This window comes from Quercus robur, chromosome 3 (genome assembly GCF_932294415.1).
Source record: "Quercus robur chromosome 3, dhQueRobu3.1, whole genome shotgun sequence".
Taxonomy (NCBI): domain Eukaryota; kingdom Viridiplantae; phylum Streptophyta; class Magnoliopsida; order Fagales; family Fagaceae; genus Quercus; species Quercus robur.
In genome coordinates, this window is record NC_065536.1 from 4,523,385 (window position 1) to 4,595,473 (window position 72,089).

A 72,089-nucleotide genomic window follows, 5' to 3' on the forward strand; every position below is an offset into this window, starting at 1 on the left:
ATATTTTAAAATATATCATAGAATATTCTATGGCATATTCCACGGTTTTTGTTTCCGCTGAAACAAATTAAAGTTTTTTTATTTTTCAGAATATTGTTCTAACGATTTGCAATTTTGGGTGGTGGGTTATAGCAGCGTTTTGAAAACGCCACTATAGGCCCTTAGAAACGCTGCTATAGACCCAATTTTTAAAACGCCACTATGGACTTGCAGAACGCAACTATATATGTCTATAGCAGCGTTTTTGACAAAAGCCAAAAATCGCCACTATAGGTCCAGTTTTTTTGTAAATTTTATGGCTAAAGCTAGCAAAAGTATATGCATATATATATATATATATATATAGGTGTTTTTGTTTAATCAAAGGCGAATATTGGTCAGAGAATTGTTCTAGAGAAACAGTTGTGTGAATATTGTTCTTAGAGCAATGCTGCAAAAGTTGAACTGGATAAGGATTGCTTCTTCCTCCCCTCCACCACCATATTTGGATTCAGAGGCCGAGCTACAGATCTTAAAAGCAAAGAGCAGCTTTAGTACTATAAAGCACTAGCAAAATTAAACTCTTGCTGATTTGTCATTTTCCTTAACCTTTCTGAAGCCTCATTTTTTTATCTGTTCAATTCTTCACCTGCCATCTCTTTACTAATCTAGACAACCACAAAGGTAATTGCTTTTTATTTTTTATTTTTTAATCTTGTATTATTTAATATGTGTATCTATATTTTTATTGAGTATGTTGTTTGTCTTTTTTATTTGGGTCCATGTATTCCTGTAAATCTACAAAATGGTCTGCCTTTACTAAGTCAAGAGAATTGATCATCATTTTTTTAATAGAATAAAGTGATCTGGTTTCAAACCTGATTCTTAGTCTTAGATTTGTTCCAGTTTATATTATCATAAAAATTGTTATGATATTACAAGTAAAGCAAGTTATACCTATAAACTCAAATCAATCCACTAAAGATGAAAACAAATACAAAACGACATGTAACACTAGATTGAAAAGTTGGATATCATTTAGTTTCTAATAATAGAATTAGTTATACATTTAAAACACTCTTCTTCTTCTTTTTTTATAGGACGTATAATACTTTTAGTGGTTCTTATAGTTTGTAATACAATTAGTTTAGGCACTAAGATTGGTTATCATTGTACGTAAATGTATATACTCTATATTTAGTAATTGATTAATGTTAAGCACATAATTATTCAGTCCATATCAAATACTTCTAAAACTCTCGGTTTTCCCTTTTCTTTTCATTACATTCATTTTTTTTCTTTGTATATTCAAGTTAATATGTTATATATTACATATTCTTACAATTCATCGTATTATTTGTTTTTGCCTAATTTGTTTTTATAGGTGATGGAGGGTGAAACATCTAGTGTCCCCAATGACAAACTCAAGTCTCCAATCACATGTAATACCAATGCACTTCCTAATTGAAGTAGTCTATGATGAGTTTCATGTATATTTAAAGTAGCCCATGATGAGTTGTATTTTGAAATTCAGAGTTCAACCAAAAACTTTTCTAGACAATGATCAATGTTCTAGCTATGTCAATAAAATGATTTTACATCAAATCCAACCCTGTACCTCTTTGACAATCGCACTTCTAATATTTGGACGCACTTATTTAAATCTATTTATTTTGTTTATTTTACAAAAGTAAAATTGTAACTTAAAAAAAATGAAGCGTTAAAAAGATATTAATTTTGTTAAAAGATGAAATTAATCTCACCCAACATGAAAGCAGTAATTTGCCTCCAATATGCACTGTTGTTCAAACCTATTTAGTATATGGTTAATGTTATATTCATAATATTCTCTCAACAATTATTAGGTAATAGACTGTTAATTACTTAATCTAATTTGGGCCAACCCATTGGTCTCACCTTTTTTATCCACCAAGAAGCGTGCTACATAGGATAAATATACAAGCCAGAGTTTTTCAATCTAGTCCTATGAACCCTACAGTACCCCTGAAAGAAATTGGCACATCTACCGAGGATAAATAATCAAGATTACAGAAATTTGTCAATCTAGTCCTATGAACCCAACAGTAAAACCCTGAAAGAAATTGGCATTTCAATCTCCTAAAATTATCATTATCTATTATTAATCCTGTAAGGTTGAATTTAATCAACCATGTGTTGGCTTTATTCCATGACAAATTTGCTTGTAATATAGCACTTAGAAACCTTGTATTTAGGTGGGAATCATGTAAGGGTAGTGTGTGAGAGAGTGTGAAGAAATGCTCAAGACAGTGCAGTGAAGCAGATACTCGCGGCTAGGACTCGCGGGTGGCTCGCGGCTTGCAAGCCGCCAAAAGTTGCTCACGTGCAGAGCATGCAGGGGAGCTGAACAGTCACGCCACCTGGAGCACTACACGACAAAAATCCAGACTGGCCATTAAGTTAGCTCGCGACTTAAACTCGCGACTCAGTCAAGTCGCGAGGTCAAGTCGCCAGCCAGCCCTGTTTTTTGGAAAAACTGACTCTTCGTATTCCATTCTCACACCAGTATAAATACCCCTCATTCCCACAAGATATGTGTGGCTATTCAGAAAGAAAAACCCTAAGAGAGGTTTCTTCAAAACACCCACCCAATTAGAGAGAGCTACTCATTCTTAGAGAGAAATCTTTGTAGTCTCTTCTCATTCCCTCTCTCATTGTCATACCTATTGAGAGGAGATTTCTATCCAAACACTACCCACACCCATTCAGAGTGTTGAGTGTCTTTGGAGCTTTGGGAAGCATTGGAAGATGCCAAGGATGGCGGATGCTATGGTCTAGTAGCGGAATCTGGTAAGCTAGAAAAGAAAAAGGTTCGGCGCAACCTCGTTGGAGCAAGAAGCTTGGAGGGCTTAGGTACATCGGGTAGATTAGGCTTGGAGGGTCTATTGCTGTTCATGTATCCCAACTACATTTTCTAGTGGATTATTGACCGCTTGGAGGGCGGCGGAGAGGTTTTACGCCGAGGGCTTCGGTTTCCTCTTCGATAACATATCGTGTGTTGTTCTTGTGTTTGCATCTCTCTTCCCTTTATCTTTGCCTTTTATTTTCTGCTATGGATGTGATTTATAATTGGCTTAGATTGATTTCCAATTCTGTTTATAGCTTATATTCATTTTCCGCACACTAGTTGTTTGTCATAAAGCTTGAATTGGTTATTTTGTATTTGGGGGTCTAAACGTTCAAGGGTGTTTTATACACATATTTGAACTTTCAATTGGTATCAGAGCCAGGTTCACTTGTTGTGGTTTAAATACCTAAGTGTGATCCTTGACCCCTTGTGTTTATTTGCCATGGATTGTGCTTTGTATGCCTCTTTGCATGATTTGGTTGGTGATGAATGTAACATGCCACATGTTTGTGAAAATGCCTCTATGAGTGTTAATCCTCATAAGTGTGATGACATGTTATTTGAATCCATGGGTGTTGTTGACAAACTCTTGAAGAAAAATGCTAAGAAGTTTCAAAAGAATTTGAGCAAGTTATTATGTGAAAAGGATGATTTGATTGCTAAGCTCAATGAATCCAACAAATTGGTTGAGAAATATAAAAAACTTGCTGAAATTTCTCTTGAAAAGCTGAAAGAGTTTGAATGTTTGAATATGGACTTGGATGCTAAACTTGTTTTGTCTAACAAACTTGTTGATGATCTTAAATGTGAAAATGAATCTCTTAAGATGCATGCCAAGTGTTTGATTGCTGAACCCATTGATAAAATGGATGATAATATTTGTTGCAATCATGTTGTGGTACCCGATTTTGTGCCTAGTGTGTGTTCTACCTTAAAGGACAAATCGGCGTACATTCCTCCACATAAAAGAAATCAAAAGGTGGAGAGAAAGACTGTTAAGTCAAAACCTTCGTTTAGGTCTCAACCTAAGGCTTTGGATGGATCTAAGTTTGTTCCAACTTGCCACCATTGTGGTGTGATTGGTCATATAAGACCTCAATGTCATAAGTTGAAGAGGGAACAAAACCATGTTGCTAGATCCATTCCCAAAAAGCCTAGTGGACCTAAACACATTGTTTGTCACCATTGTGGTGCCTTTGGTCATCTAAGACCTCATTGCTCTAAGTTTCAAGCTCTTAAGAGAATCAAAAGAAAAGAGAAACTTGAGTTTTTTGGAAGTTGTGCTAAAAAGAGTAAACTGGATTTGAGTGAAAATAGCATGTTGTTAAAGAAAATGTTTAATGCTCTTAACTCCTTGACTATGTGCATCTCCAGTTCTCATTCTTCCAACCCTCGTCTCGCTTCTCTTAAGACACTCATTCCAAACAATCGTTCCGTTTGGATGAGGAAGGGTTCCTATGGTTGAGCTTTTGCTCTTTTGGTCCTTGATCTAATTCTTTCGATCTTTGTAGGACCCTTCATGCATTAAATGTCATATCTTCATGCATTTTGTGCATCTTGCATTTATTTGTATGCATTGTTTCGTTTTTGATCTTACTTTTATGTTTCTATTTTGTGTGAGTAAAAATCCAAAACCACATAAAAAGTGAAAAATTCAAAAAGTTTGATCGTATTTGTTTGAGCACATATCACATGTGAGTTTGGCCTTGTACCTTTGTACAAATGGCTTTGTGCATTTTCGAGCTTAGCTTGTTATTTTTGCACTTATATCTTTGTGGGAAAAATCTTGACATCTTTGTGTGATTGTTGTAAATCGATCTTCAAGCTTGTCATGAATGATTAGTCAATAGTCATGTTGGTTTTGATACTTGCGTAGACTTGTACTTATATCTCTTCCCACTCTTTTATTTTTATTGCTTAAAGAGCTCAATAAATGTAAATCTCAAAATGAAAAGAGATAATGAGCTGCAAAAGCCGTCGCAAATACTAGTATTCGACTAGGAAAAAGGGAAAGCGACTTAAATGAAATTGTATGATGCTCAAAAAGCCATAGGCTTGTTCGTCAAATTGAAATATCACAAATTTCAGGCATCGATCTCAAAATGAGATGTTTTGATTCAAAATGATCAAATGTTATGAATTGCAAAGAAGCTAAATGAAAAGCTTCATCATATGTAATCATTTTCTTGTGGGAGGTCATATATGTTCATTTCTATAATTGAGATAGACCACTTGACTTAGCACTAGTTGTGTATGACTTGATTGAATTGATCATTGAAATTTCACTCTAGACTAAGGACTATTCCACATTTGATACACACACACAACACACATGCCTAATGTTCAATGAATGTCTTATTCATTTGTAAGATTGTACTTGTCTAAATGTGATGTGTGTGTGCTCAATCATATATGGTTCAATCCAAAAAGATTTTTGATCATTTTATATGTTTTTGGAAGTGATTTTTATCAGTTTTTGTGTTTATGTTTAGTGCTTACTTTGTTTTTCAATGTTTAAACATGTTCTGGTTTGAAAAACAAGTGTCAGATTTTTTGGCCACTCATTTTGGCTACTTGCGTGAGCTGCCAGCAAGCTGCCAGTTTTGGCTACTCGGTTTGGCGGCTTGCAAGCCGCGAGTTTAAGCCGCGAGTTCATACAGAGAGGTTTCGCGGCTCACTCGCGACTTGGCTCGCCAGTCGCCAGTTGCGAGTCGCCCAGAATCAGCTTTTTAAAGAACTTTTTCGTGGGAAACTTGTTTTAAACCTCTCCCATCCTCTCTAAAACCCCTCTTTCAATATTTTTACATCAAAACCCAACCAATTTGAATGGTTTTTCAATCCATTAACATCTCTAAGGTAATTATAAACTCTTTTCATTGATTTTGATCCTTAGATTATGTTTTGTAGAGTTTTGTGCTCTTGGTTGAGATTTTCATCATAAGGGTTGGGAAAACTTATTTTTTGTCAATTTTCTTCATGGGATTGGTTTCTTTTGCTGATTTGCATTGGATGTTGGCCCCTTGTGGCAGATAGAACATGTATTAAGGGTGGATTTCATGATGTTCATGCATTGTTTCACATTATTGTTCATAGTGTGCATGCTAGATGTTTGATAAAATGCCTCTTAGACATTTTCTCGCTTGTATGGACTCCGATGAGTACCAAACTTTGGGGTTTCTCATGTTTCCTCATTAGGAACATGTTTGGTTCATTGGTTGTGTATTTAACACACCTTACCCCACATGTGCATTTTTCATGTATTGGTCATGCATTGCACTTAACCACCTCTTGCACACACCTTTGCTACCCTTGTCATGCATTGGTCTTGACCTTGCTTCTTCATCCTAGCTTGTCATGTCTACCTTATGCTCTGTAGCATGTTACTTTGTCTTAGGTTTGAGCTTCATTTTCTCATTCATCTTGCACCCCTCATGCATCATTATCATTGTTTGTTCATTCATCTCTTGCCTTTTTTTTCTCCTTGACCCTTTGTCTATTCCTGACAAAAAGGGGGAGAGTATACTCTAGAGAGTATACCGGAGTGTTTTGTCATTTCTATATGACTCTTGTTATGACTCTTGTGCACATCCTTAGGGGGAGAAATTTTATTTCTCGTGCACATTTGTAGGGGGAGAGATTTTCCATAGTGGAGATGCATATATCAAGGGGGAGAAGACATTGTGTTATCTAGAAAACTTTATTGTGTTTGTTTTCTTGTATTGTGTTTGTTTTCTTGTGTTTTGGACATGCATATATCCCTATGCTATTGTGCTTCATTGAATGCATGTTCGAATGATCATTTGCTTTTCTATGTGATCATTGTAGTCATTTCTATATGACTGTTTTGGTGTATGATCAAGTTGCTCACATGTTTCACATCATGTTTACTTGATCGTAATTTGCTTGTTACATTATACTTGTCTTTTTATTACTTGCTTTACCTTGAGGGTCTAATGTGTTTTGTGCAAGTGTTTCAGGTTACAAGTATATATGTTCTAAGTGCATCACAGCTTCTCATCATTTTGAAGGGGAGAAACTTTAAGCACTTTTAGTTTATATTGTTTAAGTTTTTATTCAATATAATGTGCTTTGTACCCATGTGCTTTTGTAAGTTTTTAGGGTTAATGTGTTATGTATGTGTTATGCATAGTTTGTAGACTTTATGGTATGTATCTTGCTTAATGCAGCCTTTTATGCTTTGTTTAAATCAGTACTTCTATATAAATGTATTGCATTTTCTTTTAAGTACCGTCACTTTTGTGCCCTTGTAGGATTGTTCCTAGATGCATATGCCTTGTGTGTTATGCATTGGTTGAGTGTTGAGCATACAAGTGTCTTGCCTTGTGCTTGTTAACTTGTATGTCCTTGTGTTCATTCCAAGTGTGAATGAGCACTGTGATCACTTCCTTATGGTGTTCACTTGGTTGATCAAGCCATGGTTTGTTTATTAACTCCATCTTTGCTTGATCACATATTGCCTGCTTCATATGCATTTATAATTTTCTGCTTACAATGATCATAGTGTATTGTTGTGTTTCAGGAGTATTATGTTCATATGATTCAAGAGCTGCACAGTTTCTAGATTTAGGTGTGAGTGAGTTTTGCCATTATTCCCAAACTCACGTTTAAGTCTAGAGTCTGTTTTAGGGTGTTTTGTCATGGAATAGCCAAAGGGGGAGATTGTAAGGTTGAATTTAATCAACCATGTGTTGGCTTTATTCCATGACAAATTTGCTTGTAATATAGCACTTAGAAACCTTGTATTTAGGTGGGAATCATGTAAGGGTAGTGTGTGAGAGAGTGTGAAGAAATGCTCAAGACAGTGCAGTGAAGCAGAAACTCGCGGTTAGGACTCGCGGGTGGCTCGCGGCTTGCAAGCCGCCAAAAGTTGCTCACGTGCAGAGCATGCAGGGGAGCTGAACAGTCACGCCACCTGGAGCACTACACGACAAAAATCCAGACTGGCCATTAAGTTAGCTCGCGACTTAAACTCGCGACTCAGTCAAGTCGCGAGGTCAAGTCGCCAGCCAGCCCTGTTTTTGGAAAAACTGACTCTTCGTATTCCATTCTCACACCAGTATAAATACCCCTCATTCCCACAAGATATGTGTGGCTATTCAGAAAGAAAAACCCTAAGAGAGGTTTCTTCAAAACACCCACCCAATTAGAGAGAGCTACTCATTCTTAGAGAGAAATCTTTGTAGTCTCTTCTCATTCCCTTTCTCATTGTCATACCTATTGAGAGGAGATTTCTATCCAAACACTACCCACACCCATTCAGAGTGTTGAGTGTCTTTGGAGCTTTGGGAAGCATTGGAAGATGCCAAGGATGGCGGATGCTATGGTCTAGTAGCGGAATCCGGTAAGCTAGAAAAGAAAAAGGTTCGGCGCAACCTCGTTGGAGCAAGAAGCTTGGAGGGCTTAGGTACATCGGGTAGATTAGGCTTGGAGGGTCTATTGCTGTTCATGTATCCCAACTACATTTTCTAGTGGATTATTGACCGCTTGGAGGGCGGCGGAGAGGTTTTACGCCGAGGGCTTCGGTTTCCTCTTCGATAACACATCGTGTGTTGTTCTTGTGTTTGCATCTCTCTTCCCTTTATCTTTGCCTTTTATTTTCTGCTATGGATGTGATTTATAATTGGCTTAGATTGATTTCCAATTCTGTTTATAGCTTATGTTCATTTTCCGCACACTAGTTGTTTGTCATAAAGCTTGAATTGGTTATTTTGTATTTGGGGGTCTAAACGTTCAAGGGTGTTTTATACACATATTTGAACTTTCAAATCCGTTTAGGCTTTAAGCCCAAAATTCTTTCCGGCCTGTTTGGTAGCTTAACTCTAACACACATTTTCACATTTTAAACAACATTACACACTTTTTTATACACACGTATATCAAAAATATCCAAATAACATTACTCAAACTCCTCTACCAAACGGGCCTTCATCACTAAAATTTTTTTTTTTTTTTTTTTTGACAGATTGATTTCTTTCGACTCTAGCATGAGATTTAGATGGTGTATTTCGGAGTTTCTTATTGACCCCATTAAGGTAGGCTAGGATTCTCCTTTTCTAGTAAAAAATGCCACCTATTTTTTTTAAGAGAGTTTCAACTTATAGTATCTGCTCCTAATGATAATTCTTTATTAGTAGACCAAGACACCAATCAATTTCTAATGTAGGAAGGGATTGAATCTCAAATCTCTTATTCAACAGTCAGAAACTTTACCAGTTGAGTTAATTGGAACCCACAAAAAATGTCACCTATTGGCCAATCATTACACTTGAAAGTGTTAGTATAGTTTATAACTTTATATATGTATTTGTACACTTAATTAGGGCGATTATATTTTAGGTCTAGTTGTTTCTAGATTGTATTTTAATTATATTAAAAAGGTTTTTTCAAAAAATAATCTAACTTTTAATTAGCTTCTCTGGAATAATATTATCTAATGAAAGCGTATATTAATTTGTTTGAATTATAATTGATATTTTTCTTCATTAACTTAGAGAAAATCGATATAATTAATGATAATAATAAAAAATAAAAACAGATTGACATATGATTAATATTTTATTATGTAATACCCCGCTGACTGACTGCAGGTTGGAATGTTGGATGCAATTGAACTATGGTACTGAACCTTTGACCCACATTTGATAAGCAAACTCATACGGCAATGATTAATGGGCCTTGACATTAGGTCATTAAACAAGTTGCAAAAGCATATCGCTAGCCCATTACACTGCCACGCTTTATGATTCTCTTTTATCTTACCCAAACAATAACAATGGTCAGATTCAATGATAGGATAAAGCTTACGAGAACTTATTTTCCAGGTCCAATTTGATGGCCATGCTGCTAATTTTACTTTTCAAAGTAGTCATGGAATGGATTATTTCTTAAACCGACATGATGTTGTCAAGGCTTTTCACCTACTACCAAAAAAGAAAGAAAGAAAGAATACACTTCAACCTACTACCAAAAAAAAAAAGAATACACTTCAAAATTTAAGAGTATGTTTTGCATTTTTTGTGAATTTCCAAGGCAATAATATAATGGGAAATGCTAATAAATGCACTTATGACATTGATTAATAATCAATTTAAAGAAAATTTTTATGAAAAAAGAAAAATCAATTAATGTTTTAATAGTTTTTTTTTTTTTTTTTCATTTTCCATAAAAGTTGTGTTAAAATTTCTTAAAATAGATTGTTAACCAATATTCTAAGAATATTCGTTAACATGACCCTAATATATAATATATAAAAAAAAATAAGATTTGGATTTGGTGCAATACCCAATATCAGGTGCAATTGGTTAATTACACCACACCATCTCATATTAATTTTTACTACTTTTATTTTTTAACTTCTTTTTATTTTTTTATTTATTAAAATTGAAAGTTTCTTTTTTAAACTTTTAATATCAACCATGTATTACTATAGCATAAGATGCAATACTTGAGTTAAAATAAAAAAAATAAAAAATAAAAATAAAAAATAAATAAAAAAAAAAAGAAAAAAGAAAAAAAAGATGCAATACTTGAGTGTTACACCTGAACTCAATCCAAAAGCATTCGTACCTCTCTGCCTACGAATGAGATGGAATCAGCTACTCATGCTGATCAATCATTAACGTCACAGTTTGAATCGGTCACACTCAACTGGCTCGCTCAGTCTTTTTCTTCTACGATTCTACTCAAAATCAAAAAAGCCATTGTCGGCCGTTTTCAACGACAGTTTGTCTTTATCATAGTTTTTTTTTTTTTTTTTTTTTTTTTTTAAGCAAAGCCTTTATTATAGTTCTGGTCCTCCTAATGTGCAACATTCTAGAATTGTGTTGGCTAGGGATAAGTGTTAGCATCAGTCTTAGTCTTCGTTACTATAAAAATAAAAAATAAAAAAACGCCACTCAGTTGACAGCAGAGCATTATATTATATTTGTAATGTTATATAATTTATTTATTAAAATGTTAGACCAATGTAACTCTAAGTAATATTACACCACTCAATAACTTGTTATAAAATTCATATTCTAAAAATCTTATCGTTGAATTACATGTTCAATATGTTCTTAACATTCATGTCAATTTTCATGTGAATTGAATATTATTTATTAGTCAATCCATAAACTCATATTTCATGCATTATTTTAAATTACAAAAACTTGAATTTAAATAATTGATTGATCACATGACTATTAATCTTTAATTACTTTGAAATTTTATAAGTATGGAAAATATATGAAAATAATATAATCTAATGGTGGATTTGTCAAAATTTACATCTAATTAAAAAATATTGATTGGTGTAACATTGCTTAAAATTACGCCAAGTGTAAGTTGAGACCAGCCCATATATATATATATATATATATATATATATATAAAAGAAAAGTCCAATAAAAAAAATAAAATTAAAAATTAAAAAAAAAAACCTTATGATTCTAAACTTGTACACTTGTTTTTGTATACATTTCCTCTTAACCATACACGTACTGGAGCTTTGGAGGTATAACTAATTGGATGGTTGGATTAAAACTGCTACACATCACATGTTTCATAAATAACGGAAGAAGCAAAGAAGAAACAGAGTAAAAAAAGTAGATTAGTTGAGTTAAGACAAGAGACAAAAGAGATAAAATGCTAAAGAGTCACCTATGCCAGAACAACCTAGTGGTGTTTGCAACTACGTGGTGGGGCAAATAGATACCCCTCCTATGAAGATTAAATTTAGAGGCAAATCATAGCCTCACATTGTGAAGTGACTGTAGTAAGCCTATACTTGTTTTCTAAATAGAATTTTTTTGGAATTTAGGAGGGCCAGAAGCGTATCTAATCTTAAAAATTGTTTAATTAGTTCGGATAACTCATATTTCAATATATCTATTTTTTTTTTTTCAAAATTTTTGGAGGGCCATGGTCCCTTCAGCTCCAACGTGGCTCTGCCATTGACTGTATAGTGTATAATTCAATCTTTGAGCATTCACACTCAATTGAGATTCAATTAAAAAAAAATTGCAATAATATAATATATAAAATTAGAATACATACTTCTTTGACCACGGAATGAAATGGAATCAGCAACTTATGCTGATCAAAGTTAGTTTGAACGAGATTTTTTTTTCCCCTTGATATGTAGTTTTAACTTTTAATTGCTACAGAGAAGGAAAAAAAAAAAAAAAAGGCTCGTTATCAGCTTCAAAAGCCATAGTCGGCCATTTTTTTTTTTTAACGATATATAATTTGTCTTTAACATGGTTCTAGTCCTATGGAATATGCACATTCTAGACAGTTCTAGTCCTCTAAAATATGCACATTCTAGAATTGTGTCGCACTGGGACAAGTGTAAGCATCAGTCTTCACTACTATAAAAATAAAATAAAAACCGCACTCCAATACACACTAGACTAAAGGTCGAGCATTTGCAAAATTTCTTAGTATTTTTATCTAATAATTTGATAGAAAGGAAGAAAGCAAGTTCATTACGTCTTCAACTTTTGTGTTTCTTGAAAAAGTACGTGGTCAAGCAAGAAATAGGTCTCTCTTTTTTCCCCCATTTTGCTTTCCATCTTTTTATTAAAAAGATTCGAGAGTTAAAGTTAGTTAAAACACACATCCTTTCAAATATTCGTTTTTTTATTTATTTATTTTTTATTTTTTAATGATTCTCCAATTTATAAAGTTCCCGGAGCTTTCAGAACTTAATTTTCATCTCACAAAAGGTTTTGAAAAAATCTCACAACAAAAATCTGCAAAATAAAAAATTTGGAAGCTGCCGGGCAGACAGCTTATCAACACTTTGACAAAAAAATTTCCATTTTTTACCTTTTTTTTTTTTTTTCCAAATTTTGTTTTAAGCTTTTTTGTATTTTAAAAGATAAATCTATGGTTTTTTACTTTTTATTATGATAAAATCTTATTTTTGGTAGGTTGATTAGCCTTTAGAAATTAATAAAATAATTTCTAAATTCTACATTTATCTTGTAAAGTTGTCCTATGCCTTGCACTAAACCATAATTGCCTTCCATTTTAATCCATAAGAATTAAGATTTTAATTGAATTTTCCTAATCTTTTTAAGGACCGATTAAAATCACATACATTCATTCTTTTTTTCTTTTTTTTTTTCCTTTTTTATGATGAAGACATGAAGTCTTCAAAATTTGTTTGAATTGATTCGACTTTTTTTTTTGGTTTGAATAGAGAATATTAAAACTTTATTGACTTTATTCCCTAACCTTAATCTCTTTAATTGGGTTACAGCAGTACACGTGGGTGGTTTCACACATCCGCTATGTTTATGCGTTTGACCAAAGAAAACTTTTATTCTTTTTACTTTTTAAATTTATTTTGACCACAAGTTTAAAGTTCCGTAGATTCCATTGGAAATAGTAAATTTTATTATTGAGAATAAAATGTATTATAATGGAATAACTATTATTATTTATAAGTTTGGTTATTATATAAGGAAACTTTATATTTTTGAAAATATATTAATTTTAAAATCTATTATATATATATATATATATATATATATACACACTAAGAAATAGGTTTTTTTTTTTTTTTTTTTTTTTTGATACACTCTTACATCAATTCTAAAGAGGAATAACTATTCTTCAATTTAAAAAATAGTTATTCCAATGTAATAACTAATTCATGTAATAAAGATTTAACCAAATGACCGAATTGCTATTACACATGAATAATTATTCTATTATAGGAGCTATTACAGTATACTAAACGTCTCCTAAGTGTTTGTAGGATTGATGTGGGGGACAAGGGTCGAGATTCAAGTTCCCTAACTAGAAAAAACTTTACACACATATATATTTAAATGTTGCTAAGATTGAATTTTTATCTTTTATAAAAAAAAAAAAAAAAATTTTAATCTATTCTCTTTTTTTTTTTTTTTAATTTTTTTTTATAGTACTTTGAGCAAATAAGCGCTTCAACAAGATTCATCCTAATGCAGGCCACATAAATGCTCTTTCCAAATTATAGTAAAGGTTTAGCAAATATGTGAGTGACAATAGAACTAGCAATAATAGGATTAACATATACTTAACACATATGAGTGACAACAGAACTGGCAATAATAGGATTAACATATACCTTTCAGAAACGAAAAACATATATTATCTCATTATTCTCATCTCATCTGTTTACAATTGATTGATTATTGAATCTGCCTTCCCTATGTTTCTGATGTTGATTTCAATGTTTTCCTACTCAAATGGTAACAAACTAACAATCATCCAACTATCATCGACTTCTGCAATCTCTTTTCCTTTTTGAAAAATAAAAAGAGTTAACATCATCTAGCTTACATTATTTTTTTTTTCTTTTTCTGAGTAAATCAAAGGAACGTGATATTATTAGCATCTAGCATACAATCCGGTCAAATATCATCAGCAATAGATATATATGGTTATATTCTGTCAAGAAAACACATGGTTTCCTCTTTTTTATAATTCCACATCCATTGGAGGAAAAAAATCCACACATGGTTGTTCTTTATTTATTTTTATTTTTTTTGGGGGGGGGGGGGGGGGTTAAAACACACATGGTTATTCATTATCATATAAAAAGGACAACGGAAATTATATATGATTGACATATAACCCTTTTTTTTATCTCTTCCATTAATATCTATATCTTAGAACTCAAATTCAACATTAACAGGTAAACAAATACGCTAGACAAAATGACCCTTTTACAATTAGCTGAAAAGATAAGCTATCATGGTAAAGGAATATAAACCCATCATTATCTCTATCTTCTCAATGTTTTCATCTGATCAATCATGACTTAACACTTGAGTAACTCATGAAAATTGGTTCTAGTCTTCTTTCCAGGACTGGCTTCGGTGACATGGAGGACACTTAAGTTAACTTAACCCCACAAGCCAGCCTCATTGCTGACCACTTCAGGGCTTTTGCATAAATGATGTAATTCAATCACACATTTACAAATGTGCATGTCAAAGTGAGTGCAAGAGTTGAGGGCGTAGAAGAACCGATAAAACCCAACAAACCAACACACTTCATAGTTCACTCATAACCCTGACACCTTACATTACTACTTGCTTTTGAAAGCCAGAGAATGAGAATAATAATAAACAATAAAAAAATAGATAGCTTGAGATATTGCGTGTGGCTTATGCTGACCATATTCCTTTTGTGTTTTAGGCCCGAAGCTTGGCCTCTTAATCAAAAATCAACTAGTGGCTAATTGATATCTAAGACTAAGAGCTTTATTTATTTATTTATTTTTGGTATTTCAATTCATAACTTGATAGCAACGCAGAAAGCAATTCATTATTTCATCTTGACAGTACGTACCTTGAGCAAGAACATTTTTTTTTTCCTGTATTTGTTAATTAAAAGCACTGGAGTTTCCTAGTTGTATTTGGGGAACATATGCGGACAAAAATCACAAAACATAGGTTCTTCCAAATATTGATGCTTAAGAATTAATGGTTACGTTTAACATATTAAACTAGTGGTTGATTGATATATAGGAGCTCATTGTTTTCTTAATATTTAATTAATAATTTGATAGCAAGCCAGAGGGCAATCCATTAAGTTCAATTTTCAATTTTTGTATTTTCTTGAAAATATGTGGTCGAGCAAGGACGGTCTAATTTTTTTTTTTCCTCCCATTTTGATTTCCAACTTCAAAAAAAAAAAAAATTTGAAATTAAAAAGAAAAACCCTAGTCAATTAGTCATATTTTTTTGGAGAACATGCATATTTATGGAGACAAAAACATAAGTTTTTTTTTTTTTTTTTCTGGCTGTGCTAAGTTTGAAAACGATAAACTTGTGGTGCTTCTAGATCAGAGATATTAATTTTCGCTTTAAAGAATAAATATCACTGATCACACAAGCCCTATCCATTGTGCCTTTATCTCAATTCCTAAATATATTTAAGAGAAAGCCTTTGGACATAATAAATTTAACAAAAACATTGAATTTTTTTATTTTTTTTATTTTTTTTTATTTATTTATTTTTTTTATAATATCTATCCAAACCGTAATCAATTAGAGGACGGCCAAAATGGCAAAATAACTCTTTCAGCCAAACTTTCTAGCAAAATGTTTCTGTTCTGAAACTATTTAGGGACATAACCTTGTTTTGAAACTCAATTTTTTTTTAAAAAAACTCGATTTAACAAAAATCGAGTTACTTGCAAAAACTTATGTGGAAATCGAGTTCCATGTAAGTTTTTTTTTAAGTTTTTTGCCTATAATTCGATTTTCGTTAAATTGAGTTTTTCATTGAAACTCTATTATTACAAAATCAAGTTTAAAATAGGAGTATATTCTTAAATAGTTTCAAAACATGGACAAAATACTGGAAAGTTTGGTTGAAAGGGGTAAAACCCCATTTTGGCCATTAGACAACCATCAAAGACATCGAATCTTCTACAGAGTATTACTTACTTGACCAACAATAAATATATTTCCTCTCTCTCTCTAGATATATACATATCTTTTTACAATATGATTACTGGGAAGTCATAGTACGAAAGAATATCAGTTCAGCATTAATTAGAGTATTCAACAGACTATTTGTCTAGTTTCTCAAACCAAAAAAAAAAAAAATGAAGTCTATGAAAGATAGTCAATTTTATTATTGGGTTTCATTTCTTAATTAATGTGGCAAATAAAATATACATTAAAATGATATTTTAAAAAGTGTAAAAAATTTGAAATAAATTCAGTGGTAATTAATAATTTTATTAAAATTAATTTTAATAACAAAAAGATTTAAGGATGAAATAGACTTGATTTTTAAATTTGGATGACCAAAATGACATAATTAATAGTTAGGGTACTAAATTGAACTTTACAAAATAATTTGAGGATTAAATTAGTAATTTAACTTATATTTATCTGAAAAGATAAGCTATGATGGTAAAGGAATATAAACCCATCATTATCTTTATCTCTTCAATGATTTCATCTGATCAACCATGACTTAACACTTGGAGTAACTCATGTAAATTGGCTCTAGTCTTCTTTCCTGGACTGGCTTCGGTGACATGGAGGACACTTAAGTTAACTTAACCCCACAAGCCAGCCTCATTGCTGACCACTTCAGGGCTTTTGCATAAATGATGTAATTCAATCACACATTTACAAATGTGCATGTCAAAGTGAGTGCAAGAGTTGAGGGCGTAGAAGAACCGATAAAACCCAACAAACCAACACACTTCATAGTTCACTCACAACCCTGACACCTTACATTACTACTTGCTTTTGAAAGCCAGAGAATGAGAATAATAATAAACAATAAAAAAATAGATAGCTTGAGATATTGCGTGTGGCTTATGCTGACCATATTCCTTTTGTGTTTTAGGCCCGAAGCTTTGCCTCTTAATCAAAAATCAACTAGTGGCTAATTGATATCGAAGACTAAGAGCTTTATTTATTTATTTATTTTTGGTATTTCAATTCATAACTTGATAGCAACGCAGAAAGCAATTCATTATTTCATCTTGACAGTACGTACCTTGAGCAAGAACAACTTTTTTTTTTCTTTTTCCATTTTGGTTTCTGTATTTGTTAATTAAAAGCACTGGAGTTTCCTAGTTGTATTTGGAGAACATATGCGGACAAAATTCACAAAACATAGGTTCTTCCAAATATTGATGCTTAAGAATTAATGGTTACGTTTGACATATTAAACTAGTGGTTGATTGATATATAGGAGCTCATTGTTTTCTTAATATTTAATTAATAATTTGATAGCAAGCCAGAGGGCAATCCATTATGTTCAATTTTCAATTTTTGTATTTTCTTGAAAATATGTGGTCGAGCAAGAACGGTCTAATTTTTTTTCCTTCCATTTTGATTTCCAACTAAAAAAAAAAAAAAATTAAAGAAAAACCCTAGTCAATTAGTCATATTTTTTTTTGGAGAACATGCATATTTAAAGAGACAAAAACATAAGTTTTTTTTTCTGGCTGTGCTAAGTTTGAAAAAGATAAACTTGTGGTGCTTCTAGAGAGATATTAATTTTCGCTTTAAAGAATAAAGATCACTGATCACACAAGCCCCGTCCATTGTGCCTTTATCTCAATCCCTTAATATTTTTAAGAGAAAATCTTTGGACATAATAAATTTAATCAAAGCATTGATTTTTTTATTATTATTTTTTTTTATTGTTTGAATATAATAACTATCTAAACCGTAATCAATTAGAGGACCATCATAGACATCGAATCTTCTACAGAGTATTACTGCTCAATAATTCTTAACAACAGAAAAATACACCCTGTTACCGTGTATATTTCCTCACACTCATAGCTGGTGGGACCCATACAACTATGAATGAGAAGAAGTATACACCCGTAACAAGGCATACTTCCTCCTTAACAACGACGCTATTGAACCCACTTGACCAACAATAAATATATTTCCTCTCTCTCTCTCTCTCTCTCTCTCTCTCTCTCTCTCTCTCTCTCTCTCTCTCTCTCTCTCTCTCTCTCTCTCTCTCTCTCTCTAGATGTATACACATCTTTTAACAATGTTAATTAGAGTGTTCAACAAACTATTTATCTGGTTTCTCAAAAAAAAAAAAAAACAAAAGGTCTATGAAAGATAGTCAATTTTATTATTGGGTTTCATTTCTTAATTAATGTGGCAAATAAAATATACATTAAAATGATATTTTAAAAAGTAAAAAATTTGAAATAAAGTCGGTGGTAATTATTAATTTTATTTAAATTAATTTTAATAACAAAAAAATTTAAGGATGAAATAGACTTGATTTTTAAATTTGGGTGACCAAAATGACATAATTAATAGTTAGGGTACTAAATTGAATTTTACAAAATAATTTGAGGATTAAATTAGTAATTTAACTTATAATTTACAATGTTTTAATAATATGGCTGCTTGTGAATCGACCACCTGTAGTGGGCTTGGCTATCCTTATCCCATATTTGGCCTAAACTCTACCGGCACACAAATCAATTGGGCCCCATGGGAATTGGCATCATCTTAAAGTTGAAGTCCATTTGGTAGTATTATTTTATTAACGTTATTTGCACTTTTTGAAAATATGTGTGGGTGAAAAAATGTGTAATATTATTTAAACACTTAAAACTGTTGCTTAACATCTTACCAATAAAACACAAAAAAAAAAAAAATATAGGATCTCTGGACGACCTTTGCATAAATGTCAATCACACATTGAGCATGTCAAAGTGTGTGAAATAATTTGAGCATGTTAAAGGGTGTGTTTGTTTAGAGGTGAAATAGGATGGATGAAAAATTTTGAAGAGAAAATAAAGAGAAATTTTTTTTTAAAGTGTGTTTGGTTAGATAGAGAGGAAGAAAAATAACAAAGCTATTGAAACACTCACGCTGTCCCATCCACGAACCCACTTAACGGAATATGTCTTCCTTCCGTTACGTTATTTACACCGTTACCCAACCTATTCCACCACCCACCAACTATAAATATGTTCCCTCATACATTTCGTCTCAAACTCTCTCTCTCTCACTCAGAGGCAAAGTTTCGAGGTCTCAAAATCTCTGCTATTTTTGAATTTTTATTATTTCCTTGAATGTTTTTGCTTAGATGTATCATATATGCACTGTGAATTTTGCTTAAATGTCTTTCCCTAATCTCCAAGTTAATTCTTCTTATTTGTAGAGAAAAATATGTATAGGTCTCAGCCACATCTTCAATGGTTGTCCCCCATCTTCTTGGTTGTGATTCTCCCACATCTTCTTGGATTCACTGTCCAACAGTAAGTTTCTTCAAAACCCTTCTCTGTTTTCTTTTTCTTTTTCTCTCTTTCTTTTGTATGAAAGAAATATTTTTGTTGAAACATGGACCAAAATACAAGATCTCTAAACTCAAAAACCACAACGGATCAAACATAAACACCCAAGTCCTAAAACAAAAGAAACAAGCTCAGCTACAAACAAAGTTCTGGTATTCCTTTGAAGCCAGATGTGATAGATGTTGCCTAGGCTAGTCTGCGATAGAGTAGATTTAAAATTTTGCATCTTCCACATTCTTATCCCCCACTGAAAACACCTTATATGCAACCATAAGGATCTCGTCAAGTACAACTCCACAACCTTCCTTCAAATTCTTCTGGTAAAGAAACATTAATAAAAAGATATAAGCTTCTCTCTCTCTCTCTCTCTCTCTCTATATATATATATATATATATAAACTTATTTATCCATATAGATACATATCTTTAATGATTACTGGGAAATCGTACGTATCCGGAAGGAATATAGCTTTAGAGTGTTGATATATTCAACAACCAATGAAATATAGGCTATTTTATCGTTGGATTTCATTTCATAGTTGATGTGACAACTGACAAATAAAATCTACATTAAAATGCTATTATAAAAAGTGTAAAATTTGGAAATCACGTATGCATTTAAGATCTGTTTGGATGCCGTTTATTTTATTGAAAATGAAAACTTATTATTAAAGGTACTATAGATAAAGGTAAAAGTTAGTTGAAATAGTACAGCGGATCTATGAATAGTATCAAAAAGTGCAGTGGGTCCATAAATAGTATAAAAAATAGGTCGAATAGTAAATAATTTTGATTTTTCATTAGTATTCAAACACATATTTAGTATACGTTTGGATAGGAATTATTTTCCTGCGTCTGGCGTTTTGCGTTTTTTTTTTTAATTTATTTTTTTATGCACGCGTTTCAGTTTTTAGGAGACAAAGTGTACTGTTTATACACTGTGTTCATCCATTATTCACGCACTGTTTACAGGACCCAAAACAACTTTATTCAGAAAGAAAATATTAAAAATGGGTCTCATGGTATTATTCATACATTTAAAAATTATTTTGTTACAGTATTTTCAGTTTTTAGTTTTCAGCAAAATAAGCTGTATCCAAACGGACCATTGGTATGAATTATTTTTGCCAACTTATTTTATTATTCAGCTTATTTTTGCTATTATTCATGAGTTCCATTACACTTTTTGATACTATTTATAGGTCTCACTGTACTATTTCAACTAACTTTTACCTTTATCTACAATACTTTCAGCAATTTTTTTTTAGTTTCAACAAGATAAACAAATCTCAAACGGACCCCAAGTTAATAATAATTTCTTCTAAAAAAAAGTCAATAGTAATTATTGTCAAAAATTTTAAAAGAAGAGATTTAAGGATGAAATAAACTTGATTTTAAAATTTTAATGATTATATTGAAAAATAATTAATAGTCCGGAATGTAAAAAACGAATTTTACTAATAGTTTGAGAAGAAAATTAGTATTTTAACCTATATTTTATAATTTTTTTTAATAATATGGCCAGTTGTGATAGAATGAATATGAGTTTATTAATTACTACCATCATATTTTCATCTGTTGATTACAATTTATTTATTCAACAACTTATGAAATATACTTAGATCTGCTCCTTAAAAATTTGTTGTGTACTTAGATCTACCCCTAGAAAATGAATTCGTCCTCTAATTAGTGTGCATGGTTAGTTTATTTTATTCATTGTGAAAAATGAGTTTCTAAAAATTTTATATCTTGTCATTCCACTTGTTCCCATGCGCCCACATCATATATATGATCAAAGATCATTTACGATGAACTCAATAGAGTTTTGGTTAAAATTTTGCTACAAAGTCTTTTTTTTTTTTTTTTTTTTTGGATGGCTAACTATCTTTTTTAATGCAGATTCCAATAAATTCTTTATTTTGCTGGTGCTTTATAGTACTAATATTGCTCTTGTTTTTAAGATCTTTAGCTCGGCCTCTAAATCCAAAAATGGTGGTGGAGGGGAGGAAGAAGCAATCCTTATCCAGTTCAACTTTTGCGGCATTGCTCAAAGACCGATATGTACACAATAATGGAGAAATTCCAGGAGGTCCACCTGTCCTGTATTCCCCTCCTCAAATTGGAAACCATGACATGAGTGCTGGTCCGAAGGTACATGGTGGTGAATATGGTCCAATGAATAAAGGTCGAGTCCCACCATCAGCTCCTAATCCAACCACCCTTGATGCAATTGGCAACCCCTGATGAGATGAGTAGCGGTGAAGAAAACTTGTTGCTGTAATGCTGTTTCTCTAGAACAATTCTCTGCTCAATATGCGCTTTTGATTAATAAAAAAAATTCAAAAACACCTATGTATGTATATGCTTTTGCTAGCTTTAGCCGTAAAACAGTGAGAATATCAGAATAACACTAAACAGCTTTTGGTGTGACTGCTGTCCTTGACATTGGGTTATTATGCACTTTGTACTAAGTTTTCTTTCTACTTAAATCATCTTGATTGAATTTTATAAACTAAAGTCTCAAATATAATGAATAACAACTACTGAAAAATTTGACAGATTGTTGAAGTGACTTGAAGGAATATATAGTTTACAAATGACATGACTCATGAGACCAATTTAAGACCTCCAAAGGCGCCTCAGGAGCTAGCTACTCATCTCTTCAATCTCCTCACCCAAGATCCAACACATCTAAATTCAATATCAGCCTTCATTCAATTTCAATTAAACAGATTTGGTATTAAAATTGTTTTTTTTTTTTTTTTTTTTTCTATCATATCACAAGTTTTTTCCCCTTTCTTTCGCGGATTAAATGGATTGTGATTTTGAAAAAAATTCTTTAACTAGACACAAACGCCTAGAGGCTAGGATCACATATGATTCTTAAAATTGGAAACAGCGGATACAAAGTGCCGCTATAGCCCAAATAGACCTATAGCGGCATTTTTAGGATCCATTGCGATATTTTGCAAGCACTGCTATAGCTCTCGTATTTTGTCAATTGTGATTTGTCAATTTTTTTTTTTGTTTTTTGGTGAGTGCGTGTATTATACGTGTGATAGTTTGTGTGATGATATTTTTCCTTTTAAAATAAAATAAAAATAAAACGTGAGTGCGTACGCCGTACGCATAAATCAGATTAATTAATTACAAGGAAGACAAAATACTAGCTTGTTAGGTGTATTGTGTCTGACTCTGTCCTAGATGCCATAGTGCATGTACAAGAGCGTCAACTGGTGTGAAAACAATATACTCATGCAAATGCGAGAGCGAGAGTAAAAGGTGGCGGCTGAGCGTCAACAGGTTTAACAACATAATACTCATGCAGATGAGAGAGAGAGAGAGAGAGAGAGAGAGAGAGAGAGGTGGTGGGTGCTTGAACTGTTCTTTGAATAATCACGTTAACACAAAAAGGAGGGTTTTAGTGACATGTTTTTAAGGCATATATTAATTAATTATTTTAAAAAGAAATTTATTAAAAATTGAAAAATTTGTTAAAAAAGTTTGAAAATTTTTTCGCTTCTCAATAAAAATTTTCTTAAAATGAATGGTTAAGAACATACTTTAATCGGACCAAAAAATAAAAATAAAGAGCGAAAATAATGAATGAGTGTGCACACGTCCAGAATCACCTAAGATCAATCTTTTTACCAAACCTTATCTTCAGACTATTCATCCCTAGAAGACAAGATAGGATTCTAAAACCAAAAATGGTCGGCAAAATCGAGCTCGATGCTAGGACCAACTCCAAACAAAAAGTGCAAAATATTCCTTTAGCAGCGTACTAAAAACATTCCTTGCTTGGTACGGAAAGATCAGTTGGACCGCAGCTCATGGCTCCTAAAAGAGGAACATTTAGGTTGCGTCTAGATGGATGAGAGGATTTGGATTTAGATATTTAAACTAATTGGCTTAAAATGGCTTAATTTTAAATTTATTTATCTAAAAATTTCTTGCTTGGGTTCATTTTATATGTTGAATGATTTGAAATTCAGATTTTAAAATCTCTTGTTGGGATATATACTTGGATTTGGATCAATAGATTAATGTTTTTTCAATGGTTTTTTGCACAACTTTTGCATTTGATCTAATTGAACAAGTGGTTCCAACTACTAATGATCCAACACACTTTGAAATTTTAAAGATGGACGTTCTTGGATTTTCTAGCTTTTGTGAACCAATTTTTTTATGCCACAAATAGACAAGCTGATGATTGCATATCTTCCAACATAGCGTACTAAAAAAGCTAATTGGGGTCCAAAGGGAATCTTTATGTGCACATTGGTCTATTATATGAGATCGAGAGAGAGAGAGAGAGAAGTACAAAACCTTTACAGTATTTTTTTGGAAAAAATTATTCACGCACACATACATAAAAAGTAACACTAGGCAATTCTATAAATCAGCACATGGCATAGGTTTTGCGCACTAAATATCATGTACTTATGCCAAAGAAAAAAATTCAATAAATCATATATGATATATGCATGATAGCTTATACACATGTACAACACCCTCTTTTAAACAATGTAAAACAACTCATTTTTTAGAAAAATTTGTGATATAATTTTGTGTTAGAATTTCATTCCATTTTCCTTAGATATATAATTCTTAAGTTCCTCTCTTAAAATTCTGTTATGTTGTAAACACAAAATCTCAAGTTTAAAAATTAAACAATTGAATATATTTCACAAGTGTAAATTTGTATTGATGATTTGTAGGTACAATTCTCTATTTTTAGATTCTAATACAATAGAATAATTATCTGATTTGATCTCCTTATTGGAAAAGTCATCAATTCTAGTATTGAGTCGAGGTAGTCTTGACTTGAACACAAGATGTCCTCCACTTGAATTGGAAAGTGGATTGAAAGGTCTTTAGAATGAAATTGCGATGAATCTCTAGCTGTGCGCTTGTTAAATATTTCTTGTTTTTCGCATTTTTTTTTCTTTGAATGTTCTTGATCTTTGAAGATTTGTGGTGGAAGTTCTTCGGGGTTTTAGAGCTTAAATCTGATGAAGCTTTGATGGATCAAAGTCTTTGAAGTTTCTGGAGGCTTTGAACCTTGATTCCATTAGAACTTTGAGACTTAGAAGAATAATTTGGATAAATGTTCTTTGAATTTTTTTCGTCTTCGAAGATTTGCAGTGAAAGTTCTTTAGGGCTTTGGAGGCTTGGATCCAAAGAGCTTCATTAACTTGTAGTCTCTTGGTGTTTATAGAGGCTTTTGAACTTGATTCCAATGAACTTTGAGATCTAGAAGAATGACTTCGATGAATTTTCTTTTAATATTCTTCCTCTTCAAAGGTGAAGTTCTTGAAGCTCTTAGGGGCCTTAGAGCTTGATCCCGACAAAGTTTCGTGACTTTTGAATATTTCTGAATCCCCCTTCATAAGACTAAGGAAGGCCTCTATTTATAGGAGTCTTGGGGAGGTATGATCACACATGATTGGCTATGAGCACTAACACATGTGTTGGAAAAACATGGTTTGTATCTTGTAGTGGGCCTTTTGTGGTTAAAGTGGGCTAGGTTGCCTCCTGCGATACTGGACCCAAGTATTCTGCGGTACTGGGTCCAACTACAACTCAATTTGATCCGGCTTGTACGCAAACTATGCCTCGTTTGCCAGGAGCACGCTTACGGCGGGCAGAATTGTTTTAGATGGGTTGCGGCAGGCAGAGATGATAATAACAAGATAAAATAAAGTACTTGGAGATCTTTATTAAGCTAAACAGATAATTCCTACTTAAGAAAAGATAATCACAGTTTAATAACAATTTTTTAATAAGAAAAGTAAGGGAAACAAGTGGGTAGTATATGAGTTGATTGAGAGAGGAAAATAAATCAGATTAAATCTGATCCGCAGGACCAAAATCAGAGAGGGAAGAACGCCTCTTCTCAAAGTGAATAATCTATCAAGGAGATCCTGTCGTGGAAATTAATCGCTTTGAGGGAAACGGACCTGAATGGTTGGTACACAAGAACACCCTTTGTTTCCGGCAGAGAGCAAGATTTTGAGAGGGAGAGAAGGAATCAACCTATTGGTACATGCCTGTCATTCTAACTTTCTATCTTTTTTCTTTCCTTCTCTTCTAATATTCCCATTTCTTATCTTTTTTTCTTTCTACTTATTTTTCTTAATACTTGTTTTCTATTTCCTAGTTTTCAAATTTCTAATGTCGTGGTGCTTGTTGTTCTTTTTTCTGTACACAGCAAGGGCCTCTTTATAGTGCCTGTCATGACTGGATTTTACTATTTTAGCCCTTAACCACCTTTGTCTATTTTGAGTGTATCTTCCGACCATCATTAGTCTGTCTATGTGCCACTCCCCATTGCCAGACAAAAGAAAGTTATTTTGTTTGTTTGTCTGTTATGGCACAATTTCCTACTATGGTGTGGGTGCCTTCTTTCTCCCTATCCCTCATGGCATGCACCTAGTGGTTCAAGCTTAACTTTGCTCTTTTGGGTGGTATGTCATCCCAGTAGGACACTTCCCCTAAAAGAGCCCTAGCAGGAACCTCAAAATAGGTTTTCCCCTCTCTCCACCTTCAAACCATGGCTTCTTACCTCTGATCCATGATCTCATTGTGTCCTGTATTGGCTGGGTACAGGCTGGTGAGGTTTGGGCCTTGCGCGTGTCTCTCTTCCATATATGTCCAAAATCTGCTTGTTGCTCATGTGTTTACCGTGATTGGATTGCACAGTCTGCCATCCATTTTTTACAATGTTTTAGTTTCCCTTTCCTTTATGGCTTGCCCTATTCAGGGGCTGGGCCTTGCTTGGCAGTGAGTTTTGCTTTTCTTCAGTCCACCCTTTTTCCCGCTACCCTCTCCTACCATACCACTCTATCATTCCTGCTGCGAAATTGTTTTGCCTCAATCTGGCTAGGCCTCTTTGGGCTTGCCATTTATTCTTCTCCGAATGGCCTAGTACGACCATTGGTTCTTTTATTATATCACTAGCAGGCTCCTGTGTCCCATTTGTTTTCCCTTAGCCGTCCCGGGCCCGTTTGCTTCCCTTGGGTTTCCTCGGCCCTTTTCTTAACTTTGCATTACCATGGGCTTTTACTGAATTCTTTGAGCTTCCCCGGCCCAATTACATTATCACTCATCCTTGGGGTTCATGGGCTTGCCATCAACCCCTTACTTTCTTTGCTTTCATTACTTTGGGCCTGCCGTGGCCCATTCTCACTTTTCCACATCATATACTGCCTATGGTTTACTTTTTCTCTCTTTTCGGGCTCCTTTAAGCCCATTTACCTCCTCAAGGCCCATTTATTTATCTCATAGGCCTGTGATCCATTATTCCTACTGCTTGGGCTTAATGGGTTTTCTATCCATTTACCAACTCTTTTCTGTCCGTGTTGTTGGGCTTCTCCCTTCCACTTGGGCTTTCAAAATGGCCATCAACATATCTCATACAAAACATACGCAGAGGAAAATTAATGGGTCTACTTCATTCACAATTGATAACATGTACTATATAAATTTCAAAATTTAATAACAAGAGAGCGTACCTTAGTGTGGTGAAATTCAAAACCAAAGATTAGAAGTACTTAGGAACACTTTTAATCTTCACTCCAATTCCACTAATGCCCAAGAAGTGTGGTCTCTCAATCAGTTCAATGGAGAAATAAGATAGTGGGTTACACTCACATACACACCATTTTAAACTCGTGTTACAAATTTTTGTATGTTTCTCTTCTTATACATAACTGATTATCTAATTAGGCTAGCCTTTTAGACTATTCCAATTGGGCTTTAGTATGTGACTTGGAGTGGGACCAAAATGGACAAATAACACACTAGCTCCAATGGGTTTTGGGTCTTTCTATCAACTCTTGACAAGCCCAAAATTACCATTAACAATATTTAATACTACTATATAAATATAGTTGCACTCTAGACCTTATTTATAAATTATATCCTAAGACTTTATTATACCTTCAACCCCTTCATAAAATATTCGTAGTAATACAAAGTCATGAATGTTGACTGTCACTTTGAAGATTACTACATCTTGATCCTTAAGTACTCGGTTTAATCTTTTAAGTTATTCATCACATATTTATGAAATCCAATTTCATAAATATATACTTTAGTAACTCCTTACTAAAGTGGTTAGGCCTAACACTTTGAATAGCCAAACCTATTAAATTTATCTCAAAGGAATATTTTATATCTCCGTTAAGAGATTATAAATTCCATCTTAAGAATATATGTTCCCTTAACACTAAATGTCACTGCCCAACATACTGAGGTTTTGATCGTGACTTTAGATCTCACTCCTGATATGTCAAAGCAACCTACACTTCATGGTCAGGTTCATTATTCTCTCAGGATTAAGAGTTGATTTAAATAGAAGTCGTAGCTAACCCAATAAGAGATTACCCAATATTACATTCCTACTAATAAGAGATAGACCAAGAGCAATTAATTTTTCCTAACAAAAGCTTTATATATATTTTCAATGACTAAGGAGATGACCCAGTAAGGCTTTTCTTCATTCTCTTTCAAGGGTTCAGAACATTTGCAGCATCCCCTTCCAGAATATTGTTTGACAAGTTTGATAATTTGATTAGGCAAAACTGACAGCCTAAATTTCAAGTTTGAGAAGGCCCAATTTAAAGTAATGTGGGCAGACGAACTTTTCGAGGCCCAATTCAAATCGGGAGAACTGAAAGTTGCATGGCATGTACTTAAGTTGAGAGGTGAAAAGAAGAAAATCACAGGCGCAACTACAAAACCAAATACCAAAGAAAGGACAAAAGAGAAATGGTACCTGTTAAAAAGATTCCATATCCATTAACCTATACTCAAAATCATCTACCTTGCTAGGTAGATGATTTTGAGTATAGGTCAATCGAAGTTTATGGCTATAGCCATAAACTTCTGTCGCATTGTCTTATAGTATTATATTAATCCAAGTGGATTGAGTCATGGGATGGAACTTCCAATAATGACACAATTGAGCAACACGCAAAGATGGACACGTAACTTCGAAGGGTATTTTAGTGAACCGACACATCCAGATTCGCTCAGCGGCCAGGGTTTTGTCGCAGCTCTCTCAGTCTCCCATATTAGGCTCGATCTCTCTCTGCCTTTTAACCGATCTGTTTTTCTTTATGTTTTAACGTTAATAGGTTAAGATATTATTTTCTTTTCTTTAAAAAATAATTATTTGGATGGTTTAGATTGTTAATATTGTTGTTGTTGTTCCATATCTGTGAAGTATCTATCGAAAGCCTTCGGCTTGAGCTTCTAAAAGACTAAAACTGTAGCTATATACCATTTTTTTTTTTTGTTAGATTGCTTCTAGATCTGATTATAAAAATCATTCAAATATTTTGGTTTTGGTCTCTTATTTTAGCTGGGATTTTGGTGTTTTAATTATTATGGTATACGTATTTTGGTATGAACTTTGTTTGGTTTTTCGGTATCGCTTATAATTATGTTTGATTGTTTTGTTTTGGGTCAAGTTTGTACTTGATAATTTTTTAAAAAAAAATTACTTTTGAATTTTGCTTCAAATTTTATAATTTGTGAACATAATAAGATATTATAATTTTGTACCATGAGATATTATCTGATATATTGATTTATGTGTTTCTGTGTTTTAATGGAAATATATTTTGAGACACTCGGTTTTGATAATTCATCAAAAGTTATTATATGAATATATTTTTTTTCATTCCTAAACTTTTTATGGGAAAAGGTTTTATCTTAGCTTTTTTTTTTCTTTTTTTTTTGTGTAAATAATACAACTTTTAACTTTTCTAGAAACAATATTTCTCAAAAAAAAAAACTTTTCTGAAAATAATATTAGTTAATGATAATATAAAAGAAAAAATAACCTAAGAAAAAAACGGATTGCCATAAGATATAATTTATTATGCAATACCACACTGACTGTTTGCAGGTTGGAATTATGGATGCAATTGAACTATGCATTAGAATAAAGGTAATTCCCTAATATGATTAGTGGTGGCAATGGATTTTTTTTTTGGATAAACAGTTGACTTAACTATGTTGCAATCTTTTTTTAACAATAAAGCCAATAAATGCCCAACAATTACTGTGTCTTGGGGATCCGAAGACCCCATAAACTAGCTTGGCTTGACTGACTTTTTACGTGGAAAGATCTAGTACCATAAAATTTTTACAACTTCTTTTCCAAAACTTCACTCTCTGTCACGTCTGAGTTACTTCAAAGTTGACTGAAGAACATGGGTCCTAGCTGACTCTGAAAGGCAAGGCAAGACTTTTTAATGTAATCATGCTCAGGCAGGGCCGGCTCAATGAATTTGGGGGTCTTAGGCGAATACTTTAAATGAGATCTTTTATTTAATTTAATTATAAATTTATATATTTTTTTCAATTAAAATTTATTTTTCTTGCTTTTTGAGAGGCAAAATTACTAATTAAATTTAATTTAATTTAATAATGTTTGAACATTATCATGACTACATTCGTTATTATCATTTTGTTGTATATTTTTATTATCTTCCAACTCTTTTTTATGAATTTCTTGTTCATTTATGAAACCTTCACTCAAATTTTCTACAAAATTTTGTTTTTTACTAGTAATAAATTTGTCCATAGCTCCTTTTTGAGATTCAATTAATTCTTCTCTTTGTCTTTTTTTTTTTAGTTTTTCATATCCAGATGGATATTTTCTAGTAGACATTTGTAATTAAAAAATATTTATGAATAAATGAAACACAATCTATAATAAAAAAAAACAATTTAACTAGAATAATATAAATTTAATGTATAAAACAATAGAACCTGGTTTATCAAAAGCACAATTGCAGCTCTACTTAATATGATCACTTTACAATTTAAACCTGCACAAAAAAAAAAAAAATTAATATTAATACAAAGTAAATTATTCTTAATTTATAATTTTGTTATCACTTATCAATACTCTTTTTTTTTGTGTAGCATTAAACCTTTTTTTTAGCAAAAGATTGAATCTACTAAGACCAACCCACTAACAAAATGTGTAAGACCCAACTTGATCCACACTAAAACTAAGACAAGCCTAGAGCCCACTATCCCTCATGGTTCCATCCCACTAAATCTGATTTCTTTAAAAAAAAAAAAAAAAAAAAAAAAAAAAACGTGTAAAGCCAAAAAGAAGAATAAAACAAAACGTGTAAAGCCAAAAGCTAAAGCAAAACAATACTTTACATCTTTAAGGGGTCATCTGGACCATTCCATAGACAGCTAGGCTTCTAGAGAAATCTGTAGCAAAAAAGAAAGAGCAAAAACCCAACAGCTCCTCTTCCCCAAAAAAAAAAAAAACTCAGACACCCATCAGCTGAAGAAGATCTAAAGCCAAAAAGAAAGAGCAAAAACCCAGCCGCTCCTCTTCAAAAAAAAAAAAAAAAAAAAAACTCAGACACCCATCAGCTGAAGAAGATCTAAAGCCAAAAAGAAAGAGTAAAACCCAGCAGCTCCTCTTCAAAAAAAAAAAAAAAAAAAACTTAGACACCCAGCAGCTGAAGTAGACGAAAGAGGCAAAGGAAGAGAAAGCAGAAAAGAACCTGAAATGAAGCTCTGTGAACACACCAAGTCTAGTGCTAACACCGATTGATGAGTAAGTTAACTAAAAACAGTGTTTTTTTTTTAGAATCAAGATGGAGAGAGAGTCAGAGAGTGAGAGTTTTTTTTTTCTTCTTTCTTTTTTCTGCCTTTTCCTATCTGTTTCTTCTTTCTGCGGTTTTGCCTATAAGCTAAAGATTTCTGCCTTTTGCAATCTTTTCTTCTGCAAGCAAAAGATTTGGGGATGGGAATAGTGTCACTTCAGTGTGAGAAATGGCCCTTTTTTTATTTTTTTTTTCAGATGATGGGAATTGGGATTAGCTTTAATGTCAGTTCAGTGTGAGAAACGACTATTGGGATTAGCCTTCACATCAGTTCACAGGCCTCTTCTTTTTTTTTCTTTTTTTTTTTTTTTATTTTTATTTTTTTTTTTATGGGAGTTGGGATTAGCCTTCAATCTTCACGGGCTCCTTTTTTTTTTTTTTTTTTTTTTTTTTTTTTTGCATTCGGCTTAGGTTCAAAGTGAGAAATGGGGCCATTTAAAAAAAAAAATGAGAAATTAATATTATATAATATATTATATTACTATTTGGGGGCCCTCTTAGAAGTTGGGGCCTTAGGCGGTTGCCTTAATCGCCTATAGCTTCAGCCGGCCCTGTGCTCAGGACCCACTTAATTATGAAAATGAATCAATATAATTCCTTATTGAAACCGATAACATCGGCAGTATCAATTTAATTCCTAATTTATACCGACAACATGCGATTCGCCATGTCAGCAAAAAAGTGGATAAATAGGGATTGGGATTTGGGAGCAAAACTTAAGATATTATGTGTATGTTTATTTTTATTACTATTTATGAGTTTTATTGTATTTTTTGATATTATTTATGGATTTTATGTTACTATTTTAACTCACTTTTATCTTAATCTACAGTACTTTCAGTAAAAAAATTTCAATTTCAGTAAAATAAGTAGATCTCAAACAAATCCTATATGTGATGCAATCGATGTAATGGCTAAGATTTAAAGTTGTAAAAAATAACTTTAAATTTTAACAATTGGTAATAAAAATGTAAAAAAGAAAAGTAGTAAAAAAAAATTATGAGAGAGAAGGTGCACACCGAAATCCAAATAGACAAAATAAATAAACAAAATTATTTATTATATTTTTAAAAAATGAATACTAAATTGGATCTTGCTAACATGAGAGCAATAGCTCTTAAAAGCGAAACAGTTTAGCTCAATATCACTGGGTTCTTATTTTTTTATTAAGATAAGAGTTAGATGTAGGAGATTATGCTTATCATTTTTTTTTTTTTTTTTTTGGAATTAGAGCACGAGCACAAAATCACTAACTCTTATAATACTTTTTTTTAAATAAAAATAAATTAAAGAAAAAAAACGATACTCTAGAAAAAATTGGATAAGATTCCTGTTTGAATAAATAAATGTTGTCATAAAGTCAATAAGCACATTTGAAATCAATAATTTACCAAAAGCATATTTGCAGTCAATAAAGGCCTCGTTTGTTATAATTGTTTAAATAACAATTTTCAGTATTTAAATAATATTACATGTATTTTCACACACTTTTTTACTCATACGTATTTTCAAAAAATACAAATAAAGTTACTAAAAATCTCTTACCAAACAAGCCCTAAATGTTATTGTAAAAGTACAATACATTTTTTTTTATAATACAACCATTTTTTTTATATTCTATTTTATTCTCTATTGCTCGTAATTTGTTAAAAAAAAATTCTTTTAAATTTGAAACTTCAATTATTTTGTTTAAAAAGCATAAATATATATATATATATATATATAACAAATTATAATCAAATTATAATCGATATACAAAGAATTTGTTTTAGACAAACCTTCAATCCTGCGGCAATATGAGCATTGGCATTTATAGCTCATCAGATGTGGTATAATAATAATAATAACAACAACAGCAAACCACCGCACACCTTTGGTGTAATGGTCACTCCACAAGTATATGTGTTTGTGGAGTGTGGGAGGTAAGGACCGAAGTTCAAGTCTCCAGGAGGGAGATTCACACACATATATACTTTGATTATTCTAAAGTAGAATTCTATTTTGTAAATAAAAAAAAAAAAAACAGCAATATTATTATTATTATTATTATTATCTAAGAGACTACAATAATATATTTAAATTGATATGTCATGTGAATCCATAATATTCTTTGACTCGATTCTTGGGATTTGTAATCTTGCCTCTTGAACTTTACGTAAAAAAGAAAAAAGAAAAAAAAAAAAAAAAAAAAAACCCGCTGTACAGCTGACGCTTGCCCACCTCATGCAACGTGGCCAATTGGAATTGAGTATTACTACTCTACCGCCACATTTTTTATAAATTGTTAGGATTTTTCAAGATCACTGTTCGGTAGGAGGAAGTATGCCCTATTGCAGCGTATATTTCCTCCTACTCACAGCTGTGTTAGTCTCACTGTTGGTGTATTCTATGAGTTGTAAGCGTGAGGAAATATACACATGATTTATGGTGTATTTTTCCGTTCGCAAGGGGAGCTTAGAATTAGGAATGGCAACGAATCGGGTTTGGGTCGGGTTTTTCTATACCCGGACCCAACCCGTGGGTCTGTCCCAGAAACCCGGACCCGGCCCATTTATTAAACGGATTTTTTTCTTTACTCCAAACCCGGTCCGTCTAGTACCCACGGGCCCCACCAGCCATGCCTTAATTTGGCCCTAAACCGTGGCCCAATCTATAAAAAAAAATAAAAATAAAAAATAAAAAAAATAAAAAAATTGCCTAAAGCCTATATCGTGGCCCAATAATTAAAAAAAAAAAAAAAGTTTGGCCAGAATGAAATTGTTGAAAAATAATAAAAGATCTGAGGATTGGCAGAGAAAATCAAAGAATGAAATTGAAAAATAAAAAGACCCATTAGAAAATCATGGATGAACAATGACCAAAGATTTATGATTTTCCCTTTCAAAATCACAAAAACAAACACAAATCCTAACATAAACACAATCAAAAAAATTTCAAATTTATAATTTTACCATTCAAAATCACAAACACAAACATTCAGATTTATGATTTTCCCATTCAAAATCACAAACACAAACACAAAAATTTCAGATTTATGATTTTCCCTTTCAAAATTACAAACGTAAACACAAATCCTAACACAAACACAAACAACTCACATAATAGAGATGAAATGAACCTAGAAAAAAAGACGAAATGAACCCAAAAAAAGAAAAAAGAAAGAGAGAGAGAGAGAAAACGAGGTGGTCCGGTGGAAAGACATGGAGAAAGCGAGGCGATTGGAGGTGTAAGTGATGGCTGGCAGTGACAGATCGAAGGTTGGGGGTGAGTGAGAGGGAGTGACCGAGTGAAGAGTGGGAGCAGCTGAGTGAACTGATTATGTGAAATGGGTATGGGATTAGGTTTTTTTTTTTTTTTTTTTTTTATAACTTATATATATATATATATATATGGGGGTATTTTAGTATTTTTCACTTATATATATAAACAGGTCCGAGTTTGGGTCCAGGTTCAGGCCAGATTTTTGCAAAAACCCGGACCCACTTTGGGTTTTTTTTAAAAAAAACCCATACTCGACCCTATAATTTATCGGGCCGAGTAAAATCCGACCCATTAGGGTCGGACCGGGTTGGGTATCCGCGGGTCGGATATAAATTGTCATCCCTACTTAGAATTATTTTCTTCAATGTCTTTACTTATATGCACCGTGAATATTTGATAATTTTATGAAACAATTATTCTTATTTCACTTCTTTTGCTCAAATACTCCCAAGTCTTCCTCTTTTATCTTTATGGCACAAAGAAACCTATTGATGTCCAAGTTCTTCTTAATTGCAGAGAAAAATGAATATGTCTGAGCTACACCTTCAATGCTTGTCCCTCGTCCAAGGCAGCCTCCAGTAGCAATAATATGCTGATCTGGAAATTTTAAATGTAAAATAATTTTTATTATTATTTTAATAGCCACGTCAGCATTTTGTGTGCCAACATGGATTCCATTTGCCATGTAGGCTATCTTCTGTTAGTGAGATGACTGTAGGGACCAAAATGAAAAGTTTTATTTATTTATTTTGGGGACTAAAAGCGGTAAAAAAAAAGTAGGGACCAAAGTGGAAATAGGGTGAAAATGTAGGGACAAAAATAGTATTTCCACCTAAAAATTAAAAAAAAAAAAAAAAAAAAAAAAAAAAAAAACATTAAACTAAAGAAGAGCATACACTATTTTCTCAGCTCATCTTAGCAATTATTTTCTTGGTTACCAAATAGAAAACAAGTATAAAAAAGAACCCATCACAATAAATGAAAGTAGAAGCAATTTTGAGATCGATTTTTGCAAACCCATTTGTTTCCTCTCTCTGTTGATAGTGAGTTTGGGGCGCACTTCCTTGAACTTGCTGAGTCTTTTTTTTTTTTTTTTTGGGGTAATGGAAGATATTTGCATTAAAACTAAATCAATCTATTACAAAAGGCCCCTTCAAAGTCCAGGGTGCAAAGCCGATCCACCACAGGCGGTGGATGGGCAAACAAAATGAAAGGGACATCACTATTACTACCAATACGGGCTAAGGCGTTCGCGCATTGATTCGCTTCCCTGTAGGCGTGCTCAACTTGCAAATTTGGGAACTTCCTCAAGAGGAGCCTGTAATCAGTAAGCAAGGGTTCAAGAGATAAGTTAACAATAGAGTTTTTCATCAATTGAACAACAGCAAGAGCATCAAGTTCAACAATAAGATTATGTATATTTTCCGTTGCTGCCATTTGTAACCCATCCCGAAGAGCCCAAAGTTCAGCCATGATACTATTCACCTTCCCACAATTTCTGGCGAAACCATTATTCCATTTGCCATGTTCAGTCATTTGCTCAGTCATTACATCTATATTTGAAATATGTAACTTTCACTTTTCACACACACATCCTTCTCTTTTAATTCTCAAGTTTTCGTTCCCTTCTTGACACAAATCACAAGGTGTATCTATTTCAACTTTTCAAGAATAGATCACTCCTCTGTAAACCTTACATTAAATCCTTCTTCTTCTTTTTTTTTTTTTTTTTTTTTTTTTTTTTTTTTTTTTTGGGTCCAACTCTTATTTCAAGTGTATTTCTCAATATCAATAACTATTTTGTTGGTTCAAGATTTGGAAAATGACATCGTACTAGCTTTGCTAAGAACCTAATGGTTCTTGTAACCGGGGGAAGTAGCCTTTCGTTTGGAGGCAGAGAGAGGAAACAAATTGGTTTGCAAAAATCAATCTCAAAATTGCTTCTATGTTTACTGTGATGGGTTCTTTTTTATTCTTTTACCTGTTTTTTGTTTAGTAAACTAGAAAATATTTGTTGAGAGGGGCTAAAAAAATAGTTTATGTTCTTCTTTACTTTAATGCTTTTTTTATTTTTATTTTTATTTTTTATTCTAGGTGGCAATTAACATCTTATTTGATGTGGTATAAAAAAAATTTTATTTTGGCCATTAGCCACATTAGCATTTTTCATCAATAACTTAATGATAAGCACTATTTTGACATAATACCAAAATGTCAGGAATCAAACTGACATAATTGAAATGTTAGAGACTAAGTTAACGATAGGCCAAAAACGTATTTGAAAGCTTGAAATTGTGTAAAAACACAAGAGCTATTTAGACCCCCAAAATTAAATAACGGCTCGATAGATTTTACTCTAACTTATACTAAGTGCGGAATAGAGTATATGCGAGTGGATAAGCAAATAAGCTACTCTAACACATATTCAAATAATCACAACAGTAAAAAGAAATGTAAAAGAGTAGGGAAGAAGAATGCAAACACAAATAACACGCCGATGTGTTATCGAAGAGGAAACCGAAGAACTCAGCGAAAATCCTCTCCGCCGCCCTCCAAGCGGTAATTGATCCACTGGACAATCAGTTGGGATACATGGGTTAGTAAGAGACCCTTCAAGCCTAATCTACCCGCTGTACCTAAGCCCGCCAAGCTCCTACTCCAACAAGGCTTCTTGGAACCGTGTCTTGTCTAGCTCTCCGGATCCCGCAACAAGCTCCATGTTACATCTACCATCCTTGACTTCTTCCAATGCTTCCCAGCAATACCAAAAACACTCACTACACTGAAAAAGTGTGGATTGTATTTGGGTACAAATCTCCTCTCAAGGTATGATAATGGGAGAGGGAAGGAGAAAAGGCTACAATGATTTTTCACTAAGGCTGAGTAGCTCTCTCTCAAAAAGATGGGTGTGTGTTGTAGAAAATCTATCTAGGGTTTTTCTCTCTGAATAGCCTTTCTTACATTTGTGGGTAATGAGGGTATATATAGTATGGGGTGAAGGATAGGGAAGTCACACTAAAAAATCCTCCAGGCAGAATGTTTTGCGACTGTCTCGTGAGAAGGCCTTACTTGCGAGACACTCGCTAAAACGACAACCTGGCACGACTCTTTAGCTTCCAATCATGTGCTCCTCACGTGGCTCTTTTGCGGCTTAGCTTCTCGCGAGCTTCTCGCGAAATCCACTAATTCTTCATTTAAGCTTGAGTCTTTACCAACTTAATACTAAATCCAATACAATAAAATCTCATAAAGTATAAGGATATAAATTAAAGCAATTACAACACTTTTTGTCATGGAATAAAGCCAAAATAAAACATAGTTGTAAATCACAACTTTACAGTATTGACCTCTTGTGATTAATTAGCCAAATTTATTAATTAATCAAATTAACATGCAAAGCGCGTGGTAGCACAAACAAATCACCAATTATACTAAGTGCAGTGAAAAATAAATTGACACAATGATTTGTTTTTGAATGGGGAAAACCTACACGGCAAAAACCTCACCGGGTGATTTTAAGGTCACCACTTCCGATAATCCACTATTATCAAAACAAGCGGTGTCCCTTATCTTCTGTAAGATTATTCAATACCCTTCTCTGTTGTCTTTTCTTACTTTTATATGAACGAATGATTTTTGTTAAAACATGGACCAAAATACAACAACTCCAAACTCAACGTACAACTACAACAGTACAAACCCAAGTACTAAAACAAAAGAAACAAGCTCATCAGTGCGCTAAGAAACTACAAGTTACATAAGCTACAAACAAAGTTCTAATTGGTGGATAAATTTTGCATCTTCAACGTGTTATCCCCCATTGAAATTGGTTTATTGCAGTTGCTACAAAACGCTGCAAAGCTCCCAAAAATACACTGCAAAATGTTTTACAACATTTTCTTGCAACACCTTTTTTGACCACTACAACAGTACCGCTGGCTACAACAATTTTCCTATTGCAGCACTTTTCAAAAACGATGCAATAAAGTTTTTGTTTTGCAACGTTTTTTTTTTTTTTTTTTTTTTTTTTTGCAACGTTTATGGAATGTTGTAACAAACAACAAATTTGTAGTGGTTTTGACAAACACTGCAATAAAGTACATTTTACAGCATTTTTTAAAACGCTGCTAAAAGTTTCAAAAAAAATTTAATTATAAAAAGCATTTTTTCCAATAATTGATTTTCTTTTAAAAATTAACATTTATTTTAGTAAATTTTTTTTTTTTTTTTTTATAAACATTTATCTTAGTAACTTGATTACAAGTACTAGCTCATATTTAAATTGCAAATACACAATGCTCCAAATATTGTACACAAAAAAAAAAAAAAAAATTCCTTTATTCATATAATGTGATTACCACCAAGTTTCACCAATTCATTATAAGTACAAATATTAATGTTGTGAAATTCGACAATAAAATTTACATTTGTTATAAAATAATGATTTTTGTTTCATGCCGGATGATTGATTATTGCAACAATTGCTACTTATGTTTCTTACCTACAACACAAATTACAATAATAAAAATTAATAACGTAATTTGCAAAATTTATAATTCCTTCATCAAAACAACTCCAACATAAATCATGAAATATATGTGTTGTGCAAATAACACCCCTAGACTCAAATCAATAATAATATATGTAGGGGTGACAGACCAAGGGGCCCATACCAATGTATATGTTAGGCCAGGGGCCCAGTCCAAGGAAGAACTCCTCCTCGGCCAGGCAAGGCCAAGGACAAAGGGGATGGTCTGCTATTGAGAGTGACACTCCGGACCATTCCATGGAAGAGGATAAGTATTAAGAAAGGAAAGGATAAGGGAAGGCATGAAAATATCTAAAAGAAAGCTGCTAGTCTGCTACTATTACATTAAGTACTCTGCAACTCACTGAACCCTACTTTTTAGCCTTTACAACCACCCCCAACAACTTTGGGAAGGGTTGATGGGACAAGTATCAGCATTGTCAATCAAAATCTACACGTGGACGGTGGAAATGGGAGGAAGATAGTATAAAATAGAGGGATGAGACTAGTAACAAGGGGGGGGGGGGGAGAACAATAGATTGAGAATCAACTTCCTCGGATTTTATCCGAGGACGTCTCTCTTTAGTAAACATACATTATCTTTCTTTCTTTATCATTTATACCTGTTGGTCGATTGTCTGATTCGCTAAGGTCCAAATTTCCAACCCATTCTCTACAAATTCATTGTATTGGGCTCGTTGGACCAAGAATCCATACATTTTGGGCTTGGGCTCAAAACCGTGACCCTACAATTGGCGCCGTCTATGGGGACCTGGTGTTTGAGTGAGTTCAACGCTCAACATACTGATGGGATGTAGCGATATATCGACCATTGGTGGAGGAGACCATTTTGGCCATGGCGCATGCTACGTAGAGGATTGCTTCGTACAAAACAATATTGGGGGCTTTCAAAATCAAATATGTATCTCGTGCCTCCGCCCAGGGCCAGGTTCTCACAGACTTGGCGGCCAAGACTGTTGAACCCTTGCTAGATGAAATGACAGAAGCACAACACATAGATGGAAAATTAGTTGGCACGGTCTCGCTGCATGGAATCATTTGTCCAGAATGGTGCATGTTGATAGCACTACAAATCAAAGATAATCCGAAGTGGGGCTAGTTCTACTATCTCTATAAAGTGCTTAAACAGAATCCAAGGCATGCCTGAGTCCTCGGACCAAATGCTTGGGGGGAAATTAACGCTATACCATCTCTATAAAGTGCTTAAACAGAACCCAAGGCATGCCTGAGTCTTCGAACCAGATGCTTGGGGGAAATTAATGCTATACCATCTCTATAAAGTGCTTAAACAGAACCCAAGGCATGCTTGAGTCCTCGGACTAGATGCTTGGGGGAAATTAACGCTATACAATCTCTATAAAGTGCTTAAACAGAACCCAAGGCATGCCTGAGTCCTCGGACCAGATGCTTGGAGGAAATTAACTCTATACAATCTCTATAAAGTGCTTAAACAGAACCCAAGGCATGCCTGAGTCCTTAGAGCAGATGCTTAGGGGAAATTAACGCTATACAATCTCTATAAAGTGCTTAAACAGAACCCAAGGCATGCCTAAGTCCCCGGACCAGATACTTGGGGGAAATTAATACTATAACATCATCATAAATGTTAAACAGAACCTTAGTACATGATGGTCCCCTTGGATCACTTACTTTAAATTCCACATTCTTTGATGGTTGCACTGTTCGCAGTATAGAGTAACATAGTTATTTTCCTGATTATTTCTACATAGTTAACTTATTTATAGTTAGCAGTCGGGTGCCACTATCAGTTTTAACAAAGTCAGGGTGACAACTTTTCGTTACCATCAACAGCATCAATTCAAAGTCCTATTTGAAGGAAAAATGCCAACACACCCATTCATGAAACAATTATTGCAAAAAAGGAAAGATTCATCAAGTAAAAGTGCAATTTTCTTTTTATTAAATAAAGGAAAAGTACATCATATACAAAATGGCTTAGGCAAGCCTGTTTCAAAAGCTAACTATAAAAGAGAAAACTCATAGGAATGGTATATCCACAATCTTGTTCTAGCAATAATCGAGCCAGTATGGATGGTACCGGTGTTGAGAAAGAAGAGGAAGCATGAATGGTACTGGTGATGAGAAAGAAGAAGAGGCGGGAACGCTTGATGGACCCCTCTTCTCCTAGCTACAAGATGTTCTGCTATCCAGGCTAAGAAACAGGTGAGACCCAGACTTTGTCACACCAAAAGTCTGATGCAATCTACATCTACTTCGGGTTTTGGCTGAAGGAGGAGGGATTTCTTTCTTGCTCAATTGAAAGGAAGGAACGTCTTTGGCCTCTACTTCCCTTGCCTTAACGGCGTTATCTAGGATCTTGGCGGCATCCTTGTTTTCTGAGGAGGGCTTGGTTTCCTTACCCTCACCTTTATCCTTAGCCACCTCATTCCCTAAACTTTGATCACCATCTTGGTGGGGTCCCTGGGAATGCTTGAAGGATTAAGAACTTGAGGTTTTTGCAGAACTCAAGGATCTGTAAATAAGGAAGAAGGATCCCCCCAAAGGTATCTTATATAGAAGGCAAAATCTGGTAGAAATTAATTCACCCGAGTTTCAAAGAAAGAGTTACGAGTGAGATAAATCCCGCTTAATTTCCAAAGAAGTCTTTAACCGTTAGATTTGCGTCACTTCGTAAATACCTTAATGAAGGCGCGCCTCGTGTACCGAAATGTCAGGAACGCGACTTGGATAAACTAAAAATATCTTGCAGTCAGAAATGGTGTAAAATTGGTGCGAAAGGGCTTTTATCACATCGAGATCCTCATTTCCTCCCAGGGAGAAGAAAAGAAGAATCCTGAGGGGCTATTGTGGGGGTGACGGACCAGGGGGCCCATACCAATGTATATGTTGGGCCAGGGGCCCAGTCCAAGGAAAAACTCCTCCTCAACCAGGCAAGGCTGAGGATAAAGGGGATGGTCTGACATTGAGAGTGACATTTCGGACCATTCCATGGAAGAGGATAAGTATTAAAAAAGAAAAGGACAAGGGAAGACATGAAAATATTTAAGAGAAAGCTTCTACTATTGCATTAAATGCTTTGCAACTCACTGAACTCTGCTTTTTAGCCTTTACAACCACCCCAACAACTTTGGGAAGGGCTGATGGGACAAGTATCAACACTGTCAATCTAAATCTACATGTGGACGGTGGAAATGGGAGAAAGATAGTATAAAATAGAGGGACAAGACTAGTAACAAGAGGGGGGGGGGGGGGAGAACAATAGATTGAGAATCAACTTCCTCGGGTAAAATCTGAGGATGTCTTTCTCTAGTAAACATACGTTATCTTTCTTTCTTTATCATTTATACCTATTGGTCGATTGTCTGATTCGTTAAGGTCCAAGTTTCCAACTCATTCTCTACAAATTCATTGTATTGGGCTTGTTAGACCAAGACTCCATACATTTTACGATTGGACTCCAAACCGTGACCCTATAGTATGTAAGCAAAATTAAATAACAAGCACATACAAAGAACACAAGAATTTACATGGTTCTAATGCAAAAATTTTTTAGGTTTTGGAATTCTAATGCCAAAAAAAAAAAAGAAAAGGTTCCTTATTTTATCGTTTTAGTAAAAGCCTTTTAAAAGATGCTTCAAAATCCAAATAAATTAGCAACAATCACTGTTATAAACGCTGCAATATATCTCTTTTAGTGGTTTTTTAAGAAAACATTACAATATCACTATCTATTGAAATATTTTTAAAAAAAGCTGCAAACCTGCAAAAGTCCATATTTTTTGTAGTGTTTATTCAAGCATGACCTCACAACCTTCATTCAATCATAATTTCAATATAAGCAATCTTCTCTCTTATAATGAATTGTTTTCATAGTTGCATAGATCCATTGTGCGAGGAAGAATACACATATCCAACATGAGATACATGTCAATATGTGGCATGGAAAATATTAGTTTTTTTTTTTAATAAAAAAAAATCTAAAGAATAAAGTTAGGGATACATAAAATGACACAATTTTGTGTCAAAACTCGTCATATGACAAGTTTTAAGCGGCAAAAGTGTGTTCTCACATGAACCCTCCTTCATACATCTACTACTCATAACTCGCTACATGACAAGTTGTTGCATAAAATTATGTTATTTTATATGTCACTAGAATTTCTTATCTAAATAAAAGAATATCTTACCCTATGATTAGTAACAAGTCGTAAAAAGATGGAATAGCAGTTGATAGTTATATGACTTATATCTTTTTTTCATCTATCTTAGTTAACCTATTCAACGAAAATCAATTACTTTTATATTGTGTATCTTTCCAGTACTAGACCTAGCGAGTCCACATCATGTTAAAGCATTCACAATGAACTTATAACAGTTTTAGTTAAAAAAATTTATAAAAGTCTTATATATATATATATATATATACCAAACCATATATAATGTTAGAGATATATTAGTCCATTAGCATAGGCCCAAGCCTAATTATACTTTGTGTGCAAGCCAAGTCTCTTACTTGTACTAGAAGTCTATTAGTCTAGGGTTTATTCTACTATATATACACATGTTATGATTCATTATAACACAGGATTTGTATTACACTATAATATATCATTAGTATAGTCCTTTGGGATTTCCTCCGTGGATGTAGGCCGTTAGGCTGAACCACGTAACCCTCGTATGTTATTGTGTTTTATACTTTATGTTTTCGCTTCCGCATCTATACTAGCATATTCAACATGGTGTATCAATGCTAATATTTAACATGGTATCAGAGCCAAACTTCATTCTTGGCATCAAACAAATATCTCTACACAACAAAGAAGATTCTCATGTGCACACCACCATCATAAGTCACACATGCTTGTCAGCTGGATCTAGATTCCACAGCATCTCGTAGCCGCCACGGCTCACTGCTGTGTCCAAGATCCACAAACTCAAGCAAACCGTGACTTAACTTATCAGATCTGCACAAATCCAAGCCTCGCCTGACGAAACCAACCACAGACGTGTTCCAAGATCTCTCGCGACCAAAACCCAGAAATCCGGTCACCCAAAGCCTTACCACGCGCCTCCACGCGCCACAGAAGCCTCCAGAAAATTCCCACGCGCCGTCTCAGATTCATCACTTTCAGATCGTCTTCTTGGTACACGCGCCCCCATGAAGGCCTCCTCGTCCACCGATATACTTGGCCTGAGAATCTGGCGCTCATACGAAGCTGCACGCGCCACCACGCGCCACCAGGGTTTCTAGTTGCTCCTTCACGCGCCGGTGAACAGTGCACGCTTCTGCCACGCGCCGACAATGCTGCTGATGTCATCTGACGTTATATGATGACGTCATTAATCCACGTCAGCAGCCATGCAAGCACGTCCACGTCAGCCCTAGTCTACGTCAGCAACACGTCATCAGCCACGTCAGCAGTGTCGTCTCGTCAGCACCACGTCACCTAGCTGACCGTTGACCGGACTGACCCGACCCGGACCACCCGAATCTGACCCGTGAGCAATTTGACTGTTGACTTTGACTCTTGACCAGTTGACTTTGACTTTTTGCGTTGACCTTTGACCAAAAGTCAAAATTTTCAAAAGGGCCTATACTAATGTGCCAATATATCTCAAGAGGGGGTGTTAAAGATATATTAGCCCATTAGTATAGGCCCAAGCCTAAATAAAAGAATATCTTACCCTATGATTAGTGACAAGTCGTAAAAAGATGGAATAGCAGTTGATAGTTATATGACTTATATCTTTTTTTCATCTATCTTAGTTAACCTATTCAACGAAAATCAATTACTTTTATATTGTGTATCTTTCCAGTACTAGACCTAGCGAGTCCACATCATGTTAAAGCATTCACAATGAACTTATAACAGTTTTAGTTAAAAAAATTTATAAAAGTCTTATATATATATATATATATATATACCAAACCATATATAATGTTAGAGATATATTAGCCCATTAGCATAGGCCCAAGCCTAATTATACTTTGTGTGCAAGCCAAGTCTCTTACTTGTACTAGAAGTCTATTAGTCTAGGGTTTATTCTGCTATATATATACATGTTATGATTCATTGTAACACAGGATTTGTATTACACTATAATATATCATTAGTATAGCCCTTTGGGGTTTCCTCTGTGGATGTAGGCCGTTAGGTTGAACCACGTAACCCTCGTGTGTTATTGTGTTTTATACTTTATGTTTTCGCTTCCGCATCTATACTAGCATATTCAACATGGTGTATCAATGCTAATATTTAACATATAAAAAATTTACTTTTTTTTTGGTTTATAGATCTAAAGCTCACCCTCTGAATCCAAGCATGGAGGTGGAGGGGAGGAAGAAGCAGTCCTTATCTAGCTCAACTATTGAAGCACTGGTCAAAGAGCAATATGTAACCGATAAAGGAGAGACTCCAGGTCCAAGAGGTCCGCCAGTTCTGTATGCCACTCATCCTCACCCCGGACCAAGAGGTCCACCAGTTCTGTATGCCACTCCTCCTCACCCCGGAAACCATGAGATGCATATGAGTGCTGGTCAGATGGTTCATGGTGGTGAATATGTTACACTGAAAATAGGTCCAGTCCCAGCTTCTGCCGCTAATCCAACCACACTTGATGCCATTGGCAAACCCTGAGGAGCTGAGTAGTGCTGCAAAATATCCATTTTCTAGCTGTGCATCAAACTTGTTGGCTTTGATGTTATTTCTCTAGAACATGGGTTTTCTTTTTTAAAATGTACGTGTCTATGGTTGTGTGTATTAGTATCTAGCCATAATGAAAGGGTGGTGTTTTGAATTGAAATTATGAGTTTGTACTAGTGTGTGCAATAACAAGTATGAAATAAACACTATGCACCCTTTTATTATTCCTATAACATTTCGTTTTCCTATTCCTTTTCGCATGTAATTAGTCAATGATTAAGGTATCCCAATGCTTTTTTGACTGAAAAAACAACACCTATATAGTATTTCATTATTCCCTGTAACGTTTCGTTTTATGTTCTGGGGAAAAAAATGCTATATGTTATTTCTCTAGTCTTTTTCAATGGCTGACCAGGCACCGTGCGTGCTTCAAATTATAGCTGTCTAATGATACTCACACAACGCTTATTGGCACTTTGGCAGCAAATTTCCCAACCATATAAATTAACCATAAACCATATATGGCAGCAAGTTTTAGTGCATATCCACTTTCAACCATTTGTCCAAAAACATTGTTCCCCATCTTTTAAAGATTGAGAGCTATGATCAAATAAAAACACTTTTCATCTCGTTAAATATGGGAACTTTATTCAGTAATGGTAATAAAAAATAAAAAATAAAAAACATAGATACACAAAGCATCGCAAGATTCGCAACTCGCAAGTACTAAGTGGGAACACACCTATCCTATGCAGTTTAAGAATCCTTACAAAGAAAATTACGAGAGCTTCCAATTGAACCGCATTGTTAAATTAGTTTATATAAATATAAAAAGAAGTATGAGAAGTTGTAAAATTATTAAGTATGAAAATTTTAAAAATGGCATGCCAAAATTATTAATTAAAATTAAGTCTAATAAACAAGTTACCTAATATAAATAAAAGGGTATCATAAAATTTAGTTCTACCATATAAGTTTATTAAAATTTGGGTCTACCATATAAGCTACCTAATAGAATTTTTTTTTTACAGAATTAGACAGAATGCTTGAATTGAATAAATTTGAGACTCAAATAATTTAATTAAACGAAAGTAAAGTTAAAAGCCTAAAATGAATTTCAATCAAACTTATAAAATGCAATTAACATTTTAGCCTGAATATAATTATACTTTTGTCAATCCTTAACAAATTAATTAACTTTTCACACAAAATAAATAAGCCAATTGCATTTTTGGTTGCTAGAAATTACCTTTTTCACTTTGGAAAACAAAACATTCTATAAGTCAATTAAACAAAGTTTTAATCCTACATTTTTAATCATAATTTTCAGACCCGAACGGTTTAATGAACCGTAAAAGAGAGATGTACAAGATTTTTAAGGTCAGACCGCAGTCAAACTGAGGTCAAACCGTGATAATATCATAATTAATTTAATAATTATTTAAATATATTAAATTAATATAAATACAAAATTTGACTAAAATAATCCCTAAATAAATATAAAAATCTATATTTCAAATGTATTTTTTTTATCATAACTTTCGTAATATAAATAAAAAAAATTTAAGAAAAACAAGGAAAATATTGGAGATGGAGCTATGTCATGGTTAACTATCTCATATAATAAGATAAACTTGGAGATGAAGATAAAAGAAAGAAATTTCTCATTGAATTAATAAGAAAAGTACAGCTCTGCTTGTATATACAAGGAACAGAGCAATTGAATGAAACAGAATAAAAGCAATTAAAAACAAGCTTTTTAATTGCTTTTATTAAAATGGCTTGAGGAATATCAATGTCTGAATGATGCACAACGAGTATAGTTGGGACGTAGTGCAGGAGTTTCCTTTTTTTCTCTTATGGATATAATGTAAATGTATCGCTGTGGGCCAGTGCAACATGTTTATGCTGTTTGCTGTTGGTCCACCCAAAGGCTAGATGTTTTGGTCTAGTTATTACCCTGTACACTTGCTTTTGAAATAAAATTTCTATCGTTTTTGGCTTCAAAAAAAAAAAAAGCTTTTTAATTTTTACCCAAATCAAGTTCTCATACTGCTCTTTTTGGATTCTCAATATCAAAATTAGCCTAAATTCTCTCTCTTAATGACCAAAATATTAGACAAAAATCCTCCTATCCCCACACGTAGGCTACTCCTCTGCTTTGCACAAAGGTTACTCCTATGCTCGATGTTTATTCTTTCACTATCTTGATATTCGTTGAATACATTGATGACCACAATGGATGAATTCTAGTTGTTTATAACATTATCAGTGATGTTTATTGTGTATCTGAGTTACGTAATGATATCAAAAAGGTTGTAAAGTGGATAGAATTTGTTAAACCAAGTGTCAATAGAATTCAAAAGAAAAAACTCAGTGTCAATTGGGCTTTGAAATGTCTAACTAATGTGGCAAGAGTCTCTGACAGAACATGAACGTGGTCTTAAAAACATACGCAAATAGATGATAAAATATTAAATTGACTCAAAAAAAAAAATTTTTCTTGAAGTTGTAATTTATTTATTTATTTTTACTTTTTAAAAGTCCAAACTTTGCCCCCCAAACCTTCAGCTCTGGTTCCGTCCCTGTTTGTGTTACACGATGGGCGAGACAGTCAAGGCGTTTTTTACTAGGCCATGTACTACAGCTTTATCAAACAAAATAGAGAGGTCTTAGAAAAAATAAATAAATAAAACAACACAAAACTAAATAGTGAGAGGAGCGGAGAAAGAGAGAAGGAGTTTCAAAGGCATTGCCGTGACTACCACTAGTTTGGAGAGATCAGATCTTCGACCGGAAGTTGCAACGGACGACAAGGGTGGAAGTTTCAACTCACATTTGGTGACTTGTGGAGGCAGATTATTGGAGATTTAGTCTGCGTTTGGACGTAGATTAAAATTATAAATTATTTCACTATTTAGTTTATTTTTGTTATTATTTATGGATCCCATTGTACTTTTTGACATTGTTAATAGGTCTCACTGTACTATTTCAACTAACTTTCACATTTATCTATAGTACTTTCAGTAATAATTTTTCAGTTTCAACAAAATAAGCGGTATCTAAACAGATGCTTAGTTAGATCTTAAAGATACGGTAATTTTGAAAACTTCCCCCCAATCAAAAGCCAGATTATTCCACACAAAGTAATGTCATCCTGTACAATGGAAAGAGAAATGAAGGGTAGTCTAACAAACTATCTATCAAATAGAGATTTAAAAAAGAAAGTGATACGAATCCTAACATGAATTCTCTCTAAATTACTAGAAATAAATTGAGATTTAAAAAGAAAGGAAAAAAAAAAAAAAAAACTTGGGAAACTTCCACCTTTAGTATATATATCATTAAGCATGCAAGTGTCGTCTATGAGAATGGTCTTCACCAGCTACGCAATCTTCCTTTTCCACCAGAGCTTTTTATGCTTCTTCTCAGAGCTAAGGGAATTCTGTGGGGGGAAGAAATAGTAGCAATCGGAGCATGCATGCAACCTCGCTTCACGTTTTCTGGTGCTTAAACCTTTCTTCTTGAACATGGGCCTTAAATTTTCTACATTGACCACTTCAATTTCCATATCCATATCCAAGTTCATAGGCCCAATTAATATGCTCTACTTCAGAATCATTAGCAAGTGCATTAAAACCCAGCCCACCTTCCTTGCCACTAACGTGGTGAGCATATTATCTATGATAGATAATTACAATTAATTACAAGGTTATCAGACCCGAACCGTTCATTGAACCGTAAAAAGGAGAAATTCAAAATTTTTGAGGTCGAATTGAAGTTAAATCGGGACCGAACCGTGATGACGTCATAATTAATTTAATAATTAATTAAAGCCTAAATATAGATATTAAATTTATAAAACTAGCAAAATTGACTAATATATCTATATATGTGAGGGAAATTTAATGATTTTCAAGCATATATTTAATAATTAAATAAGAAAGTTATTAAAATAAAATAATAACCATGAAAACATTAAAATTTATGATTAATTTTTGAAGTAAAGTTGAATATCTTTGAAGGATTTTAATTATAATTTTTTTTTATTCCTTGTAAGAGACAGATAATTTAATTAAGTAGAATAAAATTGTGTTAAGTTTTTTTTTTATAAATTAAAAAAAAAAATTGCTAAGGGGTTGGACCGCATGGTTCTTGCCACTGGTTTTGCATGAACCGTGCGGTCCAAACCCAGTTTTAGGAGTTTACGGAATTGCCACATATGCCCAGTTCTTTATGCTTAAAAAACCGGATTTCAATTCGATTCTCGATTTTCACGGTCTGACCTCCCGATCTGGTCCGGGTCTGAGAACCTTGATTAATTAACCATTTATTTTTATTCCATATGGCAAGTGAATACTATTCTCGCATTAATAAAATAATAAATAATAATAATCTCACAAACTCCAAGATTGGATATACATATACATATATATATATATATATATATATGTTAGAATTATTAGAAGAAGAAGAAGAATTATTCAAGTCAAGAAGAGCTCGAAGACAAAGTGAACTGCAAATTAAAAGAGACCAAAACAACTATAGTTTAGACTTTATTTTGATAAATGACTTGCAGCTTATTGTATGTAGTAGTTATAATAAATTGCCACATTTTTGGCACGTGCTGGTTCAGTTAGGTAAATAGATTGTATTGGGTTGCTCTCTTTTGGAGTATAGGACTCCATTTTGAAGTATATTGGGTTGCTCGCTTCTACTGAGGATTCTCTTCTGAGCCCCCATCTAGCAGTGTAGCATTGTCGTTCCTCAACGAAGGAGTTTTCGTCCCTGAGGATAACATTGTTATTCTCAGGCTAGCTGGGTGGTCTTTTTGGTTTACAGGGAAACACCTTTTTTTTTTTTTTTTCTTCTTCTCTTTTTCCCTGCTCCGTCCTTAACAATGGATGATTTATCTCACCGCTGGAGATCCCTCTCTCTATCAGAGAAGGAAGGCTCAGATTTGGCCCTGAAATCAGACCACAAGCCATTCCTGAGTTCTCCATAGTAGCCCGTTTTCTAACGAGACGTCATATCAACCTTGACGCCATCGCAAATACTTTCAACCCCCTATGAAGACCAAAAATAGGGTTTTTGATGAAATTTATTGGCGACCATCTTATCCTCTTCTCATTCGACTCCAAAGAGGATGTCGACAAAATCCTAGCAGCTGCACCATGGAGCTTTAACAAATGCATCATGGTACTATCAAGGCACGAATCTCTGGCACCGATCGCTGCAACGGACCTACAGATAGTTCCTTTTTAGGTCCAGGTACACGATATCCTACTGCTTTTCCGAAACATGGGAGTGGTGGAACAGATCTGCGGTGTAATAGGTACCATCACCTAATCCGTAAATCCAAATGACTGCGACGGAAGAAGTTTTATACGTATCCGCGTTGACATGAACATCTCCCTCTCCTTATGCCGAGGATGTCTCATCTCCCTCTAAGACAATGAAGTCCATTAGGTCTCCTTCAAGTATGAACGCCTTCCAAACCTATGCTATTGGTGTGGCTACCTCACCCACCCCGATAAGGATTGTGAAAAATGGATAGAAAGTGAAGGTACATTAAACAAAGAAGAGCAAAATTTCGGCCCTTGGCTTAGAGCAACTCCGTTTATGGCATCTAGGAAGAATTTTCTCTCAGTCCCAGGTTTTTATGCGAGCAAGAAATTGGAAAAATTCGAATTGAAGCTAGTCAGAACTTAGCCCTAGAAACAGGTCTCTCTAACCACGGCGGGGTGCGAATTCCCACCACCCATGCCGCCGAAAGGCCCATCACCCACCCTGCCACCAGAAATCCTAGAACCTGATGTGAATGTTAGTTCAGACAGTCAAAAAGGCGTGACAGTGTCTGACATGGTTTTGACGAAGCCCCCGTTTTTGGTTCCCCCAATGAAGCCCACACAGCCCATCAACTTTGAACTGCTTATTGACGAGATCAATGACGATATACATCACTTTGACAAAGTGGACCCAACCCAAGCTAAAGCCACGGACACCCACCCGAATCGAAGCCCAACCCAAGTCAATGGATCAAGCTCAATCAAAGCCTCGCCTAGTAAGAGCCAACCCGCCAAGCCTACTGACCAAAGCCCACCCAAAGACATCACCAATACCCCCTAGCCCAACTCCATTTGTTCCTAATTAATGATAGAAGATGGTTGCGACTGCAACGACCTATCCTCACTTTAGATGAAACAAATCCTGAGTGTTCTTTAGGAAAGCGTGGTCCACTACCAACCCTAGAGAATGCTAACTCCTAGAAGCGAAGAGCAACGCAAAGCAATGTCTTCTCAACCCCCACACCTCAAACGGCGGTGGCTGGCAAGCAGCCCCACTGACTACGATTGGTCTGTTATTTTGGAACGTGCGTGGGCTTAGGAATCGGGGCACCGTTCAAGAGCTCAAGAAATACATTCGGACACAAGATCCTACCGCCCTCTTCCTGGCCGAGACGTGGGCAAGCGAAGCTAGGCTGAAAAGTTTGTGTACAAAATTGGGTTTCGATCAGCACTGGGTTACTCCTTAAGTCAACAGGTTGGGGTGCCTTGCTCTGTTTTGGAAAAATTCAATAAATATTGATGTCATTTCCTCATCACCGAACCTTATCGATTCGGTAGTTGGGGCTTCGACGGATGACAGGTGGCGCCTTACTAGCATTTACGGTTTTGCCGATTCAGCCAAAAAAGGTGACACGTGGGCTCTGCTCAGACAGCTCCACTTAAGTTCATCGATGCCGTGGTTGTGCGCCGGCAACTTCAACGAAATCCTCTGGTCCCACGAGAAATGTGGTCTGGGCCCGAGATGTGAAAACCAAATGAAAGCTTTTCATGATGTGCTGGATGAGACCGGCTTTAATTAAAAATATTGCTTTTGAGTATTACCAATCTCTATTCTCGTCCTCCTCCTTAACAGATTTTGATGCTGTCCTCCACAAGGTCCAACCTTTAGTAATTGAGGACATGAACTTAATGCTGCTCTGGCAATTCAACAGGGAGGAAGTGGAATTAACAATGAAACAAATGGAGCCCATCACAGCCTCGGGCCCTGACGGCATGCCGCCTCTCTTTTACCAATCTTTTTGGAGCACTGTGGGTGAGGATGTTTGCTCCGCCGTCCTTGACTGTTTGCTAAATTGTAAGATACCATTTGTTATAAATCGTACTCATATTGCTTTAATTCCAGAGGTTAAATCTCTAGAAAAAATATCTGAATATCATCCAATAAGTCTCTATAGTGTGATTTATAAACTGGTATCTAAGGTGTTAGCAAACAGGCTCAAAAGTATCCTTCCCTCGGTTATCTTAGAAAACCAAAGTGCTTTCTAGGCTAGTAGGGTGATCACGGACAACATTTTGATGGCTTTTGAAACCCTGCATTAGATGAAGCACCATCAAAAAGGCAGGTCGAGCTTCATGACCTTGAAACTCGACATGAGCAAGGCTTATGACTGGGTTGAGTAGAAGTACTTGGAATTAGTGATGAAAAAAATGGGTTTTGCAAGCCAATGGGTGGACTTAATGATGAAGTGTATCTCATCAGTTAGTTACTTAATCCTCATCAACGGCGAGCCCTCTCTAGTCATCTACCCTTCTAGAGGCATCAGGCAAGGGGACCCACTCTCCCCTGACCTTTTTCTTTTCTGTACGAAGGGCCTCCATAGCCTACTCTAGCAAGCTGCGGTCTCTGGCCAAATCAGAGGTATCTCCATATGCAAGAAAGGCCCTCGACGGACCCACCTCTTTTTCGCCGACGACAGCTTGCTTTTCTGTAGATCCTCCATTGCGAAATGCCACAAGATTCAAAATCTGTTGAACAGCTATGAAAGAGCCTCGGGTCAACAGTTAAATAGGTCAAAAACTTTCCTCTTTTTCAGCAAATCCACCCCACCTGACTCCATTGATCAAATAACAAGTTTCCTAGGGGCTCAAGAGGTAAAGCAATATGAAAAATACCTCGACCTTCCTACTATGGTTGGAAGAAACAAAAAAGCTAGCCTCATGTTTATCAAAGAGAAGGTTTGGGCCAGATTGCAAGGTTGGAAAGAGCAACTTTTCTCCCAAGCTGAGCGAGAGGTGCTGTTAAAGGCGGTGGTGCAGGCCATCCCAACCTTCACCATGAGCTGCTTCAAACTTCCTGTCACCTTGTGTAATGACATTGAGCAGTTGATCCGAAAATTCTGATGGGGCCACCAGGGGGACCAAAGGAAAATTCATTGGTCAAAATGGAGCACGCTTTGCCTACCAAAGGATCTAGGTGGTATGGGTTTTAAGGAGCTCCAAAAATTTAACGAGGCTATGTTGGCAAAGCAAGTTTGGAGGCTACTAGAAGATAAAACTTCCTTATTCCACCGGTTTTTCAAGGAGAAATTTTTTCCAAAGGGGTATATTTTTATTGCAAAGGAAGGCAGTGGTTCCTTTGCATGGAGGAGTGGCAGCGGTTCCTTTGCGTGGAGGAGTATCCTAAAAGGTAGAGAAGTCATAAAGAAGGGAGCCCAATGGAGGGTGGGTAATGGAGAGAGCATCCTCATCTACCAAGATAAGTGGCTTCCTAACCCCCAATGCAATACTATCCAATCCCCCCCAACTTTCTTTGGCTGTGATGCTCAAGTATCAGTGTTGATTGACAAGGAAAGAGGTTGTTAGATTGATAATGCAATTGACAACATTTTTTTGGCCCACGAAGCAGAGGTGATCAAATCAATCCCTTTATGTTTCACTGGCACTGATGACAAGTTGTACTTGCCAAGCAAGGTGGACGGGGCGTACTCAGTCAAGGTAGGGTATAGATTGTTGGTTGAAGACGAACTGAGCCCCAGTGTGGGCCCTTTGCCTACCCCCCACCCATGAGCCCTTGGAAGGGTCTTTGGAAGTTAAGGATCCCAAGCAGGACAAAATATTTGATGTGGCGGGCAGTATTTGAGGCTCTTCCAACCCGTGTCAACCTGGTGAAGCGAAAAGTCCTCACCGATCCCACATGCCAACTCTGTGGGTTAGATTTGGAATCTACATTTCACGCACTATGGTCCTACCCAAAACTGAATGCGGTTTGGGCTTTGCATTTTGGACCACTAAGAGATGATGCTAAGAAGTGCTCGACATTCTGGGATCTATTTCAAGTTTTCCTAAAGAAAGGTCACCCTATAGACTTGCTTGCTATGGTATCATCCCACGTTTGGCTCAGAAGAAACAAACTAAAATTGGGTGAAACGGTGGCTGACTTGAGATTGCTGAACTCTTCGGCAAGCGAAGCCTTACTGGAATTTCAGCAAGCTGACAACACAGGATCGTCTCCCCCCTTGCCCGTAGTCAAATCAAGTGGGAGCCTCCCCCTGCAAATTGGGTCAAAGTTAATTTTGACGGTGCCATTTTTCAAGAGAGTGGTAAAGCTGGTCTAGGTACCATCATTCGCAACGACCTTGGTCTAGTTATGGCTACATTAACACAAATTATTCCATTGCCCACTTTGGTGGAGATGGTGGAAGTGTTGGCAGCGGGGAAGGCTCTTTGCTTTGCTAAGGAGCTTGGTTTTGATCACATCATCTTGGAAGGTGACTCTGAAATTGCTATTCGAGCTATGAATTCGGAAAGCTACTCGACTGCATATTTTGGTCACATCCTGTCTGACATCAAAGCTTTGTCTCCTCACTTTAGGAAATTGGTCTTTAGACACACATGTAGGCAAGGAAACATAGTTGCCCATAGTCTTGCAATGGCAACATGTAATTTTCACCTCCTCTATACTTGGATTGAGGAGGTCCTTGTAAGCTCTGTTGATGTTTATCTTGCTGAAACTATTAATACATCGTAAGCCCCCTCCCCTTATTCTAGGGTCAGTTTCTCAAAAAAAAAAAAGGTAGATAAATTGTTAGTTTTCCTGTTATTTTCTGTTACTCTTCTTTGCTATGTATATATTAGCTAGAGCTTGTATCTATTCAACACACTTAATACAATCAGATTTTTCAAAGTCTAAATCTTGATATGGTATTAGAGCAGAAATTCTAGGGTTCACTAAATCCCAATTTTTTTCTTTTTCTCTCTCATAGAAGCTTGAAGTACATCAATGGCTACTACGGCCAATACTTCTACTTTTAAGACTATTCCTTTCTCACAAGATTCATCTAGGCAGATCATGATCTTCTGTTTTTGCACCATGGAGAAAGTCCTGGTGTAGTGCTTGCGTCTCAACCACTATTTGGTGAAAATTACCCAAATTAGGATTGGTCAATCCGAAAAGTTTTGCTTGCCAGTAACAAATTGGGTTCATTGATGGCACCTTGATCTTAAATTCTCCATTGGTGAATATATCATCAACAATCCAAGCTTGGATTTGTTCAAATAACATGGTTGGTACTTGGATCATCAACTCAGTTTCACCTAAGATTCAAGCTAGCTAGTATTATTTACATAGATACAACTTAGGAGAATTGGAATGACATTAAAGAAAGATTCTTTATCGCAATTGAAAGCTCGGATTTTCGCAAAAACACAAGAGCTTGTTTAGACCCCCAGTTAAAATTACGGCTAGATAGCTTTTACTCTAACTTATACAAAGTGCGAAACAAGAGTAAATGAGCGTAAAGAACCGTTATCACTACCCTAAGAATATTCATTCATTATTAATAATAAAAGGAAAGCTTAAAGAGTAGGGAAGAGAGATGCAAATACAAGATAACACCGAGATGTGTTATCTAAGAGGAAACCGAAGAACTCGGTGAAAAACCTCTCTGTGACCCTCTAAATCGAAATTGATCCACTAGAAAATAAAGTTGGAGTACACAAATAACAAAAGACCCTCCAAGCCTAGTCTACCCCATGTACTTGAGCCCTCCAAGCTCCTGCTACCAATTGACTTCTCGGAGTTTTGTCTTCTCTAACTTTCTAGATCCCGCAATTCAGCTCGATTGCATCTACCAATGAATGGCTCCTTCCAATGCTTCCTAGTAGCACCAAAATCTCACTTTACACTCAGGATGGATGTGGTAAGAGTTTAGGTTAGCAACCTCTCAAAGATATAGAGATTTAGAGGTAAGAGTTGAGGAAAACTATAAGGAAATGTGTAGATGATTGTGGGTATAACAATCTTTAACTCTGAGAATATTTTCAAGGGTTTTCTCTCTGAAAAGCACTCATTACAATTTGTGGGTAATGATGATATATATAGTGTGAGTAAAGACATAGTAAAGTAAAACATAAATTTTTGCCATATGGAAAGTTTCGCGGGTCCTTCGCGAGTTGACCTTACTCGCTTGACACTCGTGAAAACATACAACCTTGCACGACTCTTCATCTTCCAGTCATATGCTCTACACGTGGCTCTTTTCGTAAGTAAGATTCTTGCGAGATAGTCGCGAAAACCACTTGTTCATCCTTTGAAGTTTGAGTCTTCACCGATCTCTCACACTCATCCCTTACAATTAATCCCACATACATACGGGGAAAATGATTGAAAAAATTACAATAAAATTTGGTATGGAATTAAAGACAACACAACATAGTTGGAAATCACAACTTTATAATCTCTCCCTTTGGCTATTCCATGACAAAACCCCTAAACAGACTCTAGACTTAAATGTAAGTTTGGGATCATAGGCAAAACTCACTCACACCTAATTCTAGAAGCTGTGAAGCACTTGCACCGTATACACCTGTATCTTGAAACACTTGCACAAACAATAAACTTTCATAAGCTCACGACAAGTAGAACACAAGGTACGTATAAGGAACAAGTAAAAAGCGATCAAGATACCAAATGAAATGTATGCTATAAAGCATAATTTGATCAAACATGAACAGTCATTAAGAAATGACCACAATGAACAGTTATCAAGTAAATAATCATCTGGACATGCAATGCAATTAAGAGCAATGCTAAAATCAATTGCATGTCTAACAAACACATGATGCATTAAAGAGACTACGACTATAAGTAATAGAAAGTGATAAGCATCAAGAAACGGTTATAACAACCAAGGTACAAAATAGAATTAAAGAAAAATAAGTTTTAATCTAAAGTACTTGAAAACTTTAAACGAAAGCATAGTAAATATCCAAAAGCTATAAAAACTTAAAGTAAACTAGAAATCACCAAAATAAACCAATGTATACTAAAAATATGCTCCCCCTCAAGCTGTACTCCATTTTTTTGATCGGAATGGCCAAAGAGACTAGAATGTATCGGACTCCAAATCTAACTTCGGCTCCAGCTTCCTCATCATGTCATCAATCTGAGACGAGAAGGCAGTGATCTAGCCTTCAAGGTAGGTGAATTTGAGATGCGGAGTGGCTGATGGGAAGATAGCATTACATGCAACTCTTCAACCTTTCCGATTAGATGATCAAGGCGATCGGGTGCTCTTGCATACGCATGGGAAGTACTCAATTTCCTCTTTAGTGTCTCCTCCTTATTCAGCAAAATCATCTCTTGGAATTTGAGAGACACCAATAGATGATCCGAGAATATGGACTTTGCTTCGGATCATGGTTTGCGCACTAATAGGATCTTTTCTTTGCATTACTTGAAGTCCACTTGGAATCTTTACCTTTGCCCTTAAAATAAGAGACATGACAAGGCTTGGGAATGGTAGAGTTAGCCTTGAATTCCTTTTTGTGATACTTTTGGTGAAGATGTGATAAATGTGACTGCAGATGTCAATCTCCTTATGAGTGAAGAAATCATTTAGGAAAATGGTCCTTGATGTTGACAAGTTTGTCAAGTTCCTCACCAAGTAGAGGTTGAAGATTATGATGTAGGCCAAAGTTCGCATTTCCGGGGTGAACGTAATGTTGTGCAAGGCCTTCTTGTTGAGTTGTCCACCAAGGAATTCCATCTGAGAGGTTCTAGTTTCTCCCTTCTCTCATCATATTGTAGAGATGTGTGAGGAGTCGTTGGATGAATCTCCAAAATTTCTTGAATCAATTCCTATGAGATTGAGAACCCTCTCCCTATTAGCCAACAGTTGATGTGATTTCCTTCCACAATGGTATTGGCGAAGAATTCTCGAATGAAATCTTCATATACATTGCCCATTGGATTTAGCAACTTTGTCAATGTTCTTTCTTTGAACACTTCCGGAATGAAAGTGCCCTCTTGGGACTATAAGCCCACAGTCATCTCTAGAATGATTGGGGTCCTTTTGTAGTGATCATTGAACGTCATATCAGCATTATCATTCCGGAACAAATCCGAGAAGGTGCGGGGACACTTTGGTTTGTTAATATTTATAGTTTTTATTCAGTATTTTTTTGAGTTTGTGCCTATGTTGCTTTTGTAAGCTTTTAGGGTTTGTTTCCATAAGAGTTGTAGGCTTTTATGGTTTGTATCATGCTTTGCAGCCTTTATGTTATGTTGTCTAATACTTCTAGTTAAATGTTATGCATTTTCTTTAAGTATTCTCACTCTTGTTCCCTTGTAGGATTTTGTTCCTAGATGCATATACTTTATGTATTGTGCATTGGTTAAGTGTTGGGCATGCAAGTGATTTGCATTGAGCTTATTGGCTTGTATGTCCGAATGTTCATTCCAAGTGTGAATGAGCATTGTGGTCACTATTTTATAGTGATTGCCTATTTGGTCAAGCCATGGTTTATTTCTCATTCCATTTTGCTTGATCGCATTGTGCTTGCCTTATATGCCTTACAAGTTTTTTACATACAATGATCAAATTGTGTTGTTGTGTTTCAGGAGTTACTTGTTCATATGATTCAGAGCTTATCAGATTCTAGAGTTAGGTGTGAGTGAGTTTTGTTCAACTGTTCCCAATTCACATATTAATTCTAGAGTTTGTTTTAGGGTTTTGTCACGGAATAGCCAAAGGGGGAGATTGTAAAGTTGAATTTTATCAACTATCTTGTTGGCTTTATTCCGTGCCAAATTTGCTTGTATTTTAGCAATTAGTAACCCTGTATTTAGGTGGGAATCATGTAAGGGTAGTGAGTGAGAGAGTGTGAAGAAATGCTCAAGATTGTGTAAAGATGCAAAGACTCGCGGCTGGAACTCGCGGGTGACTCGCAACTGGTTAACCGCCAACATGTGTGAAGCATGCAAGGGAGCTGAAGAGTCATGCCAGCTGTTGCACTACAGGACAAAAGTCCCAGGCCGTTAGCTCGCAGCTTGAACTCGCGACTCAGCCTAATCGCGAGGCCAAGTCGCCAGACCACCCTGTTTAGGAAAAACTGACTTTTCGCATTCTTTCTCACCCTACTATATATGGACCCTTATACCCACGATATTTAGAGAGCTTCTAGAGAGAATTTTGAGAGTGAAACCCTAAAGAAAAACAAGATTAATTCATCCACAATCTTCACATAGAGACTCTTCAAATTCCTTTACTATCTTCCTCTCTATTATCAAATCTTTGAGAGGTACATTACCAAAACATTTTCTCACTATACCCATATCTGTGAGAAGGTCATTTGGTGTTTGGGAAGCAGTTAAGAAGAGACCAATTTCATATTGGTTGATGCTATGGTCAAGTAGCGGAATCTGGTAAGCTAAAAAAGAAATAGGTTCGGCGTAACCTTGTTGGAGTAGGAGCTTGGAGGGCTTAGGTACATTGGGTAGATTAGGCTTGGAGGGTTTCTACTGTTCATGTATTACAACTACATTCTTTAGTGGATTGTTTACCGCCTGGAGGGCGGCGGAAAGGTTTTACGCCAAGAGCTTCGGTTTCCTTTTCGATAACACATCGTGTGTTGTCCTTGTGTTTGCATCTCTCTTCCCTTAATCTTTTCCATTTAATTTCTACTGTGGATGTGATTTTATTTGGTTTAGAATGTTTATCAATTCTATTTTAAGCTTTTGTTCATATTTTGCACATTAATTGTTTGTCATTAAGCTTGAATTGGTAATTTGTAAATTGGGAGTCTAAACGTTCAAAGTGTTTTATACACTATTTGAACTTTCAGTGTGCATGTGAGATGCATAACAAGGCACTCATAGGGAAAAGTGTGTGAAACACACAACCAATGTTTAAAACATGTTAAGAATGTAAAAACATAGTAATCCCCAAAACTTGGTACTCATTGAAGTCCAAAACAATGAGAAAATGCCATTTGGGCATTTCATCAAATACTTAGAGTGCATACAAACCATTAACATGCAAAACAATGCATGAACATGATGAAATCTTGCCTAAATACATGTTAAAAATGCCACTTGGGGCCAACACAAACACAAACAAACACAATGGGACACAGCTCAATCAAGAAATTAAAAAAAAAAAAAAAAATTTGCAAGAAAAGTAAGTTTTCCTAACCCTTCTCAAAAATAACCTAACCCTAGAAATCCTAGAATCTAAGACTTAATCTAAAGAAACAAGAGTGAAAAAAAAAAAAACAGTTAAAACATACCTTAGATGAGTCTTAGGAAGGATTGATCTTGAGTTTTGGGTGAGATTTTGAGGGAAAAGATGTTTTGGGTTGAGAGAGGCACAGAGGAGGCAAAATAGAGATATTTGAAAAATTGTCACTATTTGGCTTTAAAAACTACAAAACCACTCATTTTTCAGGTAAACTTCTCGCAAAGATACTCGCGAAATGGCCTCTAAAGCGCCTTAATAGATTTCGCGGTAGCTTTTACTCGTGAAATTCTCTATGTAAATTTTAGAAAATACTGAAATTTGCTTCCTCATTTTCATAGGTAGGTTCTTACTCATGACTTACTCACAAAAATGCATCTGAAAGAGTTTTTCAACAAAAAAAAAAAAAAGAAAAAGAAAAAGAAATTGACAATTTGGAAAAACTATGAACACAAAAAAACATAAAAGCACTTTCAAAAACACATAAAAGCACTTTCAAAAACATATAAAATACTCAAAAATCTTTTTGTGTTTGATCATCAAGCAATTAAGTATACACATCACATTTGAACACGAACAATCACACAAATAAAATAGGCATTCATTGAATATCATACTTGTGTGTTGTGTGTGTGTGGATCAAGTAAGTATTAGTCCATAGTCTAGTATGAAACTTCAATAATCCATTCAATCAAGTTATACACGACTATTACAAAGCCAAGTGACCTATCTCACTTGTAGAAATGAACATATATGACCTCTCACTAATGTGTTTACATTTTGATTGAAAGTTTTTCATTTGGCTTCCATTTTTTCATACTTTTGATCAAATACAACTCAAATTGTTGAGAAACGATGCCGTGAACTTTTTGATATATTTTTGACAAATAAGCTTTTGACTTTGGCATCATACATTTTAATACATATTTGCTCTATCTTTTCCTAGTCAAACTAGTTTTCAAAGCAAGACTTTTTCAGCTCTTTCATTTTTTAGTGATTGACATTTATAGAACTTTTTTGAAAAAGAAAAAAAAATGCGAGGAGATATATAGGCACAAGTCTATGTATGTATCAAGATCAAGCAAGACTATTGACCAATCATTCATGACAAGCTTGAAGATCTATTTACAACAATTAAATGTAGATTTTTAGATGTTGCTCACACTTAAAGAATGTGCATACATAACAAGCTAAGCTCGTAAATGCACTACGCCATTAGTACGGAGGTACTAGGCCAAACTCACATGTGACATATACAACACAAACGATCAAACTTTTTAAATTTTTTTACTTTTTATGGGTTTTTGAATTTTTCAACACACTCAAAAAGAGAACGAACAAAGTAAGATCAACAAAAACATGGAAAAACCAACAAAGGCTTGAAAAAGAAACATGCTTAATACAGAAGCAATGACACAAGAAGATTGCATATGTCATGATGCATGAACTACAACCCTAATACATTGGAAGAATTAATGCATGGGCATAGTGAATGCATGGACATAGTGAGTGACCATGCATGAGTACCCTTCTTCACCCACATTATACAAGTGTTTTGGGTGAAATCCTTAGATGGAGGGGTACGATCGACATAACTCTCAAATCTCAGGGTGAAGCTAGCAAGGCATGATGAAATGTTCTTCAACATTTTCATAACATCTCCAATGATTTTCCCCTCATTTTCACATTTAGCTTGAATTTGCTTTGGCATTCTTCTTGAGTTATCTTGGCCACGTAAAGAGTCAACCCTCTTAAGTGCCTGAAACTTGAAGCAATTTGGTCTTATTTGCCCTTGCATGCCACAATGATAGCAAAAATGCTTCACTTGAGGTCCCTTTTGACTTTTGGGTAATGACTTCCCTTTTTCCTTTGGTTTTGGACCAATGGTTCTCTTCGCAATAGTAGAGATCTCAATCTCGGGCTTCTCTACTTGAGACTTTTCTACATTTTTGGCCAATACGAATCTCACTTCCTTCTTAGGTTCACTACTTGAGCTTCCTTCACCAGTATAACCTAGACCAATCTTTTCACGCCCTAAACCCAAAAGGGTCCAAAGCATGAAAAACTGAGCCTTAAAGAGATATTGTAAAGGATTTTTTTTTTGGATAAAAGACAAATAAACATTGTGAACTCTCCACATCATAAGTCAAAGCTCTATGAGACATTTACAAACAATACAAATAACAAATGATGCCTCCAAATATACATGAAATTCCAAAACTCCAAATGGATCAACATATAATCACAATTCTTCCTAGGATGGGCAACCTTAACAACAGAATCTAGGCTCACTATGCCCAAGGCTAACAAATCTCAAGAGCCCAACCTCTAATAGAATTAATCATGGCCTCATTGAACATAGCAAGATCGAGTCACCAAGAATGATTAAATGATGAAAAACAAAATTTCTCAAAATAATATCATGAAACTATATATTATAATTTGTGAGCACTAATAATATAATTCCAAAACCATAAAATCTAATATACGATAATTTATCACAAATATACCACACTACCACATATACTAGTCAGGGGATCCATCCATTCACAATTGGCATGATTTTGTCATCTCTGGTATGCAGTCTCTTGGCTCCATGGATAGTGGCCCCACCTATACTCACAAGGTTTTTCTCTCATTCCATGGGCAGCAGGGAGAGCGCGTCAAATAGGATCTCTTTTACATGTGGTTTTTTGGCCCCATGGGAAGTAGCCTCACCCACACACAATTAAGGAACCTCTTCCCCCCATTGGCAACAGGGAAGAACACGTCATCCAAAGTGAAAGGGCACTGACCTAGATCCGATTCCATTGTCACAAAGATTATGGAAACCAAATCGGGTGATCACCTAGAAATCACACATTGTATGGTGTTAAAACTACATAAAGCTCACAGGTTACATTACTTTCAAAAACCTAATCTATATCAAGGTAGTTTCAGAAAAGTCTCAAATAATCTAACTTCCATAAAGTTTGTAAGATTTTCAACTTCATTATTGTCAAAAAGATTTTCTATCAATTTCCCAAATAATGAGACAAGATAAGCATTTTTAAATTTTCTAGTAAACCATAAAATCCATGAATTCATTATCAAAGATTAAATCAAAGATGCTCATATTTTCCATACCAACAATTCATGCATTTCCCCAAATGCAATATCAAATATGATGCATTTTCATATATATATATATATATATATTTATATATTAAGATTACGACACAATAGTTTTTAGAAAAATATAGTTTTCAAAGGTTGTTTTCAAAAGCATGTCTAACCCAAAAACAACATTTATACAACATGGTTATTTTTCAAAAATCCCATCAAAAAGCTACTTACCTCAATAGTCCAATCCAAATTTACCTTAACCGGGCACTGCATTCAACCAATCAAGTTACTAATTCTATCATCAAGTACCTTAAAACCTAGAAACACAAGTATCAAGCCTATTAATAACAAGGCCTACTACAAAATTATGCTATCAAATTTGTCTCCATAAATCGGAAATGATTCCCTCAAAAATCAAACCTAAGCCCCTAAAGCCTAGCTTGACCAGCCCAATACAAGTATCATACCCAATAGGGAACCAAATAAGCATACAAGAAACTAATAGGACTACAACACAACCAAAGCCTTTAATTTCCCTTCCGCAAACAATGTGCATTTACCAACTTGATACAACACATGTCACTACCAAACTATGATAAAATTAGCCAAAGCAAAACACTTGTCAAAGAAAGCACATATGAACTTACAAGCTAAACTACACCACAAAAGCTTGGAGTAAATTCCTTAAAGTCTCAGCATTTTAATCACACTTTTAGATAACTTCCAACAGGTCAACCCTTATTATAAAATTCATTTGGTCCACTTAATGTTACCAAAAGGCTTGAAATTAAATAGGGAGAAGCCATTATATGTCTTGTATGTACCACCAAAAATTCAACTCAAAATGATTTTTCTATAATTTATTAAGAATCACATAATGCAGCTTACTCAAATCTGCTAGGGACAGATTTACAGTCCCAAAAGAAAATTATTATAATTGTAATACTTTTCAAAAGTTTTGAGACTTGATTAATCTTAAAGCTACATGTGTTAACACACATAAACAACTAAGATTACAACCCATAACCTAATATAACAACTATCACAACACAAGTCAAGAAATTCAATCCTATAACTCATATAGGCAATTCATTAAACATTTGATACGCAAAAGACACATGCTCACATTACTTGCACAAATATATAGTTAACACCACAATCACATATGCCAAAGACATTTCAAAGTGCAAGGAAACCCTCTTTCAAAAATTGACCCAAATCTCCCATATAAATCAAAAACCCAAATGATTTCTCAAAAAACCCAACTCACATGGTTGCCGAACAATAAATCCATATCACCCCATTAAATTAAAAACCTCCAATCAGGTCTTAAATGTCACAACAAATGTGGCAAAACAACCCTTAAAACAAAACCCACACAACAAAGAGCAATCTTAACAATATAGGATAAACACCGAAAGATATTAGAAGATGGGTCATGGAGATTTTACCTTACATTCATGTTGGGAGAAAACAAACTATGGAGAAGAGATTGATGACCAAAATTTTAGAAGCTAACTAAGAGACCAAGAGGGAGAAGAGATTCAAGGGAGAGAGAGGTGGAGGGATTTGTGTGTTTGTGTTTTGAGTGTGAAAGAAAAGGGGTAGCTGGTCAAAAGGGAGAGAGATATTTGTGAGGATGTTGTGGTTAAGAATAAGTGGGTAGGTGAGGGGTGTCATGTGTGGGTCTAAAAATCTGACCCTTTTTTTTTTGTGTGGGGGGGGGGGGGGGAGGGGGTAAAGGTTGGGGTGTTACATTCTTCCCCCCTTAAAAGAATTTCATCCTCGAAATTAAACCCTTCTTTTGTGTGTGTGTGTGTGGTAAAGGTTGGGGTGTTACAGGTCTTGTCATTTGACAGTTTTTGAGAAGATAGCACGCTGCCAAGTTTGTTGGTGGAAATGCGCTCCACTTTGACATTTAATTGAATGATTTCAAGTTCAAGAAACTTGATTTTTGTGTAGGCATTCAACAATTCTTCCTTCAACCCTTCAACTTCACACTTTACCTCCTTAAGTTGCACAAGTCTGTACTTATGCTCTTCTTCAATTTTCTTCATCTTCTTAAGTGCGTTCTTTGCAACCTTAGCATATTTGCCACAATCTTCAAGCAGTGCATCATACACTTCTTGAAGGTTCTTCTCACCTTTGTTGAGGCACACATCATCATCTTCCAAATCGTCAACTTCTTCACCTTCGGAATGCACACCTAGCTCATCAACCAAGTCGCTCAACTCAGCTCTAGAGTCAACTGCGGTAATTGTCATGAAAGCTGAATAATTTCCCTCACTATCACATTCTCCTTCTGCATCGAAGTTTGAGCTTTTTGAATCACCAAGGGTGGTTGCAAACACTTTACCCTTTCCTCTCAAATAGTTTGGACATTCTTTCTTGAGATGTCCATGCCCATTACATTCATAGCACACGATTCCTTGAGTTGATGAAGAGTCTTTCCCATCCTTCTTGTCATTTTTTGAGGATGAGAATTTTCCTTTACCAAATGACTTCTAATTGTTCTTCATCTTAAGAAATTTTCGGAAGTTCTTCGCAAGAAACGCCACCTCTTTTTCTACATCTTCTTCTGTAAGGTTGAATTTAATCAACCATGTGTTGGCTTTATTCCATGACAAATTTGCTTGTAATATAGCACTTAGAAACCTTGTATTTAGGTGGGAATCATGTAAGGGTAGTGTGTGAGAGAGTGTGAAGAAATGCTCAAGACAGTGCAGTGAGGCTGAAACTCGCGGCTCGCGATTGAAACTCGCGACTTGCGGCTTGCTCGCGACTCACTCGCGACTCGCGAAAATTTTCACGACTGAACCTCGCGACTCGCCCAGTCGCGAAACGCCCAGAAACAACTTTTTAAAGGGCTTTTTGTGGGAAACTTGTTTTAAACCTCTCCCATCCTCTCTAAAACCCCTCTTTCAATATTTTTACATCAAAACCCAACTAATTTGAATGATTTTTCATTCCATTAACATGTCTAAGGTATTTATAAACTCTTTTCATTTATTTTGATCCTTAGATTATGTTTTGGAGAGTTTTGTGCTCTTGGTTGAGATTTTTATCATAGGGGTTGGGAAAACTTATTTTTTGTCAATTTTCTTCATGGGATTGGTTTCTTTTGCTGATTTGCATTGGATGTTGATCCCTTGTGGCAGATAGAACATGTATTAAGGGTGGATTTCATGATGTTCATGCATTGTTTCACATTATTGTTCATAGTGTGCATACTAGGTGTTTGATAAAATGCCTCTTAGACATTTTCTCGCTTGTATGGACTCCGATGAGTACCAAACTTTGGGGTTTCTCATGTTTCCTCATTAGGAACATGTTTGGTTCATTGGTTGTGTATTTAACACACCTTACCCCACATGTGCATTTTTCATGCATTGGTCATGCATTGCACTTAACCACCTCTTGCACACACCTTTGCTACCCTTGTCATGCATTGGTCTTGACCTTGCTTCTTCATCCTAGCTTGTCATGTCTACCTTATGCTCTGTAGCATGTTACTTTGTCTTAGGTTTGAGCTTCATTTTCTCATTCATCTCGCACCCCTCATGCATCATTAGCATTGTTCGTACCTTCATCTCTTGCCCTCGTTTCTTCTTGACCCTTTGTCTATTCTTGACAAAAAGGGGGAGAGTATACTCTAGAGAATATACCGGAGTATTTTGTCATTTTTATATGACTCTTGTGCACATCCTTTGGGGGAGAAATTCTATTTCTCATGCACATTTGTAGGGGGAGAGATATTCCATAGGGGAGATGCATATACCAAGGGGGAGAAGACATTGTGTTAACAATATAACTTTATTGTGTTTGTTTTCTTGTATTGCATCGTGTTTGTGTTTTGGACATGCATATATCCCTATGCTATTGTGCTTCATTGAATGCATGTTCGAATGATCATTTGCTTTGCTATGTGATCATTGTGGTCATTTCTATATGACTGTTTTGGTGTATGATCAAGTTGCTCACATGTTTCACATCATGTTTACTTGATCGTAATTTGCTTGTTACATTATACTTGTCCTTTTATTACTTGCTTTACCTTGAGGGTCTAATACGTTTTGTGCAAGTGTTTCAGGTTACAAGTATATATGTTCCAAGTGCATCACAGCTTCTCATCACTTTGAAGGGGAGAAACTTTATGCATTTTTAGTTTATATTGTTTAAGTTTTTATTCAATATAATGTGTTTGTACCCATGTGCTTTTGTAAGCTTTTAGGGTTATGTTTTTATGCATATTTGTAGGCTTTATGGTTTGTACCATGCTTTATGCAGCCTTTTATGCTTTGTTTAAATCAGTACTTCTATATAAATGTATTGCATTTTCTTTTAAGTACTGTCACTCTTGTGCCCTTGTAGGATTTTTCCTAGATGCATATACTTAGTGTATTATGCATTGGTTGAGTGTTGGGCATACAAGTAACTTGCATTGTTCTTGTTAGCTTGTATGTTCAAATGTTCATTCCAAGTGTGAATGAGCATTGTGATCACTACCTTGTAGTGATTGCTTGTTTGATCAAGCCATGGTTTGTTTCTTTACTCCATCTTTGCTTGATCACATATTGCTTGCTTCATATGCATTTCATGCTTTTCTGCATACAATGATCATGGGGTATTGTTGTGTTTCAGGAGATTCATGTTCATATGATTCAAGAGCTGCACAGTTTCTAGATTTAGGTGTGAGTGAGTTTTGCCATTATTCCCAAACTCACGTTTAAGTCTAGAGTCTGTTTTAGGGTGTTTTGTCATGGAATAGTCAAAGGGGGAGATTGTAAGGTTGAATTTAATCAACCATGTGTTTGCTTTATTCCATGACAAATTTGCTTGTAATATAGCACTTAGAAACCTTGTATTTAGGTGGGAATCATGTAAGGGTAGTGTGTGAGAGAGTGTGAAGAAATGCTCAAGACAGTGCAGCGAAGCAGAGACTCGCGGCTAAGACTCGCGGGTGGCTCGCGGCTTACAAGCCGCCAAAAGTTGCTCACATGCAGAGCATGCAGGGGAGCTAAACAGTCACGCCACCTGGAGCACTACACGACAAAAATCCAGACTGGCCATTAAGTTAGCTCACGACTTGAACTCGCGACTTAGTCAAGTCGCGAGGTCAAGTCGCCAGCCAGCCCTGTTTTTGGAAAAACTGACTCTTCGCATTCCATTCTCACATCAGTATAAATACCCCTCATTCCCACAAAATATGTGTGGCTATTCAGAAAGAAAAACCCTAAGAGAGGTTTCTTCAAAACACCCACCCAATTAGAGAGAGCTACTCATTCTTAGAGAGAAATCTTTGTAGTCTCTTCTCATTCCCTCTCTCATTGTCATACCTATTGAGAGGAGATTTCTATCCAAACACTACCCACACCCATTCAGAGTGTTGAGTGTCTTTGGAGCTTTGGGAAGCATTGGAAGATGCCAAGGATGGCGGATGCTACGGTCTAGTAGCGAAATCCGGTAAGCTAAAAAAGAAAAAGGTTCGGCGCAACCTCGTTGGAGCAAGAAGCTTGGAGGGCTTAGGTACATCGGGTAGATTAGGCTTGGAGGGTCTATTGCTGTTCATGTCTCCCAACTACATTTTCTAGTGGATTATTGACCGCTTGGAGGGCGGCGGAGAGGTTTTACGCCGAGGGCTTCGGTTTCCTCTTTGATAACACATCGTGTGTTGTCCTTGTGTTTGAATCTCTCTTCCCTTTATCTTTGCCTTTTATTTTCTGCTGTGGATGTGGTTCATAATTGGCTTAGATAGTTTTTACCAATTCCATATTATAGCTTATGTTCATTTTCCGCACACTAGTTGTTTGACATAAAGCTTGAATTGGTTAAGTTGTAATTTGGGGGTCTAAATGTTCAAAGGTGTTTATACACGTTTTTGAACTTTCATCTTCATCGGAGGAATCGCCCATTCTCTCATTTATAGTTTTAAGAGCAAGTGATTTGCTGAACTTGTGAGAGGGTAGTCCAAGCTCATAGGTTTGGAGAGATCCAATGAATTCTTGAATCTTTATCTCATCCAAATCTTTACTCTCTTTTATGGCTGTGACCTTAGCTCGGAAGCTTTTAGGTAAGGATCTCAAGATCTTCCTCACCACTTTGGCATCTTCAATCTTCTCCCCAAGATTGAGCTTGACAATCACTATCTCGTTGAGTCTCCCATAAAAGGAATCAAATGACTCATCGTCGCTCATCTTTACTTCTTCAAACTGAGTAGTGGGCATTTAAAGCTTGGTGTCCTTAACCTTCTTAGTACCTTCGTAGGTTGTCTCAAGAATGGTCCACGGCTCTTTGACAGTCTTCACATGTGAAATCCTATGAAACTCATCAGTAGAAACACCACAGAAAATAGCGTTAATCGCTTTGCTATTGGCGTTTGTCAAAGTAATAGCAGCCTTATCCCATTCAGATTTGGTAGCAGTGGGTCTTACATACCTATTCTCAATAGAATCCCACACCGTTTCATCAATAGCACAAAGAAAAGCACGTATACGTACTTTCCAAAAAGCATAGTTACTCCCATCAAAGTATGGAGGAACATTAAGGGATTGAGATCTATCTATCTCACTTGAGGTCTAGGATCACACTAGGATAATAAAATTCGATAAGTGTACCCACTTTGATATCAATTGAAAGCTCAAATTTGTGCAAAAACACAAGATCTTGTTCAAACCTCCAATTAAAATTACGGTTAGATAGTTTTTACTCTAACTTATACAAAGTGCGGAACAAGAGTAAATAAGCATAAAGAACCATTATCACTACCTTAAGCCATATTCATCCATTATTAACAATAAAAGGAAAGTTTAAAAGAGTAGGGAAGAGAGATGCAAATACAAGATAACATCAAGACGTGTTATCGAAGAGGAAACTGAAGAATTAGGCAAAAAACCTCTCTGCAGCCCTTCAAGTCGAAATTGATCCATTAGAGAATAAAGTTGGAGTACACGAATAACAAAAGACCCTCTAATCCTATTCTACCCCATGTACTTGAGCCCTTCAAGCTCCTGCTACCAATTGACTTCTTCGAACCTTGTCTTCTCTAACTTTCCGGATCCCGTAATTCAACCCAATTGCATCTGCCAATGAATGGCTCATTCCAATACTTCCCAGTAACACCGAAATCTCACTTTACACTTAGGATGGGTCTAGTAAGTGTTTGAGCTAATAACCTCTCAAAGATATAGAGATGGAGAGGTAGGAGTTGAGGAAAACCACAAGGAAATGTGTAGATTGTGGGTATAACAATTTTTAACTCTCAAGTGTAATTTCTAGGGTTTTCTCTTTGAAAAACACTTTTTACAATTTGTTGATAATGATGGTATATATAGTGTGGGTAAAGACATGGTAAAGCAAAACATAACTTTTTGCCAAACAGAAAGTTTTGCGAGTCCTTTGCAGGCTAGCCTTACTCACGAGACACTCGTGAAAACATACAACCTGGCATGACTCTTCATCTTCCAGTCATGTGCTCTACACATGGCTCTTTTCGTGGGTAAACTTCTCACGAGACAGTTGCAAGCCAGTTGTGAAAGCCACTTGTTCATCCTTTGAAGCTTGAGTCTTTACCGATCTCTCACACTCATCCCTTCAATTAATCCCATATACATACAAAGAAAATGATTGAAGAAATTACTATCAAATTTGGTACGGAATTAAAGTCAATACAACATAGTTGGAAATCACAACTTTACAATAATTATTCTATTTAATTTATTGAAGTTTTTTTTTTATGTTATATGTCTTGGTTGTGTTTTGGAAAATCTTATTAATTACTTTTTCATGCGAGTAATCTTGTGTTTGGATAGATTTGAATTGCATAATTCCTTATGTAATGCTGAGAGTCAACATTTGAAGTAGTCTTTACTGTTCTTTTGTATTATATAATGTGCAAGTCAGGTTTTTCACTCTATCATTTTG

The 72,089-nt window shown here is 35.1% G+C and overlaps 1 protein-coding gene across 1 annotated transcript; it reads left to right on the forward strand.

Moving 5' to 3' along the window:
* The first annotated feature begins 19,543 nt into the window (after positions 1-19,543).
* On the forward strand, positions 19,544-21,986 carry LOC126720022 (uncharacterized). Its single transcript, XM_050422504.1, has 2 exons — positions 19,544-19,637; positions 21,635-21,986. The coding sequence occupies exons 1-2, from the start codon at positions 19,549-19,551 to the stop codon at positions 21,915-21,917; spliced, it is 372 nt and encodes a 123-aa protein (XP_050278461.1). The 5' UTR covers positions 19,544-19,548; the 3' UTR covers positions 21,918-21,986.
* The last annotated feature ends 50,103 nt before the right edge of the window (positions 21,987-72,089 follow it).

Coding starts and splice junctions, on each gene's coding strand:
- LOC126720022 (XM_050422504.1), top strand. CDS start 19,549: ATGTATAGGTCTCAGCCACATCTTCAATGGTTGTCCCCCATCTTCTTG. Junction 19,638..21,634: donor CTTGGATTCACTGTCCAACA/GTAAGTTTCTTC, acceptor CTTGTTTTTAAG/ATCTTTAGCTCGGCCTCTAA.